At 37.0% G+C, this 58421-nt stretch overlaps 5 protein-coding genes and 1 pseudogene across 6 annotated transcripts; 3 read left to right on the plus strand and 3 right to left on the minus strand.

Moving 5' to 3' along the window:
• The first annotated feature begins 2495 nt into the window (after positions 1–2495).
• LOC125196583 (villin-4-like) lies at positions 2496–7353 on the plus strand. The gene is made up of 20 exons (XM_048095160.2): positions 2496–2583; positions 2743–2842; positions 2916–2984; positions 3080–3316; positions 3394–3571; positions 3656–3785; positions 3883–4045; positions 4128–4272; positions 4365–4627; positions 4704–4772; positions 4867–4935; positions 5015–5152; positions 5227–5355; positions 5421–5575; positions 5749–5908; positions 5991–6116; positions 6193–6258; positions 6349–6673; positions 6755–6924; positions 6992–7353. Exons 1-20 carry the CDS (start codon positions 2528–2530, stop codon positions 7103–7105), a joined length of 2862 nt encoding a protein of 953 aa, XP_047951117.1. The 5' UTR covers positions 2496–2527; the 3' UTR covers positions 7106–7353.
• A 4302-nt stretch (positions 7354–11655) lies between these two features.
• LOC125196249 (protein LSD1-like) lies at positions 11656–15305 on the plus strand. Its single transcript, XM_048094689.2, has 7 exons — positions 11656–11860; positions 11949–12087; positions 13597–13707; positions 14304–14413; positions 14607–14687; positions 14832–14903; positions 14990–15305. Exons 2-7 carry the CDS (start codon positions 11976–11978, stop codon positions 15029–15031), a joined length of 528 nt encoding a protein of 175 aa, XP_047950646.1. The 5' UTR covers positions 11656–11860; positions 11949–11975; the 3' UTR covers positions 15032–15305.
• Positions 15306–15715: 410 nt separating this feature from the next.
• ATL43 (RING/U-box superfamily protein) lies at positions 15716–17267 on the minus strand. Its single transcript, XM_048094687.2, has one exon. The coding sequence runs from the start codon at positions 16865–16867 to the stop codon at positions 15857–15859; it is 1011 nt and encodes a 336-aa protein (XP_047950644.1). The 5' UTR covers positions 16868–17267; the 3' UTR covers positions 15716–15856.
• Positions 17268–22393: 5126 nt separating this feature from the next.
• On the plus strand, positions 22394–24656 carry LOC125192907 (Glutaredoxin family protein). 2 transcript variants are annotated; one of them, XR_007171495.2, is made up of 5 exons: positions 22394–22669; positions 23743–23816; positions 24086–24184; positions 24273–24406; positions 24488–24656. XR_007171495.2 is itself a non-coding variant. In XM_048090583.2 (4 exons), the coding sequence occupies exons 1-4, from the start codon at positions 22479–22481 to the stop codon at positions 24347–24349; spliced, it is 441 nt and encodes a 146-aa protein (XP_047946540.1). In that variant the 5' UTR covers positions 22394–22478; the 3' UTR covers positions 24350–24656. The 2 variants fall into 2 exon arrangements, 1 of the variants encoding a protein (XP_047946540.1); XM_048090583.2 differs by having other exon boundaries at positions 24273–24656.
• A 9349-nt stretch (positions 24657–34005) lies between these two features.
• On the minus strand, positions 34006–34913 carry LOC148927236 (homeobox-leucine zipper protein HOX1-like). The gene is made up of 3 exons (XM_089069640.1): positions 34602–34913; positions 34406–34485; positions 34006–34306 (listed from the first exon to the last, which is right to left on the minus strand). The coding sequence occupies exons 1-3, from the start codon at positions 34884–34886 to the stop codon at positions 34153–34155; spliced, it is 519 nt and encodes a 172-aa protein (XP_088925766.1). The 5' UTR covers positions 34887–34913; the 3' UTR covers positions 34006–34152.
• Positions 34914–40066: 5153 nt separating this feature from the next.
• On the minus strand, positions 40067–40814 carry LOC125189961 (uncharacterized; annotated as a pseudogene).
• Positions 40815–58421: the final 17607 nt, after the last annotated feature.

Consider the following 58421-nt stretch of genomic DNA (forward strand, 5'->3'; position numbering starts at 1 on the left):
TTCTTTTTAGTCTATCCCATAAAAGTATGCACTTTTAATTTGGGAAAGTCTCTTCTCTGTAATGAGGTGGAACTTATTCTTCACTAATAATATTTTAATTACTTTTTCTTTCTATATCACTCTTTCTTTACCAATTTTGCATTAAAACCCGTGCCCAACCAAGATTGCATGCTCTTGTGGGACGTAGGGAGTAGTATCCTATTTGTATCACTAATGCTCTCATCTTGAACTCATGAATACCCATTGCCCCCTTTATTCTCCGGTGTTGATGTCATAAGATGGACTTCAGATGTGCAATGATATTTCTCCCTACGCTTATCGGTTACTCCTCATTACTCGTGAGTAAGCTAGACCATCCGACATTTGAATGGTTTCACGACTATCAAAGTACTTATCTAGATTGTTCATGGCAAGACTTTATGGCTGCGATCTTGAGAAGTTTGTGATAACGTCGAAGTATGTGGTTGTTTTCATCTCCACGACCACATCTCTTCTCAACGCCTCATCACTCACGAGGACGCTTTCTTTACATTCTCAATAGATCCCGAGTCATTTAACAGAAATCGAATTTCGATCAGCACTACACTGACTAGCAAGGCCAAGGTACTGAAGTCGAGCATGATTCTTGGATAACAAAACTTACTTTGAGACTTTTGAGTTATTGTTTTTGAATCTGAAACTGACTAGGTTGAGTAAATAGATTGGGTATAGATTATTTCTGTAATTCATGAAAAGCAAATGAAAATATGGTCAACAACCTTTACAACAATATCGCTTTGAAAGATGATACTAAATCGGTCAATCAAAACAACCAACCAAAATAAAAGGTACAGCAAGATATAGACATCAAATCCCCCCTGAAATAGTAAAAGTTATTTATAATGGTATTTGGGGACTACAATATGGAGTAATAAATTTCCAATGCAAAACATGAAGATCTAACCAAGTCGGGAGGTTAACACATACCATTGAGTTAAATTAAATAGCATATAAAAAAGAGCAACTATAACTCAGATAAATCATGTTTATTCTAGCGAAACATAGCCACTAAATGCACCCTAAATGTAATCAATTAAATTGTCCTTCATAATTCTTAAAGCTGTACATTGAACTATTGAAAAACAAGAAATGACATCTTTGCTCCTTTGGATTCTTACCTTGCATTTTTTACATATTATTATGATAAATCTATTCTATTTTTATAATAGCAAATTACAATATTGTGGCTTTAGATTTTCTTTTTGCCTTATTCTAAAATGAGGACTAAGCACTTTTATTAAACCACTTAAACTATTAATCGAGATCTGTCAAACAAAAATTTCATTTAATGCTACCTATTATCTAATTATGATTTTGTACCACAATATCTATATATTTATATGAACAATCAAATAAAAATGTAGTAGTACTTAGAATAAGATTTTAGATTTCGGACACAAACTATTTTGTGCTCAAAATCAAGTTTATCACCTATATTGTGCTAAAACTACAAAGCACCAAAAATTTAATTTGATAGCAATACCATTTACTAGTATTACTATAATTTGTTGGCAAAAAAAATTAGTCTCCCATTCCATTGAAATTGGGGTTCTATTTTTAGGTAGCCTTCCCATGATCATCATTTTCCCAAAAAACACGCATGCTTCTTCCCTCCCATCAGGAAATACTTCATCTTTCCAGATCATTTCATTTTCCCCTCTCCATTTTCTCATTACCAATTTTGGCAATTTTATGTTAATGTATGAGTTTAGCTAGTGCTGGATCGCGTCGCTTATGTTTGATTCATATTCAAGTTGGCTATAAGGTGATTACCATAACTGCATTCCTTTCTTTAAGTTTTGTCGTTACATTTGCCTTTGTACATTTTAGGAGAACATATTTGGTGTCAAATGCTAAGCATGCTTTAACTGCAGAAACAAGAAAGGCAAATGCATGGAGAATTTGGGACTTTTTATTATATATAAAAAAATCATGTGTCTATCTAAGAATTTGGTATATGAAGAGAAAAGTTGAGTTTTTTGTTGAGGAATGTCGATGTAAATCAATTCCAGTACCAATTATTATTATTAAGTATTATTTTTTTGAGAAAGTTGTTATTACTCTTAACTCTAAGGGGTGTGTTTTCTACTAATTATGTCTTTTTTCTTTTTTCAAATTGAGCCAGTAACTCTAACTCTAACCTGCAGACCTAGAAGGATAAATAAAGCCTTTCTCCAAGAAACAAAAGATGGAGGTTGTGACATGATTAAGAAAGTCATAAGCTTAATAGTATTTCTCTTTGTACTGTATTAGTCTTTTACTTTTTGTGTTTCTGGTCTGTTATTTATGGCATCAGTTGTTAGGTGATTTGGTTTCTTCCTTTAGTGCTTAGAGGTAGACAGTTTCACAGTCGATGCAGACTTGTGTTTCCATCGTAGTTACATGAAATGGATTGCATTAACCGGTATGACACTAACCACTGGTGAATCTTGTGTCGATTATTTTCTCAGGAGGACTTCCACAACTAACAGTTTTAGAGGAGGTCACCATGTCAATTTCACTCAAGGATTTGGATCCTGCTCTACACGGGGCAGGACAGAAAGCGTATCCTCATTCTACAAAATAAAAATTTCTTGAACATCGCCATGAAATTGTGATCGAATATTTGCTCATTTCTGTCTGCTAAATGAGTGCATATTATTTAAGGGATTATATTCTTTTTAGCATGTCTATACTGTTTCTATTCTCCTTGACTTCTTATAGCGGGATTGAGATTTGGCGAATCGAAAATTTTAAACCTGTTGCAGTCCCACAACCTTCACATGGAAAATTCTTCACTGGTGATTCCTATGTGATTCTAAAGGTAATTTTTCATTTCTATGTGATCATCACGATGGAGAAATTTGTTTGTTCCTAACTCTGTCTCCTTTCTGTAGACCACTGCCTCGAAGCGTGGGGCCCTTCGTCACGATGTTCACTATTGGCTAGGTAAAGATACTAGCCAGGTAACTATTTTAGTTTTATCATTTATCCATAAATCCACCTTGTCTGGTACAAATCATTCCCTGATTCCTGTCTGTTCAAATATTGTCCTATTTAGGATGAAGCTGGTACGGCAGCCATCAAGACGGTTGAGCTAGATGCATCACTTGGTGGGCGTGCTGTTCAATACCGTGAAGTACAAGGCCAAGAGTCGGAGAAGTTCCTTTCCTATTTTAAGCCATGTATAATACCCCAACAAGGTGGATTCTCCTCAGGTTTTAAGCATGTTGAGGATGAAGAGCACCCGGACCGCTTGTATGTATGTAAAGGGAAACATGTTGTCAATGTGAATGAGGCAAGTACAACTCTCTGGATGATTCATCATTCAAGTATAAATTCCTTCATCTGACATCACCTCTTATCCTAGAACAGGTGCCTTTTGCCCGGTCGTCTCTAAATCATGATGACATCTTCGTTTTAGATACAAAGTCTAAAATATTTCAGTTTAACGGCTCCAACTCTTTAATTCAAGAGAGGGCTAAAGCACTGGAAGTTGTTCAGTACATTAAAGATACTTATCATGATGGGAAATGTGAAATAGCAGCTGTTGGTAACTATGCTACTACTTGCGTTCTCTTTCTCTAGCATTGTTTGCCCGAGTTTTCCAACACATGCCTTGTATTTTTCGCTGCAGAAGATGGAAAATTAATGGCTGATGCTGCAGCCGGAGAATTTTGGAGTATCTTTGGTGGCTTTGCTCCACTTCCGAGGAAAGTATATTCCGTACCCAAGAGCCCTCGTATTGTGGAACCTAAGCTTTCGTGGTATGTATTTTTTCCTTAACTTTCCTCCAAATAATGCACAACAACTTGATCTGCGATTATTTGAATATGTAAGCTGATATAGTCTCTAATGTTTAAGCATTGAGAAGGGCGAGGCAGTACCTGTCCAGGCTAATTCTTTGGCAAGGGAGTTGTTGAACTCAAATAAATGTTACATTCTCGATTGCGGGATGGAAGTCTTTGTTTGGGTGGGAAAAAATACTTCACTTAAGGAACGGAAAACACTGAGCAGCACGGTTCATGTAAATCTCACTACCTAAGGCTTCCTCTTCTTGATTTTAAACTTGTCACTGTAGTGCCTCAATGCTGTGTTTCATGTTATAGGAAATAGTGCAAAAACTGAACCGGACTGACTTTCATATAATCCGCTTGATGGAGGGCTTCGAGACAGTGATGTTCAAGGGAAAGTTTGATTCGTGGTCTGAGGTAACTGCCCCCAAGAAGCAGGATACTAAAGGAAAGGTAGCAGGTCCGTGATCCCATCCACCAGATTACAGCATTCTTCAGTACATGTAACTACGTATTTTAGCTTTTCCTAATCAAGATTTTGATGGTTTTTAGCACTTCTAAAGCGGCAAGGAGTTAATGTGAGGGGTCTTGTGAAAGCAGAAGCTCCTCAAGAAGAAGAAGAACATCAAACTCATATAGATTGCACAGGCGATCTACAGGTTTGGCGCGTTAATGGTAACCAGAAGGCAATTCTTGAAGGTCCTTCCCAGTCAAAGTTTTACAGTGGGGATTGCTACATCTTCCAATACTCTTATCGTGGCGAAGATAGAGAGGAATATCTTGTAGGAACATGGTCTGGAAAGCAAAGTGTTGAGGTGATCTTCAATTTACTAAAGCAATCTTAGTATATATGTTAATTGGATAATTGACCATGATATTCATTCTCTATAGGAAGACAGGGTAGAAGCAACTGCACAGGCTAGCAAGATGGTTGAGAATATGAAATACTTCCCTGCTCAGGCATATTAATTACCTTGACAACTTCATTCCGATAACACCTAACGCTAACTTCAGCCTCGTTACTTACAAATGCATTTGTTTGGTTCTTTTCTAGGCTCGTATTTATGAAGGATTCGAGCCAGCTCAGTTCTTCGCCATTTTCCAGAGTTTCATCGTGTTTAAGGTTCGCATTAAAACAGATATAAAAAGCACTTTCGAATTCCTTTCAATGGCTCTTGTTGTAAAAGCCTGCACATCGCCAGGGCGGTCTTAGCGTGGGATATAAGAACAACCTTGCCAAGAAAGGACTTGCAGACGACACGTACGAAGAGGATGGGCTTGCATTGTTCCGGATTCAGGGGACAGGACCCGAAAATATGCAAGCAATACAAGTAGACCCTGTAAGTCTTGTTTTCCAATTCTGTGATGTTTCCTATAAAACTATGCCTTCACTTGTATTATACGATTGATTCAGGTGAGCTCGTCTTTGAACTCCTCGTACTGTTACATACTACACAGTGGTACATCTGCTTTCACCTGGCTGGGAAGCTCCACAACGACGGAAGAGCAGGAGCTTGCGGAGAGGTGGCTCGATATTTTGAAGGTCTGATACCAAAGTATTCCTTAATAACAGTAGTCCATATTAATTCATACAATTTGTATTTGCAGCCAGATGTGCAGTCTAGATTTCAAAAGGAGGGTGCAGAATCCGAGGTGTTTTGGGGTTTGATCGGAGGCAGAAAATCCGAGTACCCGAAGCAGAAAATCAAAAGAGTGGCTGAAGGAGACCCTCATCTGTTCTCATGCACTATATCTAAGGGCATGTCATCATTTTTTTTCCTTATAATTTGATCATTTCTGCTCATTCTTTTTGTATGAACTAACTGGTTTCTTTCATAATTCTACCTTTTCAGGAGATCTGCAGGTATATGTTTACATGGAGACATTCTCTGAATTCATTCCACCTTACTTCTTATTGTTTTCTGAAAATTTTGAGATGTTATTTCCTTTTGCAGGTGGCTGAGGTATACAACTTCGACCAGGATGATCTAATGACCGAAGACATATTCATCGTTGATTGCCACTCCGACATTTATGTCTGGATCGGGCAAATGGTCGAAAGCAAAAACAAGATGGATGCCTTAAATATAGCAGATGTATGCTGTTAGCCTTGTTATGCATTCTTGGGGACTAGTAACATGTGAAAAGCATTTTGTAATGTCTCGTTTTCTTGTGCAGAAATTTCTGGAGTGCGACGTTCTTGGCGAAAAAATATCCAAGCATGCCCCAATATACATCGTTACAGAAGGGAACGAGCCTGCATTTTTCACGCGTTTCTTCACTTGGGACCCCAGGAAATTCGCAGTGAGTGTGCCCTCTGTGAAATCTCACCGGCCTTTTGGATTCACGCGTGAACGCTCATTTACCCTCGTGTTTGCAGATGCATGGTAACTCTTTCCAACGAAAAATGGCTATTGTCAAACACGGCGGTACACCAAGACTTGAAGTAAGTCTTGGTTATAGTATCATTCTTCTTGTTTTATCACATTACATAATTTGCAAGTCTTGTTATATACTCTTTATATGTAAATGGCAGAAGCCGAGAAGGAGAATACCTCTAGCGCTTGCTGGGAGATCGGGTGCACCAGAAAAAACGCAGCAGCGTTCAAGAAGTCTGTCTGTGGCCCCTGAGAGAAACCGTTTACGAGGAAGGTCTCCAGCATTCAACGCGCTAGCATCAGCCTTTGAGAGTCCTAATGCAAGGAACCTGTCAACTCCTCCTATGGTGAACAACCTGTACCCGAATTCGTTGGAGATTCCAGATGCAACTAAAGAGAGATCAGCAGCCATAGCAGCCCTGACCAAAGGCTTTGAGCAACCAGGACCGGCTCGCCAGCTTATCTTCCCGCGCTCTATTAGAGGTTTGTTTTTCTGTTTTTTTTGTTATACCTACTCGTGCATCTACAACTGTTCGATAACGATTCATGCTTGTCTTGGAGCAGGGCGTGACGTCCCAAAGCCTAGAGGGGAGGAGCCGAAGCCAGAGACGATACAGGAAGATGGGCAGGAAGACGAGGCTGATGACGATGAAGGACTCACAACGCATCCGTATGAACGCCTTAGAACAAACTCCACGGATCCGGCTCCAGACATTGATGTCACTAAGCGAGAGGTATTATGTGTTTAAGTGAATTTAGATTAAAATGGTAATTTTATTTATGAATGGTATTGGTGTGCAGACATATTTGTCATCAGAAGATTTCAAGGCGAAATTCGGGATGAACAAGAGTGCTTTCTACAGGTTCCCAAAATGGAAGCAGAATAAGATAAAGACAGCTCTAGAATTGTTTTGAACAGATTTGAGAGTGTGCATGCTAAAACAGCTTAGGAATCTCTTTTGTTTTAGATTCTAAGATAGATTTCTTGATATATATATTTTGTCATTTTTGGCCTTAGCAGCAAGTCAATTGTTTTGGTTTAGCAGAGAGGGATAGGAACTTGCAAATATACAGTTTTTAGGGAGTCAAGTTTGTACAGTACAATATATAAAATTAAACTCAACTCTAAATTAATTCTATAGTAAAGGATCATATTTCTTGTATGCTCTCTTTCTTAGCTAAAAACATCAATGGAATAGTAAAAGCTTAAATAAATTGAACACATCTCAATTCTCAAAGTCTTTATATATTAATCCCTTGTATCTATAGTGGTACAATATACATTAGATTAATTTCTACCAGATAAAAGACATAAAATAATGTATAACAATTATTGTATTACTAAATTCAAATCCATAAAAAGGAATTACTTTTCAAATAATAAATTAAAATAATCTAGTAAACAAGTTAATGGATTTGATAGTCAATCTAGTATTCTTGCATTTGTTGGGAATGAGTTTTTTACCGATAAAGAAAATGTTGGAAAGACTTTACAATGTGAATTAATAACATTTCAGAAATTTATGGTGATAAAATTTTTAGAAATTTATATTTTATATTGATATTCTTTTGAAGTTAAAAAATCTAAAAAAGTGTAAATCTCATTATCTAGTGGCTTGAAAAAAAATTATTATTTTAATCTAAAAGCAAGCTTATTTGTAGCCTGATTTATAGTTTGGGAAAAAGAAAACGTATACTCCCTCTGTCCCATACATCCGCACTTTTTTATTTTAAGTTATTAATTTGAGATTATTTTTAGTGTAGTTAAATTAATAGTAGTATTTTATGTGTAATGAAAAACTATTTAATAGTAATATAACAGTATTTAATTAACTTTAGTATATTAATTAAAATATTTTAATTTACTTAAAATATAAATAGTGTAAGTAGTTTGGGACGAGCCGCAATATTAAAGTGAGAGTAATATGAAATATGGGGAGTGATGAATTGCTAACTTACTCTTAGTTGGAAACTACAACTGATTTAAAACTATAGGATTTTAGAAATCTAGTAGTCTAAAATTTGTCATGTGTAATTTTTATTTTTATTAATTAAATAAAAAAAGATAAAAAAACATTACTAAATTAGGGTTTTGGATGAAAATGTGAATTTATATACTATTTTCACATTTGTTGCTGTACGAAAAAATTGAAAATTTTTGATTTTTTTTTAAAATTTTGATATCGGAATATATGCAAGTGAGATCACGTTAGCATCATTATAAAATTATCTTTAATTTGATATATGTTGTGCGAAAAAATAATTTAAATCGAGAAAGTTATACGCGTTTTAAAGTTATATGATATTTTTCAAAAGTTAGTTACAACTAATTTGACGTTTTTTTTTTATCGTATTGATATTTCGAGGGTTATGATCTAGACCCTTGATTTAAATATCTAAAGGTTATTATTTAATTATAGTTAGCAATTAAGTATTGAGTTAGCAATATAACACCCTTCATGAGATAGAGGAAGAATGAGTACATAAGTCTGCACCTCCAAACAGGGACGGATCTAATGTTTTACCACAAGGGGCAAATGCCCCACCTCAAAAAAAAAAATTTATATGCTATTTTATCATTAATTTGTAGTTTTTTTTTGAAATATCCTTTTATATGCCCCTTCTTAAATTCTTAAAATATATTTATATAAATTTTTGCCCCCCCTATATAGAATTTCTGGATCCGTCCCTGCCTCCAAAATGAATCCAAGGCCAAACATTGCGGTCGGTGGGGTTATTTTACATATTTTCAAAACCTGTTAGGATTCGGAACTCTTTATCAACATTTGATTGATAATGTGAATGGAGTAATAAATACTCAATCCTTTTCCCTTTAGCAATTTCGTTAATTTTTTGCTAATAAATACATTTTCTCTCTTATTTTACTATTTCTCTATAATTATTTATTAATATTATTTTTATAAAATGAGTATAAAAAAATTAATGGGATTGCTAAAGTTGATCGTAGGGAATAACAATCTATTCTAATTCTACTCATTTAAGAAGAGTTCATTAGAGAAAAACTTAATAGAAAAAAAAAGCATCTAAGAATATTCTGATAGATACATATATAGATATTTTAAGGAAAAATCTGTATAAAATACTCCCTCCGTCCACGATTAAGAGTCTCATTTCTAAATGGCGCGGGTTTTAAGAAATGTTAAGAAAAGTGGATGGAAGAAAGTTAGTGGAATAGGAGTTCCACTTGTATATATTAGTTTTAAATGATATGTGAGTGAATGAGTTAGTGGAATGTGAGGTCTCTTTACTATTTATGATAATTATGAACCGGGACTCTTATTCGTGGACGGACCAAAATGGAAAAACAGGACTCTTATTCGTGGAGGGAGGGAGTATAATATACTCCCTCCGTCCCACATTTGGAGTCATATTTAGTTATGGCACGGGTTTTAAGGAATTAGTTGAGTGTGTAATTAATGAAGTAAGATGATGGAGTGTATAATAAATTAAGTGAGTTGGTTGAAGGTGAGTCTCTTTTTGGCTTTTTGGTTTTTAATTTTTGTTTTGGTTTATTTTAATGTAGATAATGACATTTTGATAGAATTTTGATGAACAATGGGGTAAAATTGTATGACCAAATATGGAAAATTCTAAATATTACTCAAACTGGGACAGACTTTTATGGCAAAATGTGACTCCAAAACCGGGACGGAGGGAGTAATACGTAATTATCAATGTCAAGACATCCTAGATACAAATATATGCTTTCTTTCTTTACTCAATTTATGGGACTGAAAACTTCCTTCTCAGCATTTAGTGATCAAATAATCAAATACAAACTCTAAATATTATACAAATTCTAAATTGTGTTAGCTACAGGTTGCATGTAGCGCAGTGTCATCAACTCATCATTGCGGAGGATTTGATAAGAATGCTCTTTTAGGACCTCGTTTGTGATTATATTTTTTGTTAGGCTTCTTTGACGCTATTTTTTTTTGTTAGGGGTCACTGGTACAAGAAGTAAAAAAGTTAGGGATATTTGGTGCAGTTCACTCTAAGGACCCGTTCGCTGACCATTAGTTGGACATAAATAGGGTCAAATCCGAGTATTTATGGTGGTTCGGTTTTCATTAAGTAATAATGTTTGGCCCTCTACTAACCCCCCGGCCCGCACTGTTGATGCAGCTTTTAAGCAAAAATAAATCGCGGAGGGAGGTCATATTTGCAATCTGGTCCGCCGCAGTTGACAAGATTTGAACACGAAATCACCACCGTGCCCCTGAAATATTTGAATTCCTCCTTTGGGCGAGTCCAATTTTCTCTCTCTCCTTTTTGTCATTCCACAGTACAATGTTCTCTCCTCTCTACTTGTTGCTTCTTTCTCGGCAACGCATCAATCACCCGAAGAAGGGACCATTCACCACACCGGTAATCGTCTGTGGTCAGTACCGTTTCATTTCTCTCTCCAACCGACCCTCTCAATTATGTATAACCAAACACCAACAATTAAATAACAGTTGGTGGGGCCACCCACATTTAATTCCAGCCGGTTTTATTTCACGCAATTTGAAATGCGGCTTAGCGAATGAGCCCTAAAAGTAAAACTGTGAAAAGTGCAAATTAATGTTCTGATGTGAGAGAGGTTATGCATTATAAAAGTTGTGTCATAAGAGCACTCACTACGCTAATAGCTCGTCCCAAAGCCTATCTACATTTTCTTACAACCACATTGGCATTTTATCATCGAGCTCATCTTCATGCAATGCTACAACCCATCCCCATTTTCACATAAAAGCATTAACATTAAGTTTATATATCATTTTTAATTTTTGGTGTCAAATAAAATAAAATAATATTAAAAAAAATAAATTGAAGTAAAAAATATAGAAAAACAAAATACACTTAATTTTTAAAAATAAAGACATGATAAAATTCGGTTGACTTCCATCGGGATTTATTGTTTAAAGCTAGAGAGAAAGTAAGAAATTGTAGATGTGAGAATGGAGAAGTGTAAGGTAAAAATAATGGGTGAACGCGGTATATATAGAAAATAATAGTATTAAATTTAAAAAAAAAAAAGAAAACTGATCGGCACGAGATCGACAATCGGACGCCAATTGAATATAGCCGCGGACGTGAGTTGGGCACTCGGGGAAGGGCATAGCTGATCAGACTGCCGATCGCACGGGCGGCCGATCGATGCCCGCACTATAATTGCTCTAAAAAATGATAAGAGGGGAATGATAACATGACGGGACAACATGAAATCAGTGATGACATAGTAACGAAGGAGTGTTATAGTCCAAATTACATTCGGCCGGTATGCTAATAAGATTATACCTATGACATGTTTGGTAGGGTGATAACTCATCTAGTGATGGAATTTTATGAATAAAAATTTCTAGATGAATTATCACCCCTAACAAATATACGGCGGCAGTAATAGACTTTTGTATTACACTCCATTAATAAAAACGTTTATTGATTATTCCAACAAATTATGAAAGGGACCATCTGAATGCCATTAAGAAAAAGTTGAAAATTGTCAACACACTCGCCATCTCCTTGTTAAACTTCCGATTGGATTCCGATTCCCTTCGGATTATTCCTATTCCTACCCTACTTTGCCTTAATTCACCCATCGCCGATGAATTGTGAATCCATCGCCCTCAATTTGTCGACGTGATTTTGCTCTCTATCGTTTTACTGGTGAGTGTTACCTACCTTTGTTTGTTTTTGGATTTTTTATTTTCTGAGTAAGTTTTCATGCTTCCGATTTCACATTTTTCCGATGAAGTTGGTTGTGCGTGACAAGAGAAGAGGAATGCAGAGCCAGGTAGTTTGCAGCGGGTGCAGGAGTCTTCTCATGTACCCGAGTGGTGCCACCAATGTGTGTTGCGCCTTATGCAATTCCGTCACCACCATCCCTCCTCAAGGTTATTTCTGGATTTCTAATTTAGTATCCAATTCTGTTGTTGGTGCCTGTGTGTGTGTTTGGGTTGAGGAAATGGCTAAGATAACTGAACAACCTAATCATGAACTAATTTGTAAATTATAATTGACCCTAGATTTTCATTATATACGATAATGCTTCATTTTAAATTGTAATTGACCCTAGATTTTCATTATATACGATAATGCTTCTCTTTGTTTGTTACTAATTGTGGTATTGAATCTCATTTTTGTCCAAGTATATAAATGGAAAATGAATTTAGCTATTGAGGATGTTACAGCTAGAATGTCTAGTAAACCCCAGTGTTGCCTTGATATTGGATCGTTAGTGGAGTACATATTACGGAGAATATGGTTTGTCTTAGATTGTATAAACCATACATTCAGCAAGAGAGGGTATGCAATGCCATATATGTGGCATACAGCTGCAACGAATAGCCTTTAGTTCAAAATTATCTAGTTACCAAGATTTTATCATCTTGTGATACATGGAGTATGTGCTTCTTTTATCTTGCCTTGAAACCTGGCCAGGTCTTCTTTTGCCTTCCAATTTTTATTTATCTCGTCTCTAGTTAGCTCTGAAATAACAAAAGTTATGTAGAATATTTCAACTTTTTTGTTCATTTGGTTTAAAATTGACGTCGTCTTATTGGAGCTCCTCTTTCCTTATTATTGGAAAGAACCTTATTTGAGTATTTAACCATTAGTTATGCAGTGTTGGATGTGGTCTCCACTATTTCAAGTGTAAAAGATAGATGCAAATAAAAATGACAACATCTAAACAATTATATTGCAATAATGATGTTTTCTTTACCACAAGTGTAAAGTTAGATGCAAAAAAAATGAGAACATCTATACAATTATTGGAATGATGATGTTTTCTTTACCACTTTGGTTGACGTTACTCGAAGGCATGGCAATGATCAAGATGGAATTGCTGTTGCCTTTGCTGGTTCTTATGTAACAAAAATACTCATCATGCATTTTTGAATCTTCAACAAAATATCTGATCTGGCTGCTACTCTTTTTTTGTCGGATTGGCTTTTGTTGATTTGAAGTGTCTTATTGGCCTGTTCCTTTTCAAATGAACTTAAGTTACACTTTCAGTTTGATTTTGTTTAGGACTTCATAAAAGACTGAGTTTCATATTGGTGCTTCTATATGAGACTTCAGTCCCTTGCTACGAACATTTTATTTTTCTAAACCATATGTTTGATGCCAGATCATTATAAGAGCAGTCTATGATCCAATTTCTAGTTTGTGTATCCATATTCGTTTTAGGAAACACAATGATTTCGTTTTAGGAAACACAATGATTCTTAGTCAATTTCAGTATGTGGTTACTATAATACTATTCTGGTGATTCGATGATGGTTTCATGATCCCTGTTGTAGCAAAAAACTATGATGCTTGGTCGTGATGAACTTTACAATGTTGTATATTCAAATTTGGATATTGTTTGGGATATTGCTACTCATCTACCTCATACTCAGGAATTGAAATGGCCCAACTGATATGTGGAGGCTGCCGTACGTTATTGATGTATACTCGGGGTGCTACCAGTGTGAGATGTTCTTGCTGCCACACAGTAAACCTAGCACCAGGTAAAACAAATATGTTAAAATGATAGTTGTCAGGTTTGTAGGTCAGTATCTTTGAGGTACTTGCTATGAGAAAGTTATTGTTTTTGAATGCATTCAGATTTTTTATATACTTGCTGATCCAGAGGTTATAGATTATTTAGTACAGTAAATAACTAAATATGATATTTTTCTTCTCTCTTTCAACCCAGTTACCCATTATCAGGAAACCACAAACACCCCCAACAACAAAAAAAAGCGTATGATGTATCTCGGTAGCATATCTTTTCTATGTCTTTTCATTTACTTATATCCTAGTTAGAGTATATGTATGGCCTTGGAATTGTATCCTTGGGTATTCATCAGGAGTGTGTGTTTTTAGCGTGTATATACTGCTAAAATTACATTGCTTTCAAAGTTTCAAACAAACCTGGGGTCCCATAAGCAGGAAAGAATATAATGGAGAACATTGTCAGAATGCATTATTTAACATTTCAGTAACAGCAGTACATGATAATGTTACAATTGTAACATTACAAGTCTAATTTCACATCTTCTTGATCCTTGAATATGCATTTTCATATATATATTTGTTTGGGTTTTAACTGTCTTTTGGTTAGCACCTAATATGGCTCACATCAACTGTGGAAACTGTCATACAACACTCATGTATCCTTATGGTGCTCCATCTATCAAATGTGCTGTTTGTCAATATATCACGAATGTCAATGTAAGTATACTGGGAGGGTTATAACTTATATATTTATCGAAAGTCACCTCTTCTATTATTATCCTTGTTCTAGTTAACACAGAACCACCCAATGCAGCTATTCATTCTTTAAGCATTCATTGGGGGTCTTATCGATAGACCACTTAGTGTCAGTCCTTTGTTGTGCTATTATCTCATTGATTCATGCTGGCAGATGGGAAATGCTAGGGTCCCACTTCCCATGCATAGGCCAGTTGGACCTGCCTCTCCAGCACCGATGCCTTCTGGTTCAGCGGTTAGTCCTGATTTTTGATCATGTCTTCCTAGAACCTGAGTGGTTAGGCATGCTTAACTAGTGAAAATTAACTACGATAGTATTTTTTTAACGTTGATTTCCTTTCCGTATTATCTTAGTTTTTCTAATTATGGTTCAACACAGCCATTACCCAATCCCCAGAGCCAAACTGTTGTTGTGGAAAATCCTATGTCCGTTGACAAGAGCGGGAAACTGGTACATCCATCGTTTGGCTTTTGTTTTTATTGTGTTTAACTCTTGGATCCAAAACCACTATTCTGAGAATAAAGTAAAATGTGCAGGTAAGCAATGTTGTTGTTGGCGTAACAACGGACAAAAAGTGAGGCTGCAATAAACCTTGGCTGGACCACAGAACTGTCTCACTAACCAGAGAGTGCTTTCACATTGTTGGCATTTTGGGTAATGTTGAGGAGTGTGCATATTTGGCGGGATTGTATGTTAATGGCGTTGCTGCTTCGCTGTTGGGCGCCTCTGTACTATTAATATAACATATGTGCAGATATAGTGTGTATGTAGACAGCAATCTGTTTCATCTTTTGTGTGGATATACCGTGGAAGTCCATGGGGGAGATCAAAAGGATTAATTTTTCATTATCATATTTGAGTATATATTAAGTATGGTCCAAAGATAAACAACATTTTTTCTTGTTTTGATCTTTCTCTTTCCTCTAAGTCACAGCGTGTGTCGTTGTTTTTTCATGCTAATGATTTGAACAGATGGTTGTCAGATGATATAGCCAAGGCACCAAATGCAACAGGCTGCTTGAGAGCGACTTTTCTCATCTAATCTCTCTTCCATGGGATTTGATGTCTCCAACACTGTATTTTACTCTAATTGTAAAGAATGATTTGTTTACTAATTTTTCATGTGCGTGTGTGCATCGAAGTTCCAAGTTGCAATAAAATTGTCGCTGAGTGTGTTGACAGATGTATTAAAAAACAAGATTTTGAGCCCAAGGTATATGATGATACCAGTGCATTGTGGTCTGTTTGATTACATACCAGAATTTAGTGTGTAGAATATTGATATTTATAGTACTGGTAGAAAAGAGTGACAGGGTACCTAACTAATAATGTGAAATGGATAATGTTTGTGTGCATGGAAATGCAATACATGGGAGATATGAATGTGTATGAAAAACAGAGTATTAAATGGGTAAAGAAGGAAGAGGAGATTGTACAGCTGGGTGTTGGGACTGTGAAATCCAGGCCAACCACCTCTTTACAACCTTCTCTCTCTCCTCCTTCCCCTTCCCTCCATTATTGCCCCTGTACCTACTCATCCCTGTTATTTCCGACACGCTTCTCCCATTTATTACGGCGCTGCCACTCTCCTTTTCCAGCAGCATCTCCGATTTCAGGTACAGCGACTCTGCAGCTTGCACGTCGCTCCACCGCCGCAGCCTCTCTGCCTCCTCCTCCCCCTCCCCGCTGCCGGATATTATGATCCGGTGCTCTAGCCGATGCCGGTCTCCCTGCACCGGCAGCTGCCCGTCTTTCCTGCCCTTCCCGCCGGAATTACCAGTTTTTTTCCGGCGGGAATTCCAGCTGTCGAGGGAGCCCCGCCCCCGGAGGAGATCATTGTCGGCGGCGGCGCCCCTCTCTCCCGCGGAGGAATGCCGCCCCGAGACCCTGGGGGGCGGGGTGGGGGCGCTGGTGCGCGGCGTGGGCAGAGGGGTGTGCAGCAGGACGTCCTCCGGGTCGACGCGGTAGCGACATAGAGGGCACGTGGAGTGGGCGTCGAGCCAGGTGTCGACGCACTCGACGTGGAAGGCGTGCTTGCACTTGGGGAGGAGGCGCAGGACCTCCTCCGCCTCGAACTTGTTCAGGCACACGGCGCATTCGAGGCCGTCCTTGTGGCCGCGCAGCGACGAGAAGCGGAACATGGGGAGGGACTCGATGACCTTCCTATTGATCCCGGAATCCCTCGTCGATGCCGGGGAGGCATTGGCGTAGCTGCTCCCTTTGCAATGCTTCACATACAGAAGTAGCAAGAATGTAATTGAGAAAATAGTGGTGAGTATTCCCAGAGCCGCCGCGATCCCCGGCTTCAACGCAGCCGTCCTCGGCATAGGCAGGGGCGGGGGAGAGTTCCCATCGGCGGTGGTGAGGAAGGCATGATTCGAGAGAATGAAGAGAATGAGAAAAGTGATTGGCATGTTAGTTGGTTGAGCAACAGAGCAGAGCAGAGAAGAGGAGATTCTAGTACCAAAATACAAACAACAAAAAGACAAAGGCGTCTAGGCAGAATGGATCTAGTAGGGGGTGGGTTTTTGTCATGGATCACCTTCTTTCATGTGTATTTGATTAGAGATGAAAATAGAGATGAAGAGGTGGTGTGAATGAGTGTGTGAGGGATTAATAGAAGGTGTATGGAATAAGTATAGTAGGCTAACATGTGAGACAGGGTTGGAATTGGTCTTTCCCATGTTTAGTAGTTTTCTTGGCACTGTTATGGTGGGATATTCTAGGTGTATCGACTACCAGGTATGCAAACTAGGCTCTACTTGTTTGTTACTCATTATTTTTCAATTACTGTTTTTTCCTCAAAATGGGTATTCTAATTTTTATTGTGTTCCTTTCAGTAAGTTTTATTACTATCATAAAATATTACTCCATATTTTACTCTTATCATTCCAATACTAATGACGGTTCAAAAGTTCTTTTCTTTTTTTTGCTATCTTGGGAGTATTTTTCTTTATTAACTTGAGACATTCAATGAAAGAGGGAACTTGGAACAACTGAGTATGAAGTTTGCATCGAGAAAACGAATGTAATATAATAAACTTGTGTCAAGATAAATGTAGGTTTTAATAATAGTATATTTGTAATTTTATGTTAATCGCAAAATATCTCATTGAATTTATTTTATTGTGAAAGAATGACTTTCCTTTTTAATTGAAGTAAAAGACTTGAATACAAGGGTTGTTCAATTGGAAATACAAGGGTAATCAAACTGAAAATAGATAGCGGAACATGAAAATTAAGAAACATGCACTCGAAACCATTCCTATAGTTATAGTCGTAGGTAATCTATCGTGAATGGTTGCTAATGTCGCTGATCACTTCCTATCTTAGATGACTGATGAAATTGAGTGTCATTTACCACTTAATTGGGCTATAAGTTATATGCTACTTTGACTTGTCAATATGTATAGATTTTTCGTGATCTAAAGTAATCCTAACATTTTGGGAAACGATAACTAGTACTCCCTCCGTCCGGATAATTCGTCTCAGTTTTCCATTTCGATCCGTCCCACATAATTTGTCCCATTTCACTTTTACCATTTTTGGTAGTGGACCTCATATTCCACTAACTCATTCCTACTCACATTTTATTATAAAACTAATATATAAGGGTAGGACCCACATTACACTAACTTTTTTAATCCACGTTTCATTACAATTCTTAAAATCCGTGTCCGGTCAAAGTGACCCGAATTATCTGGGACGGAGGGAGTATAATATTAGGAAACGATAACTAGTATGCGAAAATTATTGTTATTTAATAAATTGTGTCTCGGTGCCGGATATGGTGTTGGCTCCAAGAGATGTTATGCACAAGATTTTATCGTAGTATTTATTCTAGTAAAATAAATAGTGACATCAGAGCACTAGAATTCTTAGTTAAGAAATTTATTATATTGAGCAAGTAGCAAGCTTGGTTAATTAATGGGCATATAATATCATAAACATGGGAATAAATTAGATTAAAAAGTAGTATGGATTTCAGTAATCTAGATATGAATGGTAATATTGATCACCATATTAACACTTATCAATATTTTCTTATGGACTCTAATTATATTGAGCTAATTTTTAATTAAGCTAAAAATTGTTAAGATGGAAGTACACTTGAATCTCATTAGATCCCTAATATTCTATAAATGGGGAATAAGAGTTAAGACTCCGTGTGTACTACAAAGGTACGTGTACTGAGAGCATGAAAATGTCGCATCATATTTCGTCAAGGTGCACTGCCTTAGATTCGAGACTTTCAAACTCAGTGCGCTCCTCTTAGTGAAGAATGAGTTCATTGTCCATTTTTAACAAGATCTCATAGTGGAAATTTGAATACTCTGTTTTCATGCATAAATATTTCTTTCATTTTAATCGTAGTGATTTTTTATTTCGATACACCATTAATTTAAGTTTAATTACATCAAATTTTATTTTGATTATTTACTTTTCTTTTACTTAAACTATGTAATTTTTAAAATATCATTTTTTTACTTTAATTTATATGATAAAAATATTTAAAATTAAATATCAATAGTAAATGATGAGAATATGGATACCATATGTATGATATGATTTGTGATGTTAAATTGTTGTTGTGCAACAATCAAGAGATGTGATGTATCAAAATCAAATAATCTTGAATTCAAACTAATAAAGGAGATTGGAAAAATTTTGGGGGGCGGAGAATAAATCACGTTTGGCATTTCTCATAAGTGGGCCAAACTTTGAATCTAGCAATTGGTCACTTCACTATTACATCTTCTTATTGATGTGTGTGTTACAATTAAGATCCAAATTTACAAGGGGTGCATCTACATTATGTGAATGAATTGATATAAATATTTGAAATAAATTCTTGTTATGCAAAAAACATTTGACCCCATACCTGACCAATACAATAAAAAATCATTCCCTTTTAAATATAAAATGCCTTGAGTAATACATGTGACTGCTACAACGATGCAAAACAAAAAAAAGGTAAATTCAAACTCCACATCATTCTAAAATATTTTATAATTGGCATCAAAACGACGTATTGCTTTAATGTAGACTTACTTTAATTTGTCATGTTAGTATCCAACTACTATCACGCCATAGATTAATATATTTTTAAAATATTAATTTTAAATTTTAAATTAATTAAACAAAATTAAAATCAATATTAACAATAAACAATATTAGTAATAATTTTAGTTATATGAAAATAAAAAATCTATACAAATCAACATTGAAACATAATAAATTTAAAACAAATTACATAATATAATGTTTAAATTATGGAATAGGAATATAAAAATCTATCACAATAAAGAATTAAACACAATGGATAATTACTCATCATTTTTAAAACTTCTTTATACACTATATTAACTTTAAAATTAAAATAAATCTCATCATTATAAACTAAAACCTTCAATTCTTCACAATTCGTCACTCTTCAACATAACTCATAGGTAAAAGAACTCGTTTGTCATTTTTAAAGCCGCCCGCCTCACCTAAAACTACAATAAAATAAAGAACAAAATCAATTTGCAATGCACAAAATCAACAATCAATATGTATTAAAACGATAATCTACAGGGCAAAGCATAAGATGAGACCCATAAAAGTATACAGTCGAACAATTCACACCACATGGATCCAATGAAAGAACAAAAAATATTTTTATTTGAAATATTGTATTATCTACTCCAAGTAATAATAATGTGATATACATTATTATTACATCAGCACACCAGAGGAACAGAAAGAAAAACAATTAGTAGGTAAGAAAGTTAATATAAGAGAAAACTAAACCTTAATAACTTCTGGTCGGAGCCCTTTGTCCGCAGAGCTGTAGTAGCCGTTTCTTCTTGTGGCCAAGGTGGAAAATAACCAACTCTTTCTTTTTTTTTTTTGTGAAGAGAGATTGGTTAGTAATAATGGTAATGGTGAAATTAGAGGTGGAAGGTTTGTATGCATTATCTCCCTATTTTGCATCCACGTTCTATTTCCACCTACGTAACTAGAGGTCACCAAACCGAATCGGCCCAGAACCGTCACCGGCGGTTCTGAACCGTGAACCGGAACCGCGGTGACGGTTCGGAACCGGATAAGGTTCGGCGGTTCCAATGGGTCGGTTCAGGTTCTCAAGAAATGAAGAACCGTAACCGGCGGTTTGCCGGTTCCGGCTGGCTTTTTTTTTTTTTCAATTGTTTCAACTTTAAAATATACAAATACAATTATATAATTGTATTTGTATATACTCTAATCGGTGAAGAAGAATTCTCTATAAGACTAAATCTGAGAGACTTTTGACAATTCTACCATTATTGTTGATGGTTAAATTAACTCAACAATTAAGGTTGAATTGCTAAAAGTATCCTCAATTTAGTTATCTAGAAACATCTCCTTCGCCGACTAAGAGTATATATATATACTATCTATTTACATTTATAATTTATTGTTTTTTACTTTAAGTTTTTTTATTTAAATTGTTATACAAGATAACAAGCATGTATTATGTTATGTATTAAGTCTTTTGACTCTTTTGTAATTTCAATTTTCAACATTTGTATTTGTAATATCGACATCTCGTTCAAATTTGTATAATTGTATCAATAAAATTCCAATTGTCCAACTCCAATGTCGACTTCTACTCTATTTGTCAATTGTCATTCTCGTTTTATTTATTTATTCGATTGTAAAAGACTACAACTGCAAGGTGTAATTTTAATTAGTACTATAAATGAATAAATTTAAAAATAAAATAAAAAAAAAAGAACTTGAACCGGCGGTCCAAACTGGAACCGGCCCGGAACCGTCTGGAAACCGCCGGTCTTGAACCAACGTTGAACCGTGTCTGAACCGGTTCAAGAACCGAAACCGCCTGAACCTAGGCGGGCCGATTCAGGTTCGGTATTTTTTCGAACCTGAACCACCGGTTCCGAACCGGGAACCGGCGGTTCTTGAACCGTGGTGACCTCTATACGTAACCATAGGTCAACCAATTTGAATTCGCTTTTCAAATCCACTCTTCTGTATTGCACGGCTCCTATTATAATTTACAATTCATGTTAATATTTAAATAATAATATCTATTTTAAAAGAGTATTTCCTTAAATATCTTCAAAACTCTCCTTATTTTCCTAAATACCCCAAAAACTCCCCTTTTATATATTGTATAGATTACTTTTTGCGTGCAACATATAGTATTTGATTTATTGTTATAGTCTCTGAATTAGAAAATAATCACAAAAATATCAACAAATATATTGAAGTGTGAGGATATCTGATGAAAGTTGAAGTGCTGTAAGTTGCAAAACAAGTAATCCTCTGTCCGTTAAATATTTCGTTGTTTCATTTTACTTATATTTTATTATAAAACCAATATATAAATGTAATTCTATATTCGACTAAACTTTATTATCCACTTTAATTTATAAAATCAAATAATTTCTTAAACCCGTATTATCCATGATAATGTCTCATATCTGACAGACACAGATGTTAAAAATTGTTCGACTTTATAAAGTAAAATTGATTGAAATAGTTAGTAGAATGTGTATCCCACTTTTATATATTGATTTATAATAAAATGTGATTAAAATGAGTTAATGAAATATTGAGTCTACTTAACATTTATGATAAAAAGTGAAAGTAGACAATAAATGAGAATCGGAGGAAGTACCATTTCAATAAAATCTTCTATAATTGGAATGAATCAGTGGATCGTGGAGTCCCATTGCTATTTATTTATTGTAAAAATGAACCGAAACTTTTATTTATGAGCGGATTAAAATGAAAAAAATGGGATTCTTTTATTTATCAACTGAAAAAATGAATGAAGATAAAATGAGCCTGATTTTTAGTTTGGAAAAAAAATTGTTAAGTAGATTAAAATAAACCGAATAATCAATATAGACAAGAAGACCAAATAAAAATGAAAATGAAAATCAACGAAAGGTGTAAAATTAAAAGTAAGGGGTTTCCAAAGATCCCTAAAATTGAATCTTTCCTCCTCTGATACAACTCCGATTGCAGTGAAAAATGGCGACGCCTTCTGCAACATCAGGAAATGTATCACTTCTGCAATATGTCTCGGTGATTACATTAATGCTTTCCATTTTGACGGCGTCGTACTGCACCAGCGTCGAAGCAAAGCCCAAATCATCAACTGCTTTCGTCAAGAAGACCATTTCTTCTCATTCCGTAGTCATCTTCTCCAAATCTTACTGCCCGTACGTTCATTTTCCTGTATTATGTTGTTTTTACATCAACTCGTTTATACTGTAATTAATTATTTTGAGTTGAACTCCTTTTTAATAATTAGATATTCTTATTCCTCTAAAAATTTGGTAGAATTGGGTTTCTTTTACTTGATGTCCAGCTTAGAATGAGATGAAGAAAGTTTTGGTGTAAAAGGATTTAAATTTGGAAAATTGACCGTAAATTTGTCATGCTGTTTGGAAAATAGTGATTTAATGTTGTTTATTAGTATGTGAATTGGAATATTGGATTTCGCATTCTGAATCGGCTTTTCTCTACCATTGTTTACTTATGAATACAGTGTAGGGATTTTGGCTGATAGATTAGTGCTCAGATACTAAATGCTCCTTACTCTTTTTTCTCATTAGATTTTTGTTTGGTTTTTCTTAAATGGAATTTTTGTAGGTACAAAACACAAATTTCTTATCATATTCAGTGGAATTGCTATCTGAGATCATATGAAATTAAGAAGTAATATCAATTGTAGGAGGCAAACTATGTTAATTAGCTCTAGTATCTTGTGGAGTATTATCCAAGATCTTTTTTCTAGAGAGATGTGATTTTTCATATGAACTCCCAAACAAACTGAACTGATTTTTGCTTAATTGTGGAACCTTGTGTGTGGTTACAATAAATGTCAGGACTTCAATTCACTATTTCAGACTATTTCAATATGATCAGCAGATTTTGTAGGATGTAGTTATCTTTCATTGGTTGTTGAAGGTTAGGGATCAGGACCAGAGTGACAAGTCTCATTGCAATTGCCAAATCCATTCTTTGTCCTCTTGTTCGCATCAATTTAAGTTAATCTGACTTAATAATCTGAGTGAAACTAGGTGATCAACAACACATAGGAACTCTTTATGCTGTTGTACTGGATTAGGATTCTTCCTATTAAACTATGCTACTGAGCTTATAATGAATTAGAAAATACTTTTCCATATCTCTGGGTAAAACTTGTTCATTTAAGCTGTTGTGAGTTGTCTATCAATCTGTAAGAATATTATGTTAATTTTTATTTCTGTTTTTTATCACTGCTATGTAGATATTGTAGAAGGGCTAAAGGAGTCTTCAAGGAGCTGAAGCAGGAGCCGTATGTTGTGGAACTTGACGAGAGAGGTTTCTTGTTCACAAGCTTTCCATTTATCATTTGAAGAGATAATAACTATTAATAATGAGGCTCTAGCAAAGCATAATTTGTTATTCCATGCACTTTTTTCTCAAACTTGTTCCACTGCATGTTCCTATCTTTTTTTTTTAACTCTATGCTCTAAAGAAATCGACAAAAACATATACAGATGCTAATGATCTGAAATTAGGACGTCAGCAACTATGAAGGGTCATTATGTGTTTCATTCTTACTCTGTAAATCTACTGATGTTTTGCAGATGACGGTGGAAAAATTCAAGATGCTTTGAGTAAGATTGTAGGGAGGCGAACTGTGCCGCAGGTTTTTATAAACGGGAAGCATCTTGGAGGCTCTGATGGTGAGCTGTTTCTCCTTCCTAATTCTATTTCTTCCTCATGAAGCTAGATTAGCTACTTATTTTGTAAGAATATGCGAATTTGCTGCAGATACAGTCGAAGCATACGAAAATGGAGAGCTTGCAAAACTTCTAGGCATTGATAGTATGGGGGAGGATGAACTTTGAGAAAGTACTCTATCCGTTTGTACTTTTGTCACCCTATATTGAAACATGAATTAGCAGGTAAACATTCAATTTGCAGCGAGTTTACTGCTACCTATCCTACTCTTTCCTGCTCTTTTGCTTATCCTGCAACTTGTGTAGGAAAATTTGGATGTTGTATTGGTTCCTTCCAAGTAGTGTGAACTAGGTGCTGATCTGATTGAACTACAAATTGCACAAGAAATGTTCACCCAAAAACTTCAAAATCCAATTGGAAATATTGTAGTTTCGCTTCTTCCTAGTTTAAGAATACTCTGTATTTTTTCTCTTAGTCTCTCAGTAACTCCACTCTCTCAGTGAGATAAAATATTTGTTAAGATCTACTAAGAATCTGGGTTCTCGAATATTGGTGATCCAAGCAACTAGGTCATATAGTCTTGGGAAGTTTTGATTGCAAGAATGAAGAGATTTGAATTAAAAGAATTTTGAGCGGTAGAAATATTATAGTCACTTCCTATAATTTGATAGTGCTATTTGGTAAATTTTGACATGATACAAATACCGACTCGAATAAAATTAATGGGTTAGTGTCAAGCTTTTTCGCCTCTGTGTCCGTGTTCGTGTCCTTAACCGGTCAACCCAACAAGGACAAGGTATTTTAGGTTGAGTATGAGTGTGGTTTGTATAACCCCATCAATAATTAATGTTATCATTTTATATATTCTACTTATTCACTTTTTAATTTTTCTAAACTTTACTAGAGTTAAGACTTAAAGAGTAAGGTTTTTGTTCACATTTTTCATATGCCTCATTCCATGTCTTCATCATTGTTTATGCAAGTTTACGCCATCTATATTTCATTCATCACTGCTACGACGACCACCACCACCGTGTTGTCGTCAAGGTGTCGTATCTCCTCCGCAAGAAGTATGAATCGTTTTGTGTAGTCATCGACTTATCGTGTGGTTGCTGTGCCATGTTGAGCTTATGTCATGTGTGACTCATGTCAACACGAATATGATCATATCTATACAGATTTGATTCGTGCAAGGTTGTGTTGGGGCTTGAATGTATCGGGTTGGGTTCGTGCAAGTGGTTTGTTTCACAAGCTAATATTTGAGGATACGAAACTCTGACGTTTGACACGCAGTAAACATGATAGACAAACAAAATGACATATTTAACCTCAATGAAAGCGTAGATGTGGCCCAATTATAGTGCCACATGTCAAATAGGTATGGGTGAGATACACCATCTCATATTATTATCATGGTACACCTAGACTATTGAATCTCTGCTCCATCATTCAGATTTGATCTTAGAGAATCTCCAATGCAAATAGGTCAGCCATAGGCCAGCCACTCTCTCTCCCTGCCACGTCATCAGCACTAAAAATCCACCTGCCACATCAGATTTAGGCCAGCCATAGGCCAGCCGCAATAAAAATAATTCAAAATATACTATATTTACGGAATTAAATTTACGACACATATACGAAAAAATTAATCCATTGCATTCAAAAAAAGTACAAAGATTTAAAAAAAAAGTACATGATTTTTTTTTAAAAAAAGGGCTTCCACACACGAGCCCCGCCACTCTCTACTCCCCATCGCCGTTGCCGCCACTCGTGGTATCTGAGCCCACGTCGGAACCCCCTAGCCGTGCCCTCGCGACATCCAAATCAACCCGCATGCTCTCGAGCATCGAGTGAAAAACATCTTCTCCGTGGGGTCAGTGGCGGTCCTCCAATCTTGGAAGACCTTGTACATTTGATCCCGCGTTTGGTTACGCGAATGGAGAGTGTACTCGAGTGGGGCGGGTGGGAGGGCGGAGGACTGGACCTCATGGGGCGATAGGGGGGCCTCACAGCCCGTTGCGCCCGCTTCTGTCCAACCGGGCGAGGGCGACCAGCAAATGAAGGAGGGGATGGAAACTCCTCAGCATCCGGGGGGAGGTCGTGGGATCCGCCGCTGCTGCCGCTGTAGTCGCCGGTATAGTTCAGCCTCTGCTTCTTCGGCCATCCAACGTTGCACCCCGCACGGAACTTCTCGGAGTCCTTCAACAACTCATAGCACTCCCAAAAGCGGAACTCCTTGTACTTCCCCGCCAAGGGGAACTGACTCTCGGCTATCCTCCGGGCGTCCTCCTCATTCTGCCCACTAGTGAGCTGACGGAGGGCGTTGGCGTACAACGCCGAAAAACGGCCGACCGCGGCCCTGATGCACTCCCACCCCTTCCGGACCTCCTCCCTGAAGTCCTTCCCGTGCGGGCAGTGCCTCCTGTAGGCAGCTCTAATCTTCGCCCACATGTTGACGACCCGCTGGTTGTTCGCAACCAGCGGATCGTCGTACACCTCCAACCACCCCCTGGCCACCCCGGCGTACTCATCCTCCGGTCGGGGGTGTCGTCAACAACGGGCTGCGACGACTCGCCGACCGCCTTGGCCTTCCCCCTCGTCTTCTTCTTCTTCGCCGCGGCCCGCCCCGCTGGAACGGGAGTGTCCGGATCGCCGAGATCGATCCCCATGTCATGCAATGACAAAAGGTCATCGCCAGTGAACTGCATCTCCACTGGGGTCGACGTGCGAGACGAAGCCGTAAAAAATTCCAGAGAGGGACGATAGACCGTGTCCCCCCCGGTGACCCCTGCATCCCCGGATGCATACCCATCATCTGCTGCATCATCATCTGCTGCATACCTCCCCACCCTGCCCGCCGCTGGCCTGTCCGCCGCCCGGCATACCCCACGGCATCCCCCCTGGTTCCTACCCCCTGGCGCTCCGGCCATCATCCCCATCAGCTGATTTCAGGGGACGTTAAACCCTGGGCCCATCTGGCCCCATCCAGATCCCACGGGTACCGTGGGAGTCTGAGATCCACTCGTCGCTGGACTGGACTCGTTGTTGTGATCCATCGCTCGATGATGCTCTTGTACAGAAAATTAGAGAGAGAGAAAACTCGTTAAAACAAGTGGTGCAAATGAAACTGAAACTAAAATCGCGTTTATATAGGTTTTAAAAAAAAATAAAAAAAAATAAAAAATCGTCGCTGGTCGATCGGGCCGCCACAATGGCGGCCAACGCATCGGCCAGCGCTTCGGCTAGCGACGCTCGTTCGGCTAGCCATGCCGAAATTTTCGCCGGTCGCCCGCTGGCCGCCTCCAATGGTTCGGCTAGCCGATCGGCCAGCGCTGCGAATCGGCTAGCCGATCGCTAGCCGACCATTGGAGATGATCTTACACAGGTTTGCAATTTTATGTTATTAAATCTTTTTCTACAACATTAATTCGTTACCCTTACTTAATCGTGTCAATCCAACTTATAATCAACAAGTTCACCAGAATAAATAATTTTATTTTATAAAACTACGTAGACCTTATTATAACTTGAATTATAATCAGATTATTTGGGTTAGACCGAATGTGAAGCAAATTATATGGCTTGGCCTGATCGGGTCATGAGCTATAGCTGGACAGGCTGTTGATATATATATTTTTTGTTTTATAGAAGACAGGAGTACTTGATAAATTAGGGCTAAAAACCAAAATATACATCGCCAATTCACTTTTTTATCACTAACTTTGAATGTTGAAAATATACTATAAATTTTTAACGTGTAATAAATTTATTTACACAATCAAGTATTCCAATAAAATTAAATCTTATGTGGCGTGTCCGGTGACAATTTCAATTGAAGTGGAGATGACATAGAACAAGTATATATAGTTGAAATTTTCAGTCTTACACATCAAAACGACATCATTTTATGATTCAACATTTTTAAAAATAAGAAAATTCTAAATAATATTACCATAAAAGGAAAATGAAAATAAGTTGTAGAAGAAGTTGTGCTCAATCACGTCTGTTCTTCAAGAAGTTGTAATAGAGCAATGCCTCCAAATCCTTATATAAACAACAATTTAACAAAAATCATACAACTAAGTACAACCAAAACATAGGTTAAAAAAGTAAATAACTAGTGTGCGTAAATTGACCCGGTGATGAGTGGTATTGGTATGACTGAGCCAAAGGTTTTGTATTTGAGTCTATAATTGTGTGGCCTTTAAATTTATATTCATGTGCTAATAAAAAATGAATATATAATTAAACAAGCACGCAAATCTATTCCAACATAATCACGAACATTTATGAATTATTGTGAGGAAACAATATTGATTGGTCTAGTTAGACATTTCGACATCCCACCTCAGACAAAAATGACATTGATCAGCACTGATTTTAAATATTTTTAAGGGTTATACTTAACTTAATTTGATTGAATATTGCTTAATTTTAGCGTGGTTTTGTCTATATTCCTACCAACTAGTTGTTTGATAATTCCGTTAAGTTTTCATAATAATCAAGACATAAAAGGAGGTCAGGAATGCAAAGTGCAAAAATTGGAATTGGAATCGTGAGCAAACAATGTCAGTGATTGGCCAGGTTAGCACAACACCAACTAAGGGTTCGTTGTAACCACACCTCGGCGGACCGCTAACTTTGCAGACGTTCTACCAACAGTCCACCGAGATTGCATCGAGGGAAGACAAACCACCGATTTCGCTGGGTGCCAAGCCAGTCGTCCGCTTGAATTACCTGAAAAATAAGACTTTTTCAAGATTTCTTGCCTTTTAAACCTGTTTTCTTCCCAACTATAAAAAGGAGCATAGGGATTAGGTTTACACATGTTGGAAACTCCTAGCATTCGGCAAAAATCCTAATTCAGCTATTCGTTCATCCTCGTATCATTTGAGAGCTCTAGGACCAATCGAGTGAAGCAAGACAAGAGTTCAAGGAAGACGAAGATGACATATTTTTCTTCGTGGATTTATCTAGTTTGTTTTATGTTTACCATGTTTACCTCCATTTTTAGTTTAAGTTACTGGTCTACGAGTAGCTAAAATCATAAAATTATATGATTGGAGACTAATTGACTCGAGTGTTTGTCTAATTATTTATCCAAATTCCAAATCTCATTTAACTTTAATAATACATGTTTGTTACTGTATTTGATTATCTAGCCATAATTGAATCATCATCCGTTGTGTTTGTAAAAATTCTACAGATGAGTGTTAACGCTTTATCATAGGAATTATTAACATCAAGTCAACAATAACAATGATATTTGAGACTAAGTTTGAGGACAATAGATCTAAGGAGTTGTTAGAAGTTACACATTCATGATTTAAAATTGGATCAAAGTTTGCAATCAACTATATTTGTTTAAGATTAAAATAATGATCGTCATAGTATAACTTGAATCATAATTGGATGTTAGATTTATAAATTGAATTATTGAAAAGTCAATAAAATCAATACCGTAGAATCCCCAACCTACTTAATTAAACCTCGTTTATTATTTGATATCTTTATTTGTCTATATTTAATTATGTCTAATTGCCTATTAGCTACAAAATTCAGTCCAAAACCTTGTGGTTTAGATATTTTCGAGGGAATTGTATTTTAATTATATTTCGATTTTATAAGTTCTCATTTCTAATTAATCATTCAAAAATATGCTTAATTCAAATACATACGGCTATCAATTTGGGTAAGTAGTGCATTTATGCGTCTTTGTGTGGGTGAGATGGAGAGTTCAAGTTAGTGATCAAATTAAAGAAACTACAAATGTTGTCGGTCTAAAAAATATTTATATTTAGTTCTTACAAATATAGGACTAATACATAAAAATATAAATTTTTTTTAATGGACTACAGGTTATATAATGGGTATTCTTCGCATGAGGGAGGAGGCACAGTTAGTCATTACAAAGACATGCCTAAATTGAAATTGGTTGTATATACTACTTAGGGCTGGGGAAAAATATCGAAAAAAATGATATATCGCTCTTATCGTATTGAAAAATATCGAATAATTATCGAATTTTCGATATATCGTAATTTTCGATACGATACGATATCGTATCGTAAGTTTTCGATACGATAACGATATGAATTTCCTTATATCGCGATATATCGTTTTATATTGAAAATACGATATATATCGATATCTAACGATATATCGAATTTCGGTACGATATATCGAAATATCGATACGATAACGATATGAAATTTTTTTATATCGAAAGTTTGATATATCGAAATTCGATATATCGAAACTTTCGATACGATAACGATATGAAATTCTTTCATATCGATATTTTCGATACGATACAACGTTTTCGATACGATATATCGTATCGACCCACCCCTAATACTACTTCATCCGTCCCTGAAAAGTATGAACTATTTTCATATTAGTCTGTTCCTAAAAAATATTCCTTCTGTCGTGAAATATTGTCCAGTTTTGCCATTTCGGTCCGTCCGAAAAATGTTGTCCACTTTGTCTTTTTTTTTTCTTCCATTTTTGGTAAATGAACCCTACTTTCCACCAAGTTATTACACTCACATTCTGATTTAGAATAGTTAAATAACACATTATCCATACATATCATTTTATTTACAACTTATACCATTACACTATACTACTAATGATATTGATCCCACTCTCTCTACTAACACTACTTACACTACGATTCATCTCTCTCTCTCTTATTTACTTTACCAAGTACTCTCTCCATCCTACTGTAGATGACCCAATTTTCTTTTTTTTGTTTGTTCCAACCAAGGTGATCAATTACTAAAATTGGAAACTCTTTTATCTCTACTTTATTCCTTCTTTCTTACTTTACTCTCTCCACTACCACACAAAATAAAGCTGTATAAAACTTATGCCGAGTTAAATGTTCATATCTTTTATGGACCGAGGGCAATGGCGGATCCAGGAACAAAATATCGTGGGGTCGAACAAGATAGTAAATATTTATGTAAAATAATTATTTAAATAAATTATTTTTATAAATATATATTTTAATATAAATAATTTATGCGAGTATTGATATTCTTAAACAACATACTCCACTTTCTTCGTTCGGTCATAAGCGAGACGCTTCTTCTGGATACAAAATTTAAGAAAAAGACGTTTATGGAGTTAAGTGAATAAAGAATAAAATATGAGGTTAGATAAAACAAAGATGCAAATAGGTAATAAAGTAAGAGAGAACAATTATGTTATAGTTATACTAAGTATTTTGACAAACAAAAATGACATACATATAGCATAATTTTTCTGTAACATGCCAAATTTTTAATGATTTAAAAAATTCAATATGAATAATAAGGTTGAAAATTTAAATTATAAAACTTAAAATAGAAGAAATTAAGAAATATTTACTTTATATAAGTACGTGTTTAATTTAGATAAGTTGATTTTGATATACTGTAAAAAAATATTACTACTACTATTTTACATTAATTGATATTTTAAGATGAGGATACATTTTAGTGGACTTCTAAGAATTAATTCAAATAAAGAAAAATATTTCAAAGCCCATTTTACAATTAGATAACATATTTAAGATATTTAATCTTTTAAATTTAGTTAAATTTATTGATGCGAGTTTATTCTATTTCCCGAGTGAATATAGGGATGCGAAAAGAATAATGACATCTCCAATACCATTCCTCTCTTTCTTCGAAAACAAAAATTGCGGAAGGACTCTTCCCCTCCAACTCCTTTGTTCTCGACAACAGTCTACCCTGCCGGCGGAGACGTGAGATGGGGCGGAGACGTGAACGCCATAAGGTTGGAGGTTGAAGAAAGTAGCTTTCCGGTGGCACTCCGTAGCAAGTGGTGGGGCCGGCCGACCCCGTCGGACCCCACCTTGATCCGCCGCTGACCGAGGGGAGTATGAGTATATAATAAAAAATTGACCCAACAAATTCCGTTTCATGTATGTCACTAGTTTTACTTATTTGCTAGTTGCTAGTTGCTAGTTGCTAGTTGCTAGCTTCTAGTTGCATAATTGGTTTGAGAAATTATGATGTGTCGTGTGTGAAGGGGAAATCGTGGTAATTTATGCTTTATTGACTTATAATACGTGTGTTTGAGCATGCTTGTATGCGTATACATATACGTATCTATACGAGAAGAGTAAGAGTGGCGTTTCCAAAATTAAAGAAATGAAATATTGGTCTAACACATATTAATGTGACTCTGCACGATAATTAATATTTTTAGGCTTAATTGCACTGCATATAATTACGCAGCTAATATAGAATTAGTAACCGAAAATGATAGTTTGAATTAATAAACGTGGTCAAATGTTAATACGTTTCTGCTTATCTACTTAAAGCAATTTTAGCCGTGTGATTACTAACTAATACTACTACCGTAGAAACTGCATAGAACCTAAATTTAAACTGTTTTTTATAGACAAATGAACATAGAGTTAAAAGTAAATTAATGTGGACTCAAATTTATATTATTTATACTATAGTCTTAGCCAATAAAATTATACAACTACACACACCAAATTAACTGCTTTGATAAGCAAACCTTAATTTAATTAGGTTATGCTTTATCTGTGGAATATATAATTAATATCAACGTTAAGTGATCAGTAAAAAAAAATTATACTTCTGTTTGCCAATAATGAATTTTATTTTGACATTTGTAGCCGACGAAAATATTAGGAAAGCAAAGTCCAAATTTTTTTAATTTATTAAGTCGTAATATTCATTTTAGGAATGTATGTATCATTTTGTTATAGATAATTAAAAGAAAACTATTTCCCACTCATTATTATAAAATATGCGTCACAAACCTTAAGACATAGAGAAAGAAACAAAAGGAGAAATTGTAATGATAGCCTAGTTTGTTAAGGTGGGAGGGACCAAAATTGAGAATAATATAGTACTATATCATTATTTATTATTAGTAGTATACTTATTAAGCCCAGCCAGTTATTTTTTATGAGGCTACTGCAATAAAATCACATCAATTCATAGCTTACTTGTTTTCTTATTTACAATTTCTTACCGAGGATGGTCACTTTCACGCTACAACTCTTAAATGGACTAGAATATTGTGTCACGAACGAATGATGTGGCCGAATTAATGTCTATATATTATAAGGATTTAATTTTTATGAATTTATATTGTTTATAGTAACTTCCATTGCACAATATGTATTGAGTTATATTTATAGATGATTATTTAATGTAAAAGAAGAATTAAGAAACGTCTATTAGTACAATTTGACATTTTTTTTAATTATTCCTGGCAACGTGAAAATTGTATGTAAATACAAGGAGATGTTTCTTAATGAACGGAGGGAGTATTTAGAATTTTCTAGTATATTCTTGAATAATCCATATTGTCATAAACTTAAACATGAGACATCACTATCCATTTATTTACAACAAATAACATTCAACACTGATGACAAATAAACTTTTATCTAATTGAAAATATATACAAACTTGTTTATTGCATTATAAATTTTCACTCAAATATTAATTTCTACTTGCGCGTAAGTCGTAACCATTGACCAAGTTAACCTTAAAGCATAATATGACAAAATATTTACTATGAATTATTAGATGCATGGCATGCACCAAATATATTAGCTAATAATTTACAATTGGAATTCAACTCAAGACATTCTTGCCAAGAAAAGAGCCGTGGTTCCTCAATTTGTGCATAATGAACAATCAAATTATGATAGTATTACAAATTGTGATGTGAGCAAAGAAATAGAATAGTAATCTCAATCAAAGTCGCAAGAAATTATTGCAGAAAAGAAATAAAATTAGTGGTTAGAGATGGGCTATTTATTAAATTTCGGTTAATAATTAATCATTACCAAAAATATACAGTGTGAGTATCTCTTTTTGTATAATTAAAGTTAAACCCTAAGCTATAGAGCCGTTTTCGCTGATCATTTGGCTTAGGACCACCTCCTCCGCCGCCCCTAGCAGTCCCATTTTTATAGTGAAGGTGCCGCCGCTGCCGGCTTTCCTATCTTCAGAGATGACCGTAGCTCCAACACCTCCCTCTTCAATCTCCGATTCTCATCGCTTAATCTCTCACAATTTTTCTTCAAGGCCTCACACTCTACCTCGGTTTGCTTCAATTTACTCCTGCAATTAATTAATCAAGCATCACAAAAAAAATTAATCTAAGTAATATATTTGTGTTTGTGCATGGATTATTATAATTTATAAGAGTGAAAGAGAGACCTTGCTCTTCTATTTTGAAACCAAACTTCAACTTGTCTTGGCTTGAGATTCAGTTTCTCTGCAAGGGACTGTTTTTGGGCCTGCAAGATTCCACCATTTATGCAAATAAGTAATGTGAGAGAGAATCACTAAAATAGTGTAAAGTGTGTGCGACAGTGTATTTTGTGTACAAATTCTTCAAATTCAATTTATTCACCGTGTTGAGGGTGGTGTGCTCTCTGAAGCTGTCTTCAAGCAAGGTGGTCTGATCCCTAGTGAGCCTCAATTTCTTCCGGCCATAACTCATGGAGAAATCAACGTCGCGATCGTCATCTTTGTGATCATGACTATTATTTGGATGAATTGGGATGGAGAGATCGAAAACAAGAAGACGTTTGTTGTTGTTCTTGTTTTGTGGGACTTCTCTTTTCGGAGAGAAGCCTAATCCGAGGCCGAGGCTGAGGCCAAGGCCAAGGCAAACATTACCATCTCCATTGTCCATGTCTTGTTAAATGAGTTAGGACTGGGAGCCACATTTATACTGTTATTTAATATAATGAGATGAGTAATAACAGCTACACTATAAGTTTGGGGTGTAAGTGAGATTAATCACATGTTTAATTATGTATTTATTATCAATGGAGTGATTATCAATTCAAAATCAAACAATAATGACATGCGTTAGGCATATATATGACTCCTACGAGGAAACCAATTGCAAGAGAAATTGATAGAGAGAGAGAGAGAGCAATCACATGTTTATCATGTTTGACTTACTGTTAATATTTGCTTTGCATTTAGGGGTGAATTTAATTTACTGTATTAGAAAAGACTAACAGCAGGAGTTAATACATTATAATGCTCAGGTAAAATTCAACCTTCTAACTTGTAACCCCTCCATCATTAATTTCTTTCTTTCGTCTTTTCTTGACTCAAATATGCTTCAATCTTAATAATGTACATATGTAAAAATAAAGATAATAATTGTGATTATATATATTAACCCTAGTATAACTAATATAAATTTCGTGGTCACATTATATAAATATACACCAACTATAGGGAACAAATAGCTATATGCATGATTCTAGAATTTGTTTGGGCTCATTATATTGAACAACGTGATAGTGAGGGCAAACAACAGTGTTATATAACTAATTTTACTGTGCACTATTAATGCCAAGAATTAGCTTTTTAGAGTTGAGGGTAATGACACACTGCACTTCTTCCCTAATTAATTAACATTCCAAATAAAAATTAATTTAACAAAACCTTAATATTTTGCATAAAATGAATACCATTATGATTAAGTAAAATATTTTGTTTGTAGCTTAATGAATCATTTATTGAGCAATATCTAACTTCTTTTTACTTGTAAATATTCAACAATCAACATGATGCCCTTTAAATATAATTTAGATTATTTCAGAATATCTTGATTTTTTTTTATCATGATTTTGATGAACGAAGTTTACTTTATTGCAAAAACAAGTACAGTTAGTTAGAAAATAATGGAGTTGAACAATGAACCTATACAATCTATATCTCGGCCCCTTTCAACTCATTAATTTTCATTTACATTATGTAATTATATTCTTCTTTTGGGTAGCATATGATCATGATGATGTTCAAGAGTGTATTTTTTTTGTGCATCGATACTATTAAAAAGAACGATACACTCCATAAATTAATTATTACTACAAATAAAAAAATTTATGTTTATCTCATTTATCTATTTTTTTGCGGGGGCGGAACAAATATATCAATATGAGGAGTTCAACGAAAAAAATATCAGTAAAATCGCATAAATTCAACCAAGCCCGAGCTATTTTCCGAAGGAGCATAAATTGCTACAAAGGTAGATATAGTATTATTAATTTCAGAAATTTAAAGATTGGATAATAGACTTTTTTTTGTATTTACTTTTTTTATTACCAAATCCTATATAAGAGGGCGTGTAGTGTAATAGTACTGTTAGAATTAATCCCAATTCCCAAACTTGTAACTTTGCACAATCAATTCTCATATCAGAAATCAAGAGGAGGAGAAGTAGCTACATGTTCTATCTTGTAATCAAGAACTTAGAACATAGATTCGAATTTTAGTTTTTTCTTTTTTTTAAATGTTGGGAGCCAATATAGAGCGGTAAGTTGGATAGTTCTACACAGAGCCAACACCGACAACAAACAACAAATAACGTACAAGAGTTAGGTGACCTGCAACAAAGCCACAAGACAAGTCGGCCCAACTCAACATGAAAACCAACAAGCCGACGAGCAACACACCAAAACAAGAAAGTAAAACCAACTACTAGTAGGGAAGACCAACCACTTGTGAAGACTTGACTAAAGAATATTAGTCATTCGGCTTGGTGACAATGAGAATCTCGACCACCTTCCTTTCACCCAATACCAAAGATGCCATAAATTTTTTCTCTTTTCCAGCTCATATTCGGGTGAAACTTTTGAAATATTACCTTATTGCGAATGTTCCAAATAGACCAAAGAATGATGTAAAAATAAAGATCCAAATTTTTTGTCAAGCTTTCGAAATGGGGTTCCAAGCCAACTAACTCAGAAAGCAAGCCAATAGATCTTTGGGAAGACAAAAGGAGATATTCCATAAGTCACAACAAAAATACCAGAGGATGTTGGAGACCTTGCAGCAGAAAAAGATGTGTTCAATACACTCAATTTCTTCCTTGCAAAGTGAACATAGATCATCTTCGACTCCTTTGAGGTCTATTCTAAAGAGTCTTTCTTTAGTGTTTAGTACTCCCTCTGTCCCAACTAAGACGATACACTTTCTTTTTTAGTTTGTTCGAACTAAGATGACATGTTTCTTTTTTCAGTAACTTTCTCTTTCCAATGACTCCCCCCGTCCCTGAAAATTTGTCACTTTTTTCCATTTTCATTTATCCTTAAAAATATGCCACCTTTCACTTTTATTATTTTTGATAGTGGACCCCTGATAGGAATTAATATGAGATTAATTTCTCTTGAATATGTTATATGAAAAGAGAGCACAAAGGGAGGAAAATAGCGCGACTTCAAGAGAATTGGAGAGATTGGCGGTTTCTCCAAGAGGGAGAACCGATGGAGATAATGATAAATATTAATTAAATTCATTCTGTTTAATAATAATAAAAGACTCCACACATATTTATAATATGTGTGGTAAAAAAGATCTCATATAAACTAGGAAAGTAAATCAAATACTAACCACTAAGAAAAGTAAATAAAATCATAACAACTATATATTACTAAAACATAAAATAAACTAAATAAATATATTGAGAGAATATCAGCTTCCTTCCAGAATAAAATAGAATATCACCCTAGGCGTTTTCCCTTTAATCTTCCATAAAAAATCGCGTTTTTGCCAAAAGAATACGCCAAAATAGCGTACCCGGCCGGGTGGAATTATAAAGAGCAAAATTCACCCGGCCGGGTGAATTTACAGTGTAAATTCACCCGGCCGCGTGTAAGTTTCTGGATAGCGCAGTGTTCTTGTAACGGCCATAACTTCTTCTACCGAACTCCGATTGAGGCGTGCAAGATACCCACGCGAAGCTCTTTCGAAGACGAAGAGATTGATATGCATTATGGGCTGATTGGACTCCAAAATCTCCAGTAAATATTGTCTCAAAGCAAGGCTGCTGCACATCCACATATTTTGTACCTTTTTCTACACATTCTTAACAAAATGGTCAACATACCAATATAATAGAGAAGTATATATAAACATGTCCAATAATAGACAAAATATGATCAAATTCATACATAACCACCCTCTAAAACCATGTAAAATCCAAGTATATCAACTCCCCCAAACTTAAATAATTGCTAGTCCTCGAGCAATGAAGAAAAAGAACTAAAAGAAGACTTGGATTTAAAGGGGTTTAGACATCATTATTGTTTCAAAGAGTATGGAATAAAAGAGCATATCACAATACAAATTCTATCAAGTCAAGCCGTCGAGTGCACTTTTACTACTAACTCGTATATCACCTTGGATTCATGCTTCTCTCAAGATATGTGTATGTGTATCTCACTCTCAAAAGTGTATGCATAGAAATAATACTCTCAAATCAAAATACAAGTAGTGTTTACCATAGGATTGTTCCAAATCAAACATCTCCTCTACTAGAATGTGAATGCGAATCTAAAATCAGAAAGGACTTATTAAGGTTGTAACGTGGCTCTTTGGACGGTAGGGAAAATTTAGGCTTAAGTGGCTGAAAAGTATAAGAAGCACAAATACCCAAATACTACAACTCCCAACAAAACACCATTTCCCAATACAAATCTCAGATAAGTAAGACTTTGTCAAACTTCTTCCTCCCATTCGGTCCCCACTTATTTAGAAACCCAACCAAAAACTTTTCTAGACTTCGTCTAGCTTATACCTCCACAAATTTATTATTATTTTTTTCTTTTTTTTTTCTTCCTCTAGACTTCGTCTAGCTTATACCTCCATTTTTTTTACAACGCCCCATATGTGCTTCCAAGTTTGTAGGCTATCACGTTGGCGGTAACTCAACAATTATTTGACATTGGAATACTTTTTAGGCTAGGAGGGCTAACTAGGGATTAAGACAAAAATATACACTTGTGAAGGGGAAAACAAAGAATGCCTAACGTCATCTCCTAAATTCACATTCACTATGTAGATTTAATATGATTAGGAGCAAGTTCTAGAAACAACAACAAGCATATGATAAAATCACACAAAAAAAATGAAGTTTTGGCTCAAATCTCACTCGGGTAATAGCATGAATCAAGGCAAACAAGCAATTCGTTACTTATGCACCTATTACTCAAACTTCTAAGTCAAAGACCATGATAGCTTAAAAGATGGATGAAGTTTTTATCATTAACAACTAGTCTTTACCCAAGAAACCAGAATTCAAACAAGTTCAAATTCTATTCCACAACAACCAAAATCAAAACAACTCACAGAGGTCTAAAGCAAAACAAATCTATCCTAAAACATAAATAAAAGCAACAAAAGACAACTAATCAATCTGAAACAAAAATAAAGCAGTAAAATACCTCATAAGGCTCACTATCCACCGTATCACCCCCCCAAACTTATTCAAGGCTATGCAAAGAATAAGTTTGAAAAGTTGGTGGAGAAGGGAGACTTATATGTAAAGCAAAAATAATCTAAAAGTTACCTATTAGGGGTTACCTCCCCTATAGTGCCTTTGGTTATCGTCGTTGGCTCGACGTCTTCAATAAGCTCATCATTTCACTTCCCCATTAATGGGGATGTTGGCTTCTTCTTCGTGTTCAAGCTGATACATTCTTGCCAACCTCTTCTTCCACCAAGTCTTCTTCACCAAGTTAACATTTGATTTGAGCTCTAACTTCGTTGTGATTGATATTCCTGATTCCTCTTCCTTCGTCTTCTTGGGCTCTCTCTGTCTTCCTTTGCAATGAGTTGATCCACCACATGGGCCAAATAGACACTGTGGTAAGGAAATATTCTCGACCTTGGGCTTTACCCTTTGACCCTTTTGAACCTGTACAACGTTCACAACTTTGCACTCTTTCTTCATAGCAAGCTCTTCCACCTTAGGACTCCCCATGGCCTTGTAGATGAACAAGATATGGTGTTTGGTGCCCATGCGAAGGGTAAGCTCTCCCCTTGAAACATCAATCAATGCTTTCCCCGTCACTAAGAATGGTCGACCAAGGATAAACGGCACATTCTTATCTTCTTCCATGTCAAGCACGACAAAATCAACGGGAAATATAAAGTCATTTACCCGCACTAACACAACTTCTATGATCCCTTCAGGATAGGTGACAAATCTATCGGCCATTTGGAGCGTGATTCTTGTCGGCTTGAGAGTGCCGATTTTCATCTTCCTAAAGAAGGATAGGGGCATCAAGTTGATGCTCGCCCCCAAATCACACAGATCCTTCGTGTGTTTGTCATCACCAATGACACATGATATGTTGAAGCTTCCAGGGTCCTTAAGCTTTGCCGGCAATTTCTTCTGAATTATGGCACTGCAATTCTCCGACATGCTCACTGTTTCGTAGTCCACCCACTTTTTCTTCTTGGAGATCACGTCTTTTAGGAACTTTGCATACATAGGCATTTGTTGCAGAGCCTCTACTAGTGGGATATTCACATTCACCTTCCTGAAGATGTCCAACAATTTTTCAAATTTCTCATCCACAACCTTCTTCTTGATTCGGCTAGGGAACGGTATCTTAGGAATATATGGCTCCAATCGAGGTGGTTCAGGTTGTTTCGTCTCTTCCTCAACAACATTATCCTCTGCAGTCTCTTCACCAACCTCTTTTTCCACTTCATTGGGTTGAATGGTCGCACAGATGGCTTTGCACTCTTTGTGTTTGACGGGATCAGTGCTTGTATTGCCAGGAAATTGCCCCGGGTTGGGTAGAGTTCCCATAGCTTGGTAAATCTGACTGAGTTGAGTATCGATGCTCTTCATGTGTATGTTCAAACTTTCCACATTTGCTTCTACCTTGTCCAGCCTCTAATTAGATTGTGTCATGCAATCTCCCGCTTGCTTCATGAAAGCCATCAACACCTCTCCAAGCTCTTCCTTCTTCGGCTCCTTGACTTGGCCATTAGATACCTGGAATCCTGGTGGTGGCTGCAGAGCATTGTTGGCATTCCCGTAAGACAAGTTGGGATGCACCTTGTTCCCATAGTGGTTGTAATTACCACCCCCTTGGTTGGGGTGGTAGTTGTTGAAGTTTCCATTATTGCCACCTTGGTGAATGTAGTTCACATCTTCAACCCCTTGTCGACTTTTGATCCCGGATGGCTCTGTTCCCATAAAACCAAGCTTGCTAGTTAAGAAGTCCAGCTGCTTGGACATCATGTCCATCCTATCAAAATCAGATGCAGATGCCACCCTGTAGGATTTGCTTCTCTCATTCTTCCACCCATCATCGTTGGAGGCCACCCTCTCAATCACCTCTAATGCATCGTCTTCTCCCAACTTAAGGAGTGATCCCCCTGCACTCATATTCAACTCGCGTATTGCCTCCAGAGTGGCTCTCCTGTGGAAAGTTACGATCTGTTGCCCCGGGTTTAACCCGTGGTTGGGACATCTCTTCATCAGGTATTTGAATCTCTTCCATGCCTCGTGAATATTCTCCTGAGGATGCATTGCATAAGAGATGACTTCAGCTTGGCGCTTGAGTGCCTCGCTCGGTGGGTAGTATTTGTCCAAGAAGAGCTCAACCATTGCATCCCAAGTTTCGACCGAGTTGGGATCCATGCTATCGTACCACTCCCTAGCATCATCCTTGAAAGAAAAAGGGAACAATCTGAGGCGAATCTGATCGTCGGAGACCCCATTAGCCTTCACCGTGTTGCTGATTTGTATGAACTTGGTCAAGTGTTTGTTGGCATCTTCCGAACCTGTTCCACCAAATGCATGTGCTTCTGCCCTGTTTATCAATCCTGGCTTTAACTCAAAGCTGTTGGCCGCAATCCCGGCATTATTGATTGGTGGATTAGCAACTTGTCTATATGCATACAGATTCTGCATGGGCTGAACTGGTGGTCTCGCGTTCCGCTCATCTAACTGCCTTTGCATGTTGGCCATCTGCTCACGGAGTTGACGAATAACAAGATCCTCGTTGTTGTTTTCATTGTTGTGGTTCTCATTGTTGTTCTCCTCCCCGTTCTCCATTAAGATTGGAGTATTACGCTCGTACTGTATAGGTGACGAAGGTGGAGAAAGACTAGGTACTGGAGTTCTCTGAACGGGGGAGGGTGGACGCCTATGACCCGGTGAAGATACGCGGATCCTTTGGTTCAACCTCCTCTGAGCGTTCCTCCTCCTGTTGGATGCTTCGATCTCGAGATCAATGGGTTCTAAAGGTAGTCCTTGAGAACGAGTGCGCATACAACCTGAGAAAAGAAACACCAAGATTAGAGAACTCAAAAATAAAAATATAAATAAAGCAAATAAAATCTAGACTAGTAATCTCAATTATTATCACGATATTATGCTCTAACGACACAAAATTGTCCCCGGCAACGGCGCCAAAAACTTGACTCGACTTATTTTAACACAAGTGATACCCGCAAGTGTACGGGGCTAGTGTAGCAATTAGCAAGCAAGAGTATCGTATCCCACAGAGACTAATTTGTATCAACTTAACTACCACGAACAAATATTGACTACTATCTAGAGAATTGGGAAAGGTTTAGTTTTGTTCTAACACTACGGAAAGCATATAATGAACGAATAGATAAATAAAAGCAAGTAAACACGGAGTGAAAAGATATATGGAGAAAATTGTAGAACTCAAGGATCTGATGCACAACTCCAAGCTCTTATCCAATCAAATTGTCTTACCTTTTGGTGTCTCTAGAATTACTAAGTCGACCACAATTATAGATTAAACCCTCTCCCGAGGTGAGAAACCTATAGATTAGGTGCTAGGATTGAAGTCCCCTTCCAATCCTAAAACCCCTAACTCCCAAAAGCTCGATTAGGTCAAAGACCTCACTCAAAACCTCAACTCTCCCGAGTTTTATTGCATTAAGGTGTGAATTATTCTTATTTCCAAATTAATTATTTCATCTCCCGATTAATCTAATTAATCCTACACAATCAAGTGGTGATCAAGCAATTGAAAGGAATAAAGCCAAGAATAATCAAATAACTACAAGAGCAAGGTAAGAACAAAATTAATTGGATAAGAACTATGAAATTAGTGCATCTTCACCAAGAATTCTACAAGTAATGTTTAGCTACTCATGTTCTTCACAAAAACCATGTTTGAAACACAAGGCTCAATGAAATACATGGAGAAAAGATTTAGATACTCCTGTGAGAATGAATCTATGGAATTGCAACTTCAATCTTCCGATTGGAAGTCTTCAATCTTCAATTCTCTCTCTCAAAGGTGTTCTTGGGGGTGTGTGTGTGAGTGTTGGAGGCGGTAGATGTTGAATGGATGTGAACCCTAGGCGTTTTCCCTTTAATCTTCCATCAAAAATCGCGTTTTTGCCAAAAGAATACGCCAAAATAGCGTACCCGGCTGGGTGGAATTATAAAGAGCAAAATTCACCCGGCCGGGTGGTCATTTTCGACCCCTTTCTGGCCATTTCCCGCAGAATTACAGTACCCGGCCGGGTGAATTTACAGTGTAATAATTCACCCGGCCGCGTGTAAGTTTCTGGATAGCGCAGTGTTCTTGTAACGGCCATAACTTCTTCTACTGAACTCCAATTGAGGCGTGCAAGATACCCACGCGAAGCTCTTTCGAAGACGAAGAGATTGATATGTATTATGGGCTGATTGGACTTCAAAATCTCCAGTAAATATTGTCTCAAAGCAAGGCTACTGCACATCCACATATTTTGTACCTTTTTCTACACATTCTTAACAAAATGGTCAACATACCAATATAATAGATAAGTATATATAAAAATGTCCAATAATAGACAAAATATGATCAAATTCATACATAACCACCCTCTAAAACCATATAAAATCCAAGTATATCACTCCCCCACTGTTGAAAACCACCTTGCCCTCAAGGAGGAAGTCAGAAACATAATCTTCCATCTCGTTGTCGTGTCTTTGTTTGGATATTCGTCTGCAAACAAAATTGTATTGTTTAGGACCGCAACAAGTGATGGAGAAGCTGTCTTTGGACTTTAGATCTCTTCCGCGACTTTAGTGACATAACCAATGATGACAATAGTGATTTTTGGGCCATGATTTGGTTTCCACCAAAACCATTGGCTCATCCAGTTTTTGAGGCGATTCGTCATCAATTTTTACCATCTCTTCGATGATGGGATCGGACTTGACATTTGTTGTTGGCTCTTCCGTTTTTTGCAACAGGCTCGATGATAGAATCAGATGTGGCCTCTTTTTTAGCCATGGCCTCGTGTTTTGCTAAATATGCAACTGCCTCCATAATTTTGTTGAGAAGTTTATTCGTCTCGGCGAAGTAGATGGCATCCTCATCAAAATAATGATAAACAACATCTAGAAATTCTTGCCATGAGCAATCAGGATTCGAGCGCCGATACTCATGGAGCCATATGGATGCTGGATGGTCAAAAAATAACCTCACAAAGAACAATCGATCAGCATAAGAGAACAAGTGATAATCAAAATATTCCTGAATATCCAAAATATCCATCTCACGGGATTAACACCAGAAAACCGAGGAAGAGAGTTTGATAGCAAGACGAACATGGTGGTAGAAAGTAAATCAATTAATTGGAGGATGAGAACCTAATGAAAGCACCAATTTAATACTCCCTCCGTCCTAAGATATTAGACCCCTTTCTTTTGGGCACAGGAATTTAGGAGATAGTTGTTTAGTGGTGTAAGTGGAGTTGGTAGTAGAGTAAATTTTTACCATAAATAGAAATGGTTCAAGTATATTGGGACATCCCAAAGTGGAATAGGGGTCTAATATCTTGGGACGGAGGGAGTAGGAATTAACATGATATTAATTCCTCTTGAATAAATTATATGAAAAGAGAGCACAAAGGGAGGAAAATAACGCGACTTCGAGAGAATTGGAGAGATTGACAGTTTCTCCAAGTGGGAGAACCGATGGAGAGAATGATAAATATTAATTTAATTCATTCTGCTTGATAATAATAAAAGACCCCACACATATTATAAATATGTATGGTACAAAAAGATCTCTTATAAACTAGAAAAGTAAATCAGAAGCAAATCAAATCCTAACCACTATGGAAAGTAAATAAAATCATAACAACTAAATAATACTAAAACATAAATAAATAAATATACGGAGAGAATATCGGTTCCCTTCCGGAATAAAATAGAATATCAGGTCCCTATCAACCCCACATTCCACTACTAATTTTCCCTCACATTTTATTATAAAACTAATATATAAAAGTAGGACTCACATACCACTAACTTTTTCAACCCACTTTCTATTATACATTTCTTAAAACCCGTGACAGGTTAAATGGTGATGAATTATAAGGGATGGAGGGAGTAATACACCCAACCACTTTTTTCTCTCTCCAATTAAATATTCAACTCTCTTTCTCTCTATTTAATACTCATATCTACTATCTCTCTCTCTCTTCAATTAACCATATTAAGCAACAATTCCTAAAATCTCATGTCGGTTAAGAAATGTGTCATCTTAGCCAGAATAGAAAGAGTATTACTTTTTCTATGCTGTGATTCACGAGTGATATGAGACTGTAAAGCATTAACCGTAGCGAAATTTTCTTAGCCCGTGGATGTGTTAGAAATAGAATGTGGAAAATCAAACACAGGCAAAGAAAATAATGCAGAAAATAACTAGAAAAATCCTAAAGACTACAATGTGTTGACTTGATTTTCATTCAATGATTTTACACCCTTTAAATGGAGAATTACATGGTAAGACTTGTGCTTCAAGTATATTTTTGGAGTACCAAGTATTAGACTTGTGCTCCAAGTATTCTTGATTTTATTATCATTTTCTTTTCTAACATGATATAGGTTCTTACAATCGAACTAGATAAATTCTTGCTTGCATTTTCTGTATATTGATCTTCATCTGAGCAGCAAATTTATAACAAGTGACAACATCTATGTGAACACTTTTTGAGAACACTTGAAGGCAACGGTTGAAGAAGCAATGATCGCAACAAGATTTGAAGCGGAGAAATTTTTGGGTAAAAATGATTTAGGTTTATGGCTCGCAACCTACCTAATATAATTGAACGTGATTATGAAGTATGACCAAGATCATCATTTTCTATGATAACTTTGGAGCGATAGCTAACTCAAAGAAATCAGAAGCTCAAAATGATACTAAAAATATAGAGAAGTATCATATTACACGAGATATCGTGCAAAGACTAGATATAGAAGTAGTCAAGATTGCATCAGAGGAAAACTTGATAGATCATTTCACAAAGGTCCTTCTCGACATGACGTTTGAACATTATGTGGAACGATTTGAAGTTAGAGTTAGATTTATAGAAGACTAAGACATGCTTTCTTTAAAAGTGGGAAAGTTTTATAGTCAAGTATACTCGAAAGCATGTTTTGAGTTTCGGTGATAGATTGCTAGAGTTTATATACTGTAAAGCATGTTTCGAACTGCTTTGTGTATGTAAAACTATACACATCCATTTTTATCCATTAATGAGAAGAATTATTTTGTCATTGTGTATTTTACTTATTCATATATGTGCTAGTATTATTATTGCACTAAATCGTGTAATGGGGTCCAATTTGATAATATAGCTAGGAGGGGTTCGAGAAAAAAGATTTTATTATTCAGATTCCTGACGAGTTGAAATTTCTTCCATGCATGAATGTATTTTTTTACAAATTGAACAACTCTTGGACAAGATATTAATTAATTATAAGTGCATAACAGATTTGAAATAATTAATGAATATTTCTATCTTAAACACGAAACACATATTAATTAAAGAAGAAACCCGAAATACTCATAATTTGAGATTGGTGGTACAAGATATTATTCTAATAGGCTTAAATCAAATCAAGGATTTTTATTGAACTAGTGAAAGTCTAATAGGTTTGGCGCAGTCCAATATAATTATAAAACAACAGATTATGAAAATGTTACTTTATCTCCTTTGGGTGAAAAGTGGATCTAAGATTCCCATATATACTTGTATGGGTATGTATTTGTGCAAGCACCGTGCACACTCGAAATATTTTTTAGTATACTAACCTTAATATGTAAATGTTATATTTGTGTTTAGTCACTTTTAGTTATATTTCCTTAACTATTCAAAAAGCCTACATTACAACCAATTTAAAAGATCTTTATGATTATTATTTTTATTTATAATAACATTATGTTGAAAAAGGATTGGGCTTTGAGCAACTTATGATTAAACTTTGTATTTTGCATAATCTATAATCTGAGATCATACATTTTTCTTATATAAACATTGAGAGTGAGAGATAAACACACATATTGTGTACTTGTGAGAGCATGCTTTCCAAAGTGATGTGATAAACTTCTGTCCTTTCGTCAAACTGAATTCACAAGTAAATTGAAAACACGTAGAACATGCACAACTTGATCAGGTCAGAAGACAAACAATTCAAGCTGGATGATAACTACTGGTCGCTGGGTGTGTGAACAGAAAGACTCAGGGTGTATCAAGACCTTAACCCACAATACTATTAAACTAGTAAAGGGAAGTAAGAGTTGAATCCCACAGAGATGGATGCGGTTGAAATTGGGAATGAGACATCTAGGAGGTTGGCTGCAGCCACACTTTTAGTGGGTTAAGTTTAACTAAGGGGTATAACTGATCAACTAAATAACTAAACGGATCAAGCTAAACTAAAGACATTATGAATTGAGAAAAGATAACTGGATCAACTAAGCTAAAAATGGAAAGACAGAAAGTACTCGGGACCACTGACACAAACGCGCGCACTATTCAAGAGCTGTAAACATCTAAAAGGTGACTGAGACTGCAGTTCTTACAAACTCCAATCTTCTTTCTTCTCTAAGCAACTAAATAAACAACGAAAACAGATCTGGAACAGAGCGCAAACGTAAAACATGAAATCAGACAAAATGAACATAGATCCATATAAAATTTACGTAAACAGAATCTAAGCTATCTAACCTATTCTAATGCAAGTTGGCGAACAGAAATGTAAATCTACCTACGCGAAAGCATAAACAAAGCTGAACTAAAACAAATAAAAGTGATCACAGCAGAAAACACCAGATCTAAAATAACTTAAACTAAAAACTCCATTTCATAAAAAGATCTTCAGTAAAAGATGATGAAAACAGAATTCCAGCACAAACGTAAAGATCAAACGATAACGGAAAAGAAACTAGAGTAGTAGCTGAAAATAAACATGATAAATCAACTAATCTACGAATGCGGTGAACTAAAAACCGAATTGAAATTGTTTTGACCCCTCGGGGTGCTAAAAAAGCTACGAACTAAGAGGACTTCTACGCAAATCCGGTCTCTCCTCCCTTGATGAGGAAGAAGAGATGAAGATTTCAAGTGGAAACGATGACTCCTGCAACAGTTATCTAACTTCTACTCCATACTAAGAAACTAAGTGAATTTTAAGTTGACTGAAGATGATGAGTGATGATGAGTCTGTGCACTCTCTCCATATTTAAAGGACGATGTTGGTCACAAAACTCTCCCCATCCTATCTTTGACAATTATTCTCCTCTGAGGTAGCATCTGCTCTTTCTCTCTCCTGTAACTCATCACTCATGTGATCGACTCCACTGGATCAGTTTGTCGGCGCAACGGATCAACTTGGCTCTACTTCTGGTTATTTTTACTTTTTTTCTTAGTTGATTCGGTCATTTCTGTACTTTCCGTTTTCTTCGTTTTATAGCTCCTGCACATTCAAATTCACCATTCATTTTACACATTATTAGCCATGTTAGTGCAATAAACCCTACAAAACCATGCTTGTAACGAGCCCTATCGTGATCAAAGAGTTAGTAACAAAAGTATACTTGTCACACTTAACTTTAATTAATAGAAATTAAGTTTTGTTGAACTTTGAAGCTCCTCTCGAGTGCGCACACTTAAAAATAAAATTGCAGATTGAGCAAGTAGACCAGCTAAACCAATCCACGTCTGTGCATGTGCATGGAAAATATGTGAACTGACCAGGCAGACTCTCCAGACCAATCCATGTGTCGTCGGACTCGTGATCAGAGGCTACATTCAAAATCTTAACCCACAAGATACTAAAACTTAGCACATGGAAGTAAGGATCGAATCCCACAAGGATGGAGGTGTAAAGCATGTGCGATGGACATTTTGGGAGGGTTGGTTGCTGCCACCTACTTGAGTGGGTTAAGAATTACTACCTCTGTCCCTGAAAATTTGATACATATTACCATTTCGGTCCGTCCCTGAAAATTTGATACACTTCACTTTTACCATTTTTGGTAGTGGACCCCATATTCCACTAACCCATTCCTACTCACATTTTATTATAAAACTAATACTTTAAAAGTAGGACCCACATCCCACCAACTTTTTCAACTCACTTTCCATTACATTTCTTAAAACTCGTGTCGGGTCAAAGTGTAGCAAATTTTGGGGGACGGAGGTAGTAACTACTTAATTGGAATGATGAACAGAGTATTCTACCTAGACTGATAAATTAGACTGGAACGTACGGAAGCATGAAAGAGGTGCATCAACAATTAAATCTGAACTAAAGCAACTAAGAGCTCCTGCAACTTACAACTCAGGCTGTAAAATTCCTAAAATAGGCAGGCAAGGTGGGACCATATGTCCTAAACTGGCTAAGTGGCAGAAAAGGGATTGAAAAAGCAAAAAGTATAAAGTAATCTGAAAAATCTGAATCTCTAACTAACCTCCTACTTCATCTTCTTCGAGTAATTAAGCAAAACAGAACATTTGAGACACCATTGATGAAGAAACTTTAAGAAAACAATGCATGCTTCGTACCAAATGTAAACGCGAAATTAAAGCTAGAAGTTACTAGATCTACGCTAATGATCAACTAGAACAACAAATAAGCAGAAATGAACCATAATCATGCATTCAACACGAATTAAAACTAGATCTAAGAGATTCTGACGAGCAACAATTGCGAAAATCATCCAACAAAACGTAAATAAAACTCAACATCACTAGATTCCACAAAAGCTTCCATAATAATGAAAAACAGAACAAGATTCAAAGCTTCAAATGACAATATCCAAATCAAACAGCAAAATAACTAAGAGATTCTCAAACTAGGATGTTCAAAACAATAAAATACTTGAGAAATAAACTAGAGTTATGCAAAACAGAAATAAAAGATTGTATCTTCACTCTGAAGAGTGGTGGAACAACGATTCTAATGTAAAAAATAGGAAACATAGTGCTACCCTCTCTGAGCTAGGAGGCAGAGAGATCCGCTATCCAACACCTTTCTTGCAGTCTTCCTTGGCCGAAATGTCCTCCACATGCCAAGGAGTGACAGTGTGTTAGTACATCCCGTTACTCCCAGTCAGGAACACATCTCCTTATTACTTGGTCGGCTCCTGCTTTCCACAAGTATGGGTCGTCCCAGAAATAATACTTTGCTTCACTCTTGATCTTCATCCTCTGAGCCTTTGTCACATTTGGCACCATTGGTAGCTCTCCCGTCACTAGGTAGTTGGCCAAGTCCGCATACAAGGGTTCCTGTCCTACTTTCTCCTTGCCCTTGGTTGTTGCATCCTGCCCAGTAAGCCTCATTACTTCTTCCCAGTCGATCTTCCTTGCGGAGAAAATCACTTCACACAAATGCTCTTCCGGGAATCGATCTAGCACATCCTTACTATTCCCTTCTTGCACTATCCTGCTCAAGTGGTCCGCTACTTTGTTCTCAACCCCCTTCTTGTCTTCTACTTCCCAATCAAATTCTTGTAAAAGCAGCACCCATCTGATCAGTTGGGGTTTTGACTCATTCTTCGCAATGAGATATTTAATGGCCGCATGATCAGTATAGACGATGACTCTGGATCCTAATAGGTACTGCCTGAACTTTTCGAACGAATAGACAACAACCAACATCTCCTTCTCGATGGTGTCATAGTTCCGTTGGGCTTGATTCAAGGTCTTAGATGCATAGAATATCACATACCTCTTCCCATCGATCTTCTGACCCAGTACGGACCCCACGGCATAGTCACTAGCATCGCACATCACCTCGAAGGGGTGATCCTAGTTAGGAGCTTGAATGATCGGTGCAGAGATCAATTTTTCCTTAAGAAGGTTAAAAGCAGCCTTACAATGCTCATCGAAAACGAACTCCACCTCGTTCAGGAGGAGTCTGGTAAGAGGTTGGGTGATCTTGGCGAAATCCTTGATAAATCTTCGCTAAAATCCAGCATGCCCCAGAAAACCTCTTATCCCCTTCTGATCAGTAGGGAAAGGTAGTTTGAAAATGACATCCACATTGGCTTGATCCACCTGGATCCATCTTTCTGACACCACGTGTCCTAAGACGATTCCTTCTATAACCATAAAATGGCATTTCTCAAAATTCAAAACCAGACTCTTTGCTTGGCACCTTTCCAGCATGACATCCAAATGTTGCAAGCATGAGTCGAAAGATTCTCCGTAGACAGTGAAATCATCAATGAAGATCTCTATGTAATCTTCAATCAAATCCAAGAATATGCTCATCATACATCGTTGGAAAGTACCTGGGGCGTTGCATAAGCCGAAGGGCATATGCCTGTACGCATAGGTTCCAAACGGACAGGTGAAAGTGGTCTTATTCTGGTCCTCGGGGGTTCACGTAAATTTGAAAATAGCCACTGTACCCATCCAAAAAACAGAAGTACTTCCTCCCAGCCAGTCGCTCCAGCATTGGATCGATGAATGGCAGGGGGAAATGGTCCTTCCTAGTTGCAGTGTTCAGCTTGCGGTAATCTAAGCACATTTCGCCACCCAGTGACCAATCTGGTGGGCACTAGCTCATTCCTCTCATTCTTAACCACCTGTATCCCCGACTTCTTGGGGACCATATGGATCGGACTGACCCATTCACTATCGGGTACCGAGTATATAATGCCCAGCGAGAGCAACTTCAAGATCTCTATCAGTATCTCTTCTCGCATGTCTGGGTTCTCCTTCCTTTGCGAATCTCTATGTGCCTTGGCTCCCTCCTCCAGCCTAATGTGGTGCATGCAGACGTCCGGACTTATCCCCACCAGGTCCGTAAGGCTCCATCCAATAGCCTTCCTGTTTTTGCTCAGCACGGTCAGTAGCCTCGCCTCCTGTTCTTCAGTTAGCCCGCTATTGATGATTACATGGAATGAATCTTCCTCCCCGAGGTAGGCATACTTAAGATTCGCCGGAAACTTCTTCAACTCCACTTGTGGGGGTAGGGTGTCTGCAGGTAGAGGGTTTTTTTCCGGATCTCCCTCCTGCTCACGTTCGCTATCTAATTTCTCCTCCATACTGGCCGGTAGTAAAGCTCCTGTGGATCCCACGAGTTCCGACTTCTGACAGAATTCAGTAATTGCTCCTTCGATTTCCTCGTCAGTTAACCCTTGGTTACTGATCAGATCACACCATGCAGCTGCCTCCACATCAGCCTTTGCGTATACATCCAAGGCTTGGAGTTTTTCCTGCAATAATTCGGTCTCAAGAAATTCTTGGACTAGGGGGTCAATAACATCAACATAGCATAGATTTTCAGAATCTATCGGCTTTTTCATGGCTTCATTGATATGAAAAACAAATTTCTCACCATTGAAGTCAATGCAGATTGTTCCCTCAGCCATATCTACAATTGTCTTAGTTGTTCTTAAAAATGGTCTTCCTAACAATATCCCGCTAGACTCCCTAGATTCTGGTTCACTCATCTTAATCACATAAAAATCCGCAGGATAGGTAAAGTCTTGTATTCTGACCAACACATTTTCTAACACACCTTCAAGATTTATACATGACCTATCAGCCAGTTGAATCAACACCCTAGCGTTTGATAACTTTACCCCTTTCAACCGATTATAAATGGATAACGGCATAACATTGATAGATGCTCCCAGATCACACATTGCATGCTCGATTTTTACATCTCCAATTGTTATGGGTAAAGTAAACATATCTGGGTCGGCTTTCTTGGGTGGTAGTTTCTCCTGCACAATAGCTGATGCTATCCCTTCCACCATGATCTTTCCATCCTCCTGGGCTTTTCCGGCTATGAAATCCTTTATGAACTTCCCCAGAGGGGGCAGTCTCACGGCTTGGAGGAATGGTATGGTGACATCCAGCTTCCCGAAGATCGACATGAAATCCACAGGATTTTCTTTCTTCCTCTTCGTAACAAACTGATATGGAAACGGTTTTTCCCCTTTTGCCTCTTCAGTAAGCCTTTGTGGACTTTCCTTTGATACCTCCTGGGTTCGAGGTCCCGATGTGGGTATTGTTTCTTCAGGTTGCTCGTTTGTAGATTGTGTTCCTCCCTCCTTTCCTTCCCCAGTAGGCTCCTCGTCTAAAAAAAACGGATCCTCCATCTGTGGCAGAGGCCTCTTGAGCTATTTTACTGAGACGGTATCGCTCAGCACCCTCGCTCCACTAGACTCCCCAATAGGGTTCTTGAGTTGAGGTCCATTATAGGCAGTTCCAGACCGCAGTGTGATCTTACTCACATTGGCCTTTTCAGGTACATGGACTGTAGACGGAAGTTTTCCCTGAGTTCCCTTTCATTTCGCCCGCCGAGTTTGCGAGCTGGGCTAGCTGCCTGTTCATCATATCCATATTTGCCCTATGCTCATTCTGGGCACTTTGCATTCCTTGCATTGTTTCATTACTGGATTGCAAGTCGCTTTTAATGCTCTGCTGCGAAGAAAGCATCTCTCCCATCATGTCCTCCATAGACCTCCTCGACCTGTTTGGGTGATGGAACTGGTTCGAACCTTGGTGTTGGTGATACTGGGGTGGTGGGTTTGGCTGGTAGCCTGAGAAATTCTGCTGGTTTTGGTTCGGTGGGTACTGATTATACTGGGCAGGAGGGTTGTACTGGTAGTGGTTATGCTGGTACTGATTTTGGTTTTAGGATTGGAATTGATTCTGGTTTTGGTTGTGGCTGTTGTTTTGAGGCCCTTGGTTATACTGGCTCTGGTTCTGGTTTTGGTAGTTTCGTTGATGGGGTGGCACATAGATTAGAATTGTAGTACCCTGCGGCATTTGCTTGCTCCACATCCACATCAGGCTGGTTGTCTGGCTGATCATACGGTAGTTCTGGTGTCGCCTTGCCTCCAGTCGGAGAAGGTGGTGGAGTGTTCTGTTTGATTATAGTCAGCAACTCCTTCTTTAACTCCTCCATCTTCAAATCCATCCTTTCCTCCTGGTCAGTAACCGAAACGCTTGCTACCCTTTCTCTGCTGTACCCATCTCTTGCGTTTTCGTACGTCTTTTTCGCATTCAACAGCTTGCGTAAGACCTTCTTTGCTTCACTGACTCTCAACTGTGTGAAATCGCCTCCGGACGATGAATTCACCAGATCTTTTGTTTCTTTGTTCATCTCCTCATAAAAGGTGTGGTGCACCTCTATCTCCTTCATGCGATGGTTGGGGCATGACTCCAAAAGACTCATGTATTTCTCGCAGTACTCACTCAGGGTCTCATCGTATTCTTGCCTTATACATGATATCTTCCTCTTCAATGCGCTTGTCTTTGAAGACGGGAAGAACTCAACTAGGAAAGCTGACTTGAAATCAGCCCATGTGTTGATGGAGTCGGCTGACAGGCGCATGAACCAGGTGTTGGTCTCTCCCTTTAGGACAAACGGTAGGGCTTTCAGTCTGTAGTCATCCTCACTTGCTCCTGCTGGCCGCCTCTGCGCCTTACAGATTTTGCATAACTCATTTAAGAATTCGTAGGGTCCCTCGTAACTCTTCCCACAGTACGTTGGCAGGATTGCAATAACGTGGGGTTTCACATCACAGGCTGTCTGGCCTGGGGTGACCACTATGGCTTGTGGGGGATCTCCGTCAGCATGCGCAGTAAGCGTTGCGAGCTCGGGGTCGTCCTCACCTTGGTCAACCATTCTCACTAGTGCTCTTACTGGTTGGAGTGGAAGCTCCGGGAGTTGGTACTCTAGATCTTCTTTCTCCTCGTCGCTACTCGTGCCTAAGTCGGACAGTGCTGTCGACAGGCCAGAACGAGTGGTCACGAGTATCGTTCCTCGGGGAAGTATCCTTGGTCTCCACTGGCCAGGAGCCGAGCTACTTCTCATAAACTGAAAATAAAAATAAGGAAAATTATAAACAATATATACACCAAAATAATCACATACAATAACAGGTATGAACGCCATCCAACCCCCGAAACGGCGCCATTTTGAAAGTGCAGGTTTTCTCGGTCAACGTGTGTAAATGCAGTGGTGTATCCAACTAATCAGGATGAGATTCTCGACCTAGCGGAGTCGTTGGCACGATAACCGAAACCTGGTATCAAACAAATTTCCTCAACCCACTTCTACTGGTTAGTATAATGGAGGTAAGGGTCGAATCCCACAAGGATGGACACGTTCGGATAACTGTGGTGATATTCCTGGTTGTTTTTGGTTAGCTACCACGCTTTTTGGGTTGGGATTTTACCTAGGCGAGAAATAAAGACGGTACTCTACTGACTAGTAGGCGTGAAAATAACAGGCATGTGGTTGTGTTCGTGAAAATAGGGGACAAGGTATCTCAGAGGCATGTGAAAAGTAGACAGTTACTAAAAGAGGAAATTTAGACAACAAGGCATATCTGGTGGCTAGTTGGCTTTCTGACAGGTCTGGAAGGTACAACTGAAAAGTGGGAGACAAAAGCAAAAGTAACTTAAAAGTAAAAGTGGTCCAAGATAAAAGTTGATTTTGATGTTTTCTTCTTCACCAAGTATTAACAGAAATTAGATGAACACAAACTCCATGACTAAACTCAAATTCATAACTTCAAACTCAAGATCTATTGATTAAAATGTTTAACTTAAGATGAACAGCTGAAATTGCAGACTGCCTCTACTGACTAACATGCAAGGTGGTGATCACAGCGCAGAACAGGAAATTCATGCACGAAAACTCAAACTGAAACATAACTACAAAATTCGATCAACAACTACAGATCTAGCTTACTCGAAAGAAAATACATGCACGCACTTAAAGATTAAAAGCGATAACTAAATCTAACTTCCTTAGGCAGAATGAAGCAAACTCAAACCAAAGAGACATTCGGAATAGAAATTTCATAACTTAAACGTTTGGATCTTCACCAAGTACTTCAAAAGGCAACAAAGATAAATGTTTGCAACAGATCCAACGAAGAAAGCAGGTAAAGATTAAACTAGAAAGCAAATAACGATTGTTTTGCCACTCCAGGCGGCGATACTGCTATACTACTACGACAAACTGACTGGAATGGTAGAACGATGATTTCTCCGGCAGACTCTTGGACGTCAAGTGACCATAGCTGTGGCGAGGAACGAGAGACTGGATAATGCTAAAGGACTGATCTGCTGCAGAGAATTCTACTAAGTGTGTATGAGAACCGAGAGCTTTTTTTCCGAACCTCTCTCTCTCTCCAAAGTGGCTTCTTTTATAGGGAGGCTTGCTCTTGCTTTTAGGGTAGACTTCCTTCACGATTTGACTTTTCTGTTAATTATCATCCCAGCTATCCTTCTTCTCCATCTCGAGCCTTTTCTCTGGCATGCATCCTGGCCAGTATTGCACCCTTCTAGCGCTCTTTTCGCTGGCGTCACCTGAATCGTCTCCTACTGACTTGGATCCCTTAATCCTGCACACTTGAGCAACTGTTTTGCAGATAATACATGCATTTCACGACATATTGATCAGTAACCAAGGCTTAGAATACGACTTATCACTCCTATTGATCAATTGGGCGGCTTTTCTGCATTTTCACTCCATTTTGCCTCATCTGCACATGCTTGGCTAGTTTGCACTGTCTAACTGATCCAGTAGCCATCCTGCACACTTAAACTCACGATTTATACATTATCTCCCAAAAAGCATGTAAAATCACTCTAAAGCCAATGCATAAAATGAGTCTTATCAAACTTGTTAAAATCCATATTTTCTAAGCCACTGTTGAATTCTAATCTTTACCATGTGTGTGTTTTTTAAAAATTTATCCTGTATTGTCTGTGGACAAACAAATAGTTTAGTTTAGGGGTTGATATACACAAAATTTAAATGTTTTTAAGGGCTGGGTTTGACTAATTTTATATGTCGAACATGTCAATTATTTCCATTATTTTGATGAATTCCAATTATTATTAAATGACATTATTCTCTTCATCTTTGAAAGAACGTCGCTTAAGTATTTTGCATGCTTCAGTTAGAAAGCTCACAAAATTTTAGAAGAAATTCAATATATTAATGAAATTATTGACTTTTGAAGCTCAATCCTTTCCACGTATGTCAACCTTTTTCAAACCTATGAACACTATATTCCATACATCAATTCATTCATATCAGAGTATTCTTGTAGTCTTTTACTTCACACATAAATTCACTCATCTGTTATATGAGCTCTGAAGATCGAGGCAAGGGAAAGATTGAAGATAATTCAAACTCGTATTGTATCTAGTTGTTTATCATATTTCATTCTTTAATCATTGTTTTTGTTGCTTTGTCGATAAGTACCTAATAAAAGAATCTAGGAATTTGAGAGTAATTTAAATGTTTAATGTTTTTGATATTCTAAACTTCATTCATTTTATTCAGTTTTGCAGAATAATACTTTTGATGTTGTGTTAACATTTTTTGTTGCTATTTTTTTCATCTGTTAACATTTTCTTAAAGTTCGGATCATAGTTTAGAGTTTATATAATATATAGAGTTTGCATTTTATTACGTCCCATAAAATATACTCCCCTCCGTCCAAGAAAAAAATGACACTTTGTGAATGACACAGGTTTTAATGTAGAATTGGTAAAGTAAGAGAGAAGAGAAAAAAGTAAGAGAGAAGCAGTATCAGTGGAATGTGAGGTCCATATTATTAATAAGAGAGAAGGGAAAAAAGCAAGAGATAAGTTGTTGGAAACTTTCATTTTTGAATATATCATATTTTTCGTGGACAACTAAAAATGGCAAATGTACTCTATTTCTCATAAACAGAGGGAGTATGTACTAGTTTAAATTAAGTTATACATACTCACTTTGATTTCGTACTTGGACTAATCAACAAAAAAGTACTCATATCACTATGATTCATTAGTGTATATCATAATCCGGTATCCCCACAAATCTAAAAAAAAAAAAGTTCCTTTTGCTCGTCGCTGAAAATTTGTCACTTATTTTCATTTTCGTTCGTTCCTAAAATTTGTTACCTTTCACTTTTACCATTTTTGCATGAACCCCATATTTTATTAAATCATTCTCATTCACTTTTTATTATAAAACTAATACTCCCTCTATTCCTTCATAGTTGAGACGGAACTTTTCGGCGCGGAGTTTAAGAAATAAATGTTGGATGTGTTAAATAAATAGATAAAAAAGGTAAGAAGGAGAAAAAAGGTAGAGAGAATAAAA

The sequence above is a fragment of the Salvia hispanica genome, chromosome 4 (assembly GCF_029641045.1).
Source record: "Salvia hispanica isolate PSC_SH4W2 chromosome 4, Shi_PSC_v1, whole genome shotgun sequence".
In the NCBI taxonomy this organism is placed as follows: domain Eukaryota; kingdom Viridiplantae; phylum Streptophyta; class Magnoliopsida; order Lamiales; family Lamiaceae; genus Salvia; species Salvia hispanica.

Bases quoted from the DNA above. Each gene is read 5' to 3' on its own strand.
- LOC148927236 (XM_089069640.1), bottom strand. From the start codon at position 34,886: ATGGACAATGGAGATGGTAATGTTTGCCTTGGCCTTGGCCTCAGCCTC. The intron at 34,486-34,601 runs GTGAATAAATTG...GGAATCTTGCAG, and splicing joins AGCACACCACCCTCAACACG to GCCCAAAAACAGTCCCTTGC. The intron at 34,307-34,405 runs GTCTCTCTTTCA...AATTAATTGCAG, and splicing joins TTTCAAAATAGAAGAGCAAG to GAGTAAATTGAAGCAAACCG.
- LOC125196249 (XM_048094689.2), top strand. From the start codon at position 11,976: ATGCAGAGCCAGGTAGTTTGCAGCGGGTGCAGGAGTCTTCTCATGTAC. The intron at 14,414-14,606 runs GTAAGTATACTG...TCATGCTGGCAG, and splicing joins AATATATCACGAATGTCAAT to ATGGGAAATGCTAGGGTCCC. The intron at 14,688-14,831 runs GTTAGTCCTGAT...GGTTCAACACAG, and splicing joins CGATGCCTTCTGGTTCAGCG to CCATTACCCAATCCCCAGAG.
- LOC125196583 (XM_048095160.2), top strand. From the start codon at position 2,528: ATGTCAATTTCACTCAAGGATTTGGATCCTGCTCTACACGGGGCAGGA. The intron at 2,584-2,742 runs GTATCCTCATTC...GACTTCTTATAG, and splicing joins CACGGGGCAGGACAGAAAGC to CGGGATTGAGATTTGGCGAA. The intron at 3,786-3,882 runs GTATGTATTTTT...CTAATGTTTAAG, and splicing joins GTGGAACCTAAGCTTTCGTG to CATTGAGAAGGGCGAGGCAG.
- LOC125192907 (XM_048090583.2), top strand. From the start codon at position 22,479: ATGGCGACGCCTTCTGCAACATCAGGAAATGTATCACTTCTGCAATAT. The intron at 22,670-23,742 runs GTACGTTCATTT...ACTGCTATGTAG, and splicing joins TTCTCCAAATCTTACTGCCC to ATATTGTAGAAGGGCTAAAG. The intron at 23,817-24,085 runs GTTTCTTGTTCA...GATGTTTTGCAG, and splicing joins TGTGGAACTTGACGAGAGAG to ATGACGGTGGAAAAATTCAA.
- ATL43 (XM_048094687.2), bottom strand. From the start codon at position 16,867: ATGCCAATCACTTTTCTCATTCTCTTCATTCTCTCGAATCATGCCTTC.